General features: G+C 36.9%; 4 protein-coding genes and 1 non-coding gene across 10 annotated transcripts; 1 reads left to right on the plus strand and 4 right to left on the minus strand.

Annotated features, from left to right (window-relative positions):
- Positions 1-4278: 4278 nt before the first annotated feature.
- Positions 4279-6775, minus strand: LOC18447452 (putative disease resistance RPP8-like protein 2). The gene is given in 3 exon segments (XM_088850574.1): positions 4279-4833; positions 4836-6276; positions 6309-6775. Coding segments are annotated over 3 exon segments (2331 nt in total). The 5' UTR covers positions 6686-6775; the 3' UTR covers positions 4279-4320.
- Positions 6776-11309: 4534 nt separating this feature from the next.
- Positions 11310-15421, plus strand: MYB80 (myb domain protein 103). Its single transcript, XM_088849290.1, has 3 exons — positions 11310-11719; positions 12776-12905; positions 14532-15421. Exons 1-3 carry the CDS (start codon positions 11587-11589, stop codon positions 15226-15228), a joined length of 960 nt encoding a protein of 319 aa, XP_088705416.1. The 5' UTR covers positions 11310-11586; the 3' UTR covers positions 15229-15421.
- PA200 (proteasome activating protein 200) lies at positions 15326-33885 on the minus strand. Of its 6 annotated transcripts, none has more exons than XR_016042319.1 (37): positions 33713-33860; positions 33029-33221; positions 31571-31673; positions 31351-31463; positions 30881-31003; positions 30645-30746; positions 30384-30549; positions 29528-29644; positions 29292-29359; positions 29098-29199; positions 28615-28834; positions 28120-28362; positions 27907-28034; positions 27621-27738; positions 27283-27501; positions 27053-27202; positions 26847-26923; positions 26399-26604; positions 25923-26139; positions 25703-25786; positions 25477-25590; positions 25207-25377; positions 24827-24995; positions 24690-24733; positions 24445-24487; positions 24213-24358; positions 23903-23997; positions 21826-22718; positions 20693-20974; positions 20500-20595; positions 19850-20028; positions 18903-18984; positions 17469-17593; positions 17287-17379; positions 16136-16289; positions 15901-16001; positions 15326-15570 (listed from the first exon to the last, which is right to left on the minus strand). XR_016042319.1 is itself a non-coding variant. In XM_088849288.1 (36 exons), exons 2-36 carry the CDS (start codon positions 33187-33189, stop codon positions 15960-15962), a joined length of 5445 nt encoding a protein of 1814 aa, XP_088705414.1. In that variant the 5' UTR covers positions 33190-33221; positions 33713-33860; the 3' UTR covers positions 15780-15959. The 6 variants fall into 6 exon arrangements, 3 of the variants coding, with proteins under 3 accessions (XP_088705414.1, XP_088705413.1, XP_088705415.1); XR_016042320.1 differs by lacking the exon at positions 33713-33860 and adding an exon at positions 33530-33603; XR_016042318.1 differs by having other exon boundaries at positions 33029-33885.
- Positions 33886-38246: 4361 nt separating this feature from the next.
- NRPB11 (DNA-directed RNA polymerase, RBP11-like protein) lies at positions 38247-53175 on the minus strand. The gene is made up of 6 exons (XM_011629925.3): positions 53115-53175; positions 51426-51544; positions 51264-51353; positions 50978-51056; positions 50759-50854; positions 38247-38647 (listed from the first exon to the last, which is right to left on the minus strand). The coding sequence occupies exons 2-6, from the start codon at positions 51476-51478 to the stop codon at positions 38597-38599; spliced, it is 369 nt and encodes a 122-aa protein (XP_011628227.1). The 5' UTR covers positions 51479-51544; positions 53115-53175; the 3' UTR covers positions 38247-38596.
- On the minus strand, positions 47243-47348 carry LOC148780275 (small nucleolar RNA Z279/snoR105/snoR108). Its single transcript, XR_016043491.1, has one exon. It is a non-coding gene; the product is annotated as a small nucleolar RNA Z279/snoR105/snoR108 (small nucleolar RNA).
- Positions 53176-68393: the final 15218 nt, after the last annotated feature.

Below are 68393 nucleotides of genomic sequence, written 5' to 3' on the forward strand. Positions count from 1 at the left end.
CTTAATCCTGGTTGATGATCAAGAGTTTTATCTTCAGATGAGGAGATGAAGATGATCGAATTTCTCGATCATGGTTGATGATCAAGTTTTCCGTTACTTGATCCCGTTTGATGATGGAGTTTTTTGTTACTCCATCATATGTGTTACTCGATCATGTTTGTTCCAAATGCTCATGTTTCAATCAGATGAGGAGATGAAGATGATCGAATTTCTCGATCTTGGTTGATGATCAAGTTTTCCATTACTTGATCTCATTTGATGATGGAGCTTTCCATTACTCTATCATATGTGTTACTCGATCATGTTTGTTCCAGATGCCTATGTTTCAATGATTGAGTTTTTTGTTACTCAATCATATTGGATGATAGAGTTTTCCGTTGCTTCATCCTGTATGTTGATCCTTTTCTTTTAGAGAGAGAAATCTTCTAGAAAGAAAAAAAGCTTCTGAGAGAGAACATCTTCAGAGAAGAAGACCCTAGAGAGAGAAAGTATCTAGAAGAAAGTAAAGAGCCCAAGAAAGGTTATTTCTTGAAAGATCCTAAAGAGAGAAAGTATCTAGAAGAAAGTAGAGAGCCCAAAAAAGATTGTTTCTTGGAAGACCATGGTAACCTATGAAATTTATCATAGATTTGATCATCACTTATTTTTTTGGCAACTTAATATTGTTCAAATTTCAGCTGCTTTGTGTCAAAGCATCTTGAGTTACACAAAGCATCTTGAGTTTGAGGGGGAGTGTTAGGATATGGATATCTCGGTTCATATTGATATACATCATTATAGATGTATCGATATATATCTTTTGATAAGGTTAGATATCTAGAAGATAGATATCAAGTTACTCATCAAGTTATCATATCATAATTATCTTCTCTAATAATATGATTGTTCTCTATATATAGAGGTATTTATTGATGTAAACCTTCATCCAAAATAGTGAAGATGTAGTCTGTTGGGCTTTGGATCCGTAGACGTAAGGCTTCGGTCTGAACCACGTAATGTTGTGTTCTCTTCATTCTCCATTCAATGTTTGTGCATGTTCTTTCCATTCTCCCTTCAATGTACGTGCATGTATGCTCCCACGAATTCTAAGAGTAACCCTACTCGACCGAGTTTTCAGTCGTCACTGCTTTGAATATATATATATGCTCGAAATGTACCTCCATAAGAGGTAATGCCTTTTGGTGGATCAAAAACCATGGAATAGTTTGTGCCCCAGTACTCCACTGAATTACTTGTGTTAGTCTATTTCTACCATGATCATTTGAGTGAAGATATGAGTTATGTAGAAGACTGAATGGACGTTTTTTCCTTATACAAATAGTGAGAGCAGGTTGTATAAGCTTAACTAAAACATTAATATAGAGGCAAAGAAAAAGGAGGTTTAACAGCTGTCTCCCCAATTGGTCCCAATCTACATACTGCACATAATAAATTTCTTAGGATATACGTTTATGTCAATATTGGGTGATAATGGCCTCATTTTATTTGATTCAACATCAAGTTTATATTTTCTTTGGCCCCCTTTCAAACTTGGAAGCTGTCTTTATGCTATATAGTCCTATTGAATAAGGTTTTCTTAGATATATATATTTTGTGGGCCCTAAGTCCTATCAAAGAAGTGGAACTTATTGCATATTGTGTGTGTGCATGCATTCATAACTGTTTTATTACTCATTAGGCTAAGGTCGTTCATGAGCTTAATGCTCTGCCAAGTTGTGATTCATAATTTTGATGGAGCAGCGTTTGAAGTCTTGATTCCTAAATCTTGTGATGGGTAATGCCCAACAAATTTGTCAAAATTGTTTGAAGTAACTAAAAGGGTTATGAAAAAAACAGCAAGATATATCTAATATCCCAAGTAAGGGTTTGACTTCAAAATTGTTTGAAGTAACTAAAGGGGTTATGAATTGCCAGCCTCTAGCGGTGGCAATCGGGTCGGATCGACCAGCCCACCTTTCGGATCAATTTGAATCGGTCCTAGGACCCATTGACACCCCCTACCCGCCTGCTTCCCAGGGCCTAACTCCATCTGTTCTTGCTTCCTTATATAGAACCTCTCAATCCGCTTGCTGTACTCACAACTTTTTGGGCTTTCCAGAAATTCCATAGTTCAACCCGATTTTAAACTTGTCTAGCCTAGCCCTTATTCTATTCTAATAAGGGTGGGGTTTGTATAATGTTGCCTCTTTATAATATAGAAGGCACACCTCTATAATTACTTAGAGATGTGGTTTCGGGTGTCGAACACCTTGTGATGGCTTAAAGATCTATTTATCTTTAGATATAAAATATAAAAGGGCGGTGTTACGCTAAACCATGTGGGGTGTAAACACATATCCTGCCCAACAAAAAGTTGACCACAATATAAAAAAGGCCTAATATTTTATGGGTGCGGTTTGTAGAGAGTTGAGGCTCTAAACAATCAAAGTAGAGCGTACAGGCTCTAAACAATCAAAGTAGAGCGCACCTTCACATAGTAACGAGAAATGTGGTTTCAATATTGGAAATCTTTGTGATAGTCTTAAAATATATTTTCATCTTTTAATTATAAAATTTAAAGCTTCAAACATAGTGTAGATCTATGAAAACTTTAAAATCTTAAAAATTGACGGTCCAAAATGTGTTACAAGATGCACTATTTCAAAAACTTAAAATCCATTTTTTCTCATGTTCATACATCTTGATGTCGAGATGATCAATTTGAGGATGAAACCGGGTAGGTAGGTCCCGACCCAGTTGCCCTAAAATCCCCATTTTCATTTTTATTTTTATTTTCTCTTCTTTTTTTAAGCTTATCTAATGTTGTACTTGGTCCCCGTAAATCCCCAACCCCTAAATATCTGTTGTATTTTTTATTTTTTATTTTTTTTATATTACTAATCCAAACAATCTAAGAATGATCCAGATCTCCAATCTTGCCAATCAGAATGGAGTTCATGAGTGGACAAACAGGCACACCGATGTATTTTTTAAAACATGTTAGTACTATATACACCTTTTGCTCTAAAAATAACATTGCACCATTAAATCCCCCTCTCTCTCTCCGGTTTTCCATTGTTACCGGTTCTTTGGATCGCATGGTTTGACATTAAAACGGTGTCCCAATCACATAACAATTTGATAAGAACAACTTCGTTACTTATAAATAAAAGACAACATAAGATTTTTGTTTTCGGTGCTTCAATTGCTTTTGAATCGACCTCTCCATGTTGCGCACTCAAAAATACCATCCATATATATGCGAAAATACGTTTCAGAATTGTATACTACGAGACCATTTATTTTTACCTCTCCATGTTGTGGATCAAATTCACAAAGTGACACAAAATTGGATGGGTCGCGCCAACTGGTTTTCAAAAAAATTGTTTAGATCCACAAATCACTTATCTAGATTGGCGATTGGATTGATTTTCTGATGTGAGAATCGGTCCATTAAAATAAAAATAAAATTGAAATTTTAAAAAATAATAAAATTGTGTTGGAATCCGAATCGCTCGCTTCCTTTATTGACAGAACTAGGAGAGTCCACTTGAGTCTGTTGCTACGATTCTCAGTTCGGATTCACACTTTCCGATCCGAATTTTAAAATCACTGCCCCAAGCTAACACAAAAATTATAATGTTACAAGTGGAGAGCCAAATCACAAATAACATGTGTGCAAATATGACATTATTTAGAGCAATCCATTACATTATCTGATAAAAAACCAAACAAATTGGACTAAACCTAAAACCATGACATGATTTAGATTACATAAGAAGTACAAACGAAAAAACAAAAACTGATAACATTCAAGGAAAAAAGAAGAGTAATCTACGTACGGACCTTAAAGTTTTAGGTAAAATAGAAAATGCTCCACTTATATGCATAAATTACAAAGAAGGTAGCTCAACTCTCTATTTTTTTTTATTTTTTTGGAAAATCCAAATTTTGATTTATTTGTTTTTTAGTTTTTTTTAGTAAGGCAGTGCCCCAAGCTTTACATCACTGCCCCACTGACGAAAAAGCTAAAAAAAATTAAAATTTAGGTTGACCGAGAGGAGGTTTTGGAAAGAATAAAAAATTAAGTTGACCGACCTTTGTAATGCATATTACCAAAAATTTAAGGGTCCATAAGTGAATCTCTCAAGAAAGAAAGAAGCAAACTTCACAAAAAAAAATAAAAAAATAAAAATAAAAATAAAAAAGAAGAAGAAGAAGAGATACCTATACACAATCACGTTTGTGCATGGCCAGCTCAAAGCTAGAGAATGAGAGATGAAGCTTATGCCAAACACGGAGGAGAAGGTAATAACTCAAATATTTGAATGAAGCCCTACATCATATCGACACGAGTGGGATGTGACTTATTTTGTAATAGTCTTCTCCTTTGCATGGCTGGAGCCTTTTCTTGAAATCAGGTGGCATCCATTTACAGTGCAAGTGACGGAGGGCATGGAGGTGTTGAAACCCTTGAGGAAGCATCTTCAGTTTTGGGCAATTAGAAACTTTCAGGTAAGAAAGGCAAGGGATGGATCCCTCCTCTATCTCCCCCCACTCCTCCCAATCATAAAACCATTGGATAAGGAGTATTTTGAGTGATGGAAAAGATCCCCTACTACAAACTCCAATTCTTCTACCTCTGTATGCACCATACATGCGAAGGTAGGATAGGTTAGGAAGGGATCGGAGAGCAACAATGGGGTCATCACTTAACCTACTATTCAGCAAGGTTAACTTGGTGAGGCGACTGTGGGATAAACCATCACCAGAATACTTTGCAGCCGCATTTCTAATCGTAGGGACAATAGAGCTGGAGGAAGCTGCAAAATTGGTGGATCTGTAGAAGAAAACAGATCCATCTTAAAGGTCAAAGATGTGAGTTGGGGCATCTTGTTTGTTGACGCATAAAATAATTCATAGCAGGAGGAATGCATTTCCCATAAGACTTTTAACTTGCGCAGTCTGATCAGGTGAACGAGTTCCTTAACCAAAAGCTCATTGTTTAGTGTTATAAGACCGAGAGTGCGTAAATTTTGCAGGCTTCTGATTGCGTTGGGTTGCACAATAATGCCTCCAATGGGGCAAATTACATTCGCATGCTGCAGTTCTTGCAACTTTGGTAACTTTTCAGGAAGCTTTATTTCCACATTTATAACTTCTTCACTTTTTTGTATGCCAATATGCCTCAAATGTACTGAAACATCTCTCAATTCAATCAATTCAATCGTTCTCGGACGATTCCGGAAAACAGCCAAATGCAATACTCTCAATTTCCTCGAGTTATAAGTTAGTGGTTCCATATACGAGAGTGTTTCTTCTTCACTGAATGAAAAGCACAAGACAGCGAACTCGTAGATACTCTTTATTCTGAAGAACTTTCCAAGGATTACCGACCATAAAGAAGCGACGAGTTCCTTGACGGCACGAATTCACCCACCCCACCATAGAATTCACCCGATATCTCTTCCTTTTGACGGCACGAATTCACCCACCCCACCATAGAATTCACCCGATATCTCTTCCTTAGCAATTGGGATTGCAAACTCCCGTACAACATCATGAACTCCGCAGGAAGAGATATGTTCAGCTTGGTCACCAACCACTAGCAGCATGCTTCTGTCAATTAGCTCTTTAAAGTATTCATCAGCCACATCCAATGTGAATTTCCCAGGCCTGTTGTCAACAAACCCTTCGGCTACCCATAGTCTTAAAAGTCCATTCTTTTTAATCTCATAATCCTCTGGAAATAAACAACAATACAAGAAACATGACTTGAGATGTACAGGGAGATCACTGTAACTAAGTAAAAGGACACGAGAGACTTTACCACCACCTTCACGGACCTCCCATTCCGAATCTTCAAGAATCCTCCTCCATTCGATATGTGTGAATGGCTTCCTTGACATGATGCCTCCCATGACGACGATGGCCAAGGGGAGGCCATCGCATCTTGACACAAGGCTTTTTGCCAAATCTTCAAGCTCATTGGGACACCTTCTTCCTGCCCTATTTCGAAATGCCTTCTTACAGAAAAGATCAAAAGCGTAAGTTTCCTTCTGTGGCTCAACAAAGTGGGTGTGTTGCTCTATGTCTACCATGGCGGCAACACGGCTATCACGCGTTGAGATTATTATTCTACTTTGTTTTTCGTTCTCTGGCAAAGCAGAATTGATGAGATTCCATACTCTGCCATGCCAAACATCATCAAAAACTACCAGAAAACTTTTCTCCTTCACATGATTGTTGAGATCGTTCAATAGTCGAGACTCAACTTCTCTCTCAGTTTCACCTGATCTCCCTTCGCCACTTCTTGCCCCCCCCCCCCAAATTCATTGAGAATACGTTCAAGTATGTCCGCAATCCTAAAGGATTGCGACACAGTGACCCATGCACAATAGGAAAAACTGCTCTTCATGGAATTATAAACTCTCTTTGCAAGAGTGGTTTTCCCCACTCCACCCATCCCTACCAATGAAAGCACTTGACGTTTTGGGTTTTGATTTAATAACCAAGACTTTATTTCACTTACCGGCTTGTCGATCGCCGTGATACCATCTTCCTCCATGGAAGAAAAAGTGAGACGTGGATCTTGCCAATGTTCGATTGAATCATTTGAGGATGCTCCTTCTTCTCGTTCCGCTTCCAACTGGTACCTCGACCTCCCATCAGAAATTTCTTGAACCCTCCTCCTAATGCTCTGCATCTCAGTCGCGAACTTATGATGGACAATCAATTTCTTGGCAAATTTCAAGCAACGATTTTGTCCACCACGTTGCTGTAATTCTTCATCTGAATGTTGAACCCATCGAGGATATCATCAGCATCGTAGGAAACCTCTCTAACACATCTCACCCAATCTTTGAGTTTCTCATCTCTGGCTTTTTTTTTATCAGCACTTTGCAGGAACACTTTTATTCTCTGGAGCTCGTCTCTAATCCAAACAGGGTCTTTGCGCACTCCGCAGAGGAGCTGAGCTTCCGACGCGATAAAATCATTCAACCTTTCCAAGAGAAATGCTACAACAACCTGTGCCATCCCTTTGCTCCCCAAAAACTAGACTCTCGAGTGCTTGTGGTTAGCTTTTGTGTGTTTGCAATGAGAAGAATCTATAGTCTGTTTTCGTTTGGGAAGCAAAGAATGTGAAGGTGGCTATGCACACTACTTAGAAAGCGCAAGCTTTCTATGCCTCCCCTACAGCATAAAATTTATATACTTACCCTTATCTAACCGTCCATTCTGAATGGAAGGTTAAAATTGTCCCAATCACAATATCTTTACACTATTTTATTTTTAATTTTTTTGCTATAAACTATTTTGACACCAAATTTTAAACATACAATCCTTTATTAAACTCGCACTAATGAGAAATATTAAAATATTTCTAATCAAATAAAATAACCAAAATACCCCTAAAAATTTTAAGGGGTATTTTTAGTTATTATATTTTATTTAAAAAATATTTTTAATATTTTTTATAGGTGCACGCCAATGAGAAGATGGCACGTACCAAATTTCATATTCATACAATTTGTATAAAAAAAACTAAAAATAAAATATTTTGAGATGTCTGATCTAAAAATCAAAACTCTCTTGATCAAAATTGGACGGCTGGATGGTAGGGAAGCATAAATCTTCTATGCTGTAAGGGCAGTATAGAAACCTTTCCCCCTCCTAGAAAAAAGTCTTTGAAAGGGGGAATGGTCATCCATTTAGTTTAAACTGTCGCATTTGTGGTACATTAACTGGTTAACAATTGCATTATTGAGAAAGAGAGAGACCAGTCGTTTACACCCAGTTATTAACAATTGCATTTCTGGTAGATTGAATTATTAACAATTCCAACCATTGTGTTGTTTTCAATGGAAATAGGGAAGAAGCTTCGCATTTGAGGATTTTTCATCTAATATTACCAAAATGCCACTTATGCTAAACTAATTAAAAAAAGAAAAGAAAATACAAGACAGTTTGATTTGGGCTGCTTCGGTCATATTTGGGTCTGTTTCGAGTTTGCTTCGGGTCTACTTTGGCCAGCAAAAAAATAGCTATAAAAATAGTTTTTTTTTTATTGTTTTCATTAATTGTATATGAAAGAGACCAGGTCCTCACACACCAGCAATTACCAATTGCATTTCAGGTAGATTGAATTATTAACAATTCAATATCATTATGTTGTTATCAAATGGAGATGGGAAGAAGCTTCGTAATTGAGTATTTTTCAGTTCACCGAATCTTACCAAAATGCGACTTATGCTAAACCAATTAAAAAAAGAAAAGATAAGATAAGAAAGCCTGCCGCTTCTGTAGATTCAGGCTGCTTCAATCACCGCTTCTGCTAGCAAAGAAATGGCTATATAAAAGCATTTTTTATTTTTTATTTTTTATTTTAAATTTTGTATTATTTGTATATACTTTATATATAACTATCTAATTTATTTATACTAAATTAAAAAAAATCTGAAACCTTCTTCAAAATTGCTTCATTTTTTTCACCAAACACAAAAAGACTCTGAAGCAGACAACAATGATGTAAACAGATGAGCAGGAGACTCATCCAAACCTTACCCATATTTTACTCCCCATAAAGTTCATCTAGTATGACCTAGAGATATTTTTGTTATTTTACGATAGAAAATCACATTAATAAATAATTAATTTTTTTATTTTACCGTAGAAAGTCACATTAATAAATAATGGTTTTTTGAAACCACATTTCTCGATACTATTTTGGTCAATTTATTTTTTACAAATTATTTTTTTCATATTTTTATTAGATTCTCCTATTTTTAAAACACACACGCCTAAAATTTTAAATTATTTGAATTTGTAGAAAACAAATTAAAATTTAAATATGAAATAAGGTCGTGACCATCAAATCGGCCCAAACTCAATCTGAGTTGTTGGACTCGTATATTCATATGAGCTAATATGCTAATCTCAGTATTTTCCACATATATATATATATATATATATATATATATATATATATATATATATATATATATATATATATATATATATATATATATATATATATATGAAAAATTTTATATAAGGATGCAATATTAAAATGTAGAATTACATATGCACCTCAAAAAACCATCATAAAAGGTTGTTTTAATGTTAAAAGACCTCTAATTGATCATCTCGACATGGACATGCATGAATATGAAAAAAAATTAAAAATAAAAATTTTGGGTCCCCGAAATAGTGCATCTTGCAATAACATTATTTAGACCATCCATTTTTAAGATTTTCATATATTTATAGATCTACTTGATTTTAAACATTTTTGGAGTTTAAAATTTTATATTTAGATATGAAAATAGATTTTCAGATAATCCTAAGAATTGTTTACCAAAATTACATGTTATGATAAAATTTGGAGGTGCGCTTTAATTGGATTGTTTAACGTTACAACCTTATAGAAACCACACCCTATATATATATAGTTTGTATAGAGCCAAGGCTCGAAACAATCAAATTAGAACTCACCTTCAAACAATGTCGAGAAATGTGGTTTCAATACTAGAAATCTTTGTGATACTCTTAAAATATAATTTCATATTTAATTATAAATTTAAAGCTTTAAAAATAGTATAGATCGAACATATCTATGAAAATCTTGAAAATTGACTGTCCAAAACTGTGTTACAAGATGTACTATTTCCAAAATGTTAAATCTATTTTTTTTCTCATGTCTATGCATCTTGATGTCGAGATGATCAATTTGTGGATATTTGGGCATCAAAACAACCTCTTCTAATGAAACTTTTAAGGTGGGCTTGATTGTTTAGAGCCTCTCCTTTATATAAACTTTTTCCATATATATACAAGACTATTTACCTTCGTAACAAAGGATATCACAAATATCCCTTGCCATTCGATTTTAAATTAAACAATTTGAGGTGTGTCACAAAATTTGAGAATTTTTTTAAAAAACTTTAAACCTAGACAATGACACACTCACAACTAGGGATGGGAATGGGTTAGTCGGTCGACTTTAAAAAACTAGGACTTGGGCCACAAAATATGGCATGAGGGCCAGGTCTGGGCCAAACCAAGACAGGCCTAGCCTGGTTCAGACCGGCCCAAACCATATTTTTTCATCTTGTTAGCATTGTTTTCTTTTAGTTTTACTCAGGCCAGCACAACCCTAATAGGGCCAAGGCCGGCCCTCAAGGGAATAGGGCCAGGTCTTAGGTTAGAGCTAGCCTGATCCATTAGAAGCCTACTTACAATCATCCGATTTGAAATCCAATAGGCTAGAGTGATTGTGACATCCTTATACCAAAAGCAAATGGTCTTTTTGTAAAAAATATCTTTATATATATATATATATATGTGTGTGTGTGTGTGCTCGTATATATATGTTCGGGTTAGATCCGGATCGGTTCAACCTGAACTCGGATCTAAGATTTTAGACCCTAACCTGACCCATTGGGTCTGAAAGTTGAAACCAAAACTCAGATCCAAACCCGTATAGGATCGATCCAACCCGATTGCCACCCCTAAGCCTAGACCCAGCCCTATGACCTCGGGCTCACTTGGGCATCCCAAATTCATGAATGATATGTCTCTTGACTTGAGGAGTGAGATCTGACACTACTCCACGCCTAGTGAGAGAAAAATCAGATTTTTTTTGTATTATTTGATTTTGAGAGAAAAATGAGATTTTTTTTTTATTATTTGATTTTGAGGAGTTAGTGGGGAAAAGGCCCTACCGGAATTAAACTTAAGACGATGCATTGCAAATCATCAAATTAACCAATTAAGCTAACTACGAAATACACAAAAGCGTGTGACCAATCACAACTGTTTTTGAAAAAACCCTCACATAAGCTAACTTCCAGTGTGAGCAGCACATAAAACGCACCCCGTCATCGTTTACACATTGAAAGGGTAAAGTCAGAGGAGAGAGAGAGGGAGTTGTGTAGAGAGAGAAAACAAAGTTTTGGAGAGACAAATGTCAAGAGAGAGAGAGAGGAGGAGAGAGAAAACTAAGCAGTAGAGAGAGACATTAAAGGGAGAATTGTGCTAAAAAAAAGAAGAAAGAATAAAAATTTAGAGATAGATGAGGTTCAGAGAGGTAATACGAGTGACGAAGTTTTAGAGAGGGACATGGGTTGAGAGAGAGACTAAACTAGAGAAAAAAGAGGACAGAGAAAGTAGAGTTTTAGAGAGAGAGAGAGTTAATGAGACAAGGAATTGTCATGAAAGAAAAAAATTTAGAGAGAGATGGGCTTGAGAGAGGAGAGAAAAAACCTTCTTTAAATAGAGAGAGAAAAAGAGGAGATAGAAAGTAGAGTTTTAGAGAGAGAGAGAGAGAGAGGTGTGGGGTTGACCAGGCGTAGTGAGGGTGAGCTACCTGCCCCTCTGCTCACGCACAAGACGGCGTTGAATAATTTATTGAAATCATGCGACTTTGGTGGTCTTCACCCACGTGAACGGACCTCTTTATTAACCCCACTCCACTACCACCTATTTCCATTATCGATTTAAAAACCCAAAAGAAAATCAAAACACAAAAAGAAAGAGAGACGACACCAATCCCCTTTAATTTTTCACTTGGTTTTATTAGTTTTCTCTCTCTCTCTCTCTCTAGAAATGGGTAGAGTTCCATGTTGTGAGAAAGAGAGCGTGAAAAGGGGGCAGTGGACTCCCGAAGAAGACGCAAAGCTTCTCTCCTACATTGCCCAACATGGCACCCGTAACTGGCGTCTCATCCCAAAAAATGCTGGTGCACTTTCTCTCTCTACTTTTCCTCCCTCTCTCTCTCTCTCTCTTTTTCCTCCCTCTCTCTCTCTCTACTTTCCTTCCCTCTCTCTCATGCGGCCATCCTTTCTCTCTCTCTCTCATTGGCGTCCCATCCCATGTAATGTCCGTCACACTTTCTCTCTCTAGTTTCCCTCCCTCCCCCATGCTGGTACTCTCTCTCTCTAGATATGATTAATGAACGTCAACAGACTTTTAACTATTTTCAAAACAACCTCATAATGTTTACCTGATTTACAATATCCCCCCCCCCCCCCCCCCTCCCCACCCCCGGTACTTTTGGAAATTTTGAGACTTTTTTTGTGCAGGTGATTTTTTGTGCATCTCGGGTCACTTTAAATCTTTGTAGAAAAAAGGTAATCTGATTAGCAATTCTCAGGGATTATTGATCTTGTGTTTCAAAGTGGAAAAAATTAAACTTTAGTAGAAAGTCACAATCATTCTTGGTCTAAGCTGCTGAGACTGTAACTCTAAACGCATTCAAAATTAATAAATAAATTATCGAATTACAAAACACATCGCTAACTACCCATTAGCGTGGATGTGACCTTGTACTGTAGAGGTAAAGGTAAATGGTCTTAGTATACAATCCCTTAAATTGTTAATGAACTTTTGGATGATTTTTGTTGTCGCAAATCTTTTGAAAAAGAAAAATAGGCCATTCTTTATTTTCTAAGATAATTTTATATCTCTAGCATGACTACTTTATGAAATGTATAGGGCTCTCCACCGGGAGTACAATGTACATAGGAATGGAACTTGAAATGTATAGGGCTCTATGATTTTTTTTTTTTTTTTTTTTTTTTTTTTTTTTGACAAGATTACATAGGAATGGAACTTGAGTAATGCTATGAAAATCCAGCTGCTATCGCCTTGATCCAAGCACGATTCCTTACTTTTCCAATATTTTTTATTCTGGTTTTCTTGACTTGGAATCTTTTTTTAAAACAAGAGATGTAATATAAACATTCAACTTCTGAACATCGCACATTAAATGACAGTATTGTGTTATGGTATGAAGGTTTGCAAAGATGTGGAAAGAGTTGCAGGCTACGCTGGACTAATTATCTGCGCCCTGACCTCAAGCATGGCGAGTTCACAGAGGTCGAGGAGCAAACCATTGTTAAACTCCACTCAGTTGTTGGGAACAGGTAAAAACCTCCTCTTTCGACTCATAGTCATTCAAGCTTTTTTGTAATTATCTGGATCTACTCTGTAAATTTTGTTCTGCCATTTTATTCTATCAAAGGTCATACTCTCAATCAGATCATTCTATCATCATCATCATAAAAACCTCCTCTTTCGTGCTTCTATAAATCTACTGTTTAAAAAGTCACTGGTTCAACCAAGGACATAGGCCGGGTTCCGAGCCGAGAGATTCTAGGCCAAAAATCCCAGGAATCAACCACGTCTCCCATTATTACATAAGTTTTGAATTTTTCTTACAAAATTTTTATAGTTCGACTCGGACTTGAATGAGTTAGAGGGGCTCGGGGTCAGGACCCTGGTGTGTATGAATTCATTATATTTTCTTTACATTAATGAAGAGATACAGAAAGACGGGGGTTTGGCCAATTTGGGTTAGTGGTTAGGCTTGAGGACATGATCAATAGCGGCTTAGTCCCAAATAATTTGAGAAATTTATAAATAAAATAAAAGTGTATAAGGAGATTATTTATTTTGCATACAAGGAAGTTATAATCACTCCCATTCATCAGATTTTAAATCGGGTGATTGTGAGTGTCATTGGTTCAAAACTTCAAAAAAAAAAAATTGAACTTTGTTGCACACTCCAAGCCATCCAATTTGACACCTAATTACGGTAGCAATTGTAACCCCCTTGTAACAAAGACAAATGGTCTCATAATATACAATCTCATAAATAAAATCTTATTTAATTTATTTAAAAAGTCATTCATATTTTATAATCCTATTTCTTTAGAACATAAAACTTCTATCTTTTGTCTATACGTTAAATTAAGCTCAAATTTGATATGTATATATTTTCTCACCATTGTAAAGCTATAAAAAGTATTTTACAATGAATAAAATTCCCAAACAAGCCCCGAATAGTAGAGGGGCAGTTAGACAATTTTATTTATTTTGAATTATTTTTTAAATATTTTTTATAGGTGTATAATAGTAAAAAATATGAACAAACAAAATTTGAGCTCAAAATAAAATTAAAATGCACTTTATTTTCTGAAAAAACAAAATGGGGGGAAAGGGGGGGGGGGAAGACTTGATTGTAAACATTACACACATGGGACTATTTTTAAATATCAAAACTAAAACAGGATTTCATACGTAAATCGCACTAAAAATTATAGAACATACCAAAAAATTGGCTCATCACATTCTTGCTTTGTGCATTTGTGATATTATCCCGTAATTGAACACTTCTATTTTGCAACCTACCAAAAGCACTTTAAGATGGAGCTTTATTTCGGAGTTGGCAAACTCTATTTGAACACTTCTAGTGGAACTTATGAGTAAAGGAGTGGTACGTTCGAGACCTTAAGGTTTCAATTTTTGTGAACTCGAAAAATAAAGCTGAAAAAGTTTAGCTAAAATCTAAATTAAATAAAATAAAGAAAAATGAATTCAACCTGAAAACATGAGTTCACACACATACACAAAGGAAAGAAAACAGAAAATAAGTAAATAAAAAGAAGAAGAAGCAAAAAACAATAAGAACAAAAACCTTAGATGATAAGTTTTGAGAGGAAATCAACATTTATAAACTAAAATTGAATAAACGGCTCTCAAAATGGCAGGTGGTCGCTCATTGCCGCACAACTACCCGGACGCACAGACAACGACGTGAAGAACCATTGGAACACAAAACTGAAGAAGAAGCTTTCAGGCATGGGTATCGACCCTGTAACTCACAAGCCTTTCTCTCACTTAATGGCCGAGATCGCTACCACTCTCGCCCCACCCCAAGTTGCACACTTAGCCGAGGCAGCTCTCGGTTGCTTCAAAGACGAGATGCTCCATCTCCTCACCAAAAAACGAATCACAGACTGGCAGAGCAACCCAAGGCCACACGAGCCTCAAGTACAAGAAGCAAGAGAGAGAGAAAACACCACAGTGGAGAAGATCAAGATGGGCTTGTCTAGAGCCATGCAAGCCCACCATGGGATTGCAACCGAGAGCCCGTGCTCGAAGAATTGGACTCAAAGCGGGCTTGTCAGGGGTGAGAGTTTTGTGGGGTTGTGTGGTGATTTCGATCAAGCAGGAGTTGGAGGGTTCCAATATGGAGATGGAGGAGAGGGATCAGAGCCATGGAGTCAGAGTGTTTGCAGTGGGAGTACTTGCACTGGAGGAGAGAGAGATAGACAAATGGTTGAGAAAGGGGCCGATGATGAAGGAGAGGAAGCACAAGGCGCGGCAGGGAAAGAGGTCGGGGTCTTCAATTCAGAGTGTGTGTTGTGGGATCTAGCGGACGATCTCATGAACCCGATGGTCTGATGAAGGGCCATGATTTTGAGAGAAAGAGATTCATCCCGCCCATAAAATGAGAGGAAGCGCCCCAACACCGATGAACACACACACACAGAATAAATCATTTCTACAAAAACTTACAGCATTTAATATTTTGCACTGGATAAGGCACTGTGTATATGATAACTCATTTCTACAATAAATTGCAACATTTATATTATGTGTGGACCATGGAGTCTTCCTTTGTGTTTGGCTTATTTAGTGCCAAGTCAGGATTCATGCCCAAGAACCTGATATGAGAAAGCGTCACCTGAAGGACCAGTCATACCCCACATTCCATTCTCTTGGTATTGTAATATTCCAGATGGACTGCAAAGGTTAGAACCATGCAAATAATAGTTAGACCAAAAGATAAAGTACGTAGTAGAGAGAGAGACTTTATTCCACTCCACGATGAGAGAGAGAGACAGAGAGACTTTATTTCATCTTGGTTAAGATGAGATACAGAAAGAGAGAGAGAGAGAGAGAGACTTCATTTAACACCAAGATGAGATGAGAGAGAGGGGGGGGGAGGAGACTTTATTTTACTCCAAGATGAGTAAGCCTTCAACATTGAATAAATATACAATAATAAACTGGATACAATTCTCAGTAAATAATAAATTACTTTTACAAAAATTATTAAACAAATAAGCTCACATTCTATCATGTATTCAATGCCTTAAAAGTTATCATCGGGCCTTGGTGGAAGGCTATAACTACGCAAAGTATGAAGATGAAGAGGATGAATCAGTGAGGACCTGTAAAGCAGACCACAAAAAACATGTAAAGAAGAGACATGAAACATGCAATATACTGAAAAGAGACAACAAAGCCATATTCTAGAATGGATTGCTTGTGTGGAGAGAGAGAGAGAGAGAGAGAGAGAGAGAACCTCCAATTGGTCTTCTGTGAAGCAATCCTTTTGAATGCTCCAAGTATCGGCATGGGTTCTTCGGAACTCAGCAATGGTTTTTGTTACTGTGGATTTTACGGGTGACGGTTCACCGACAAAGCGAGCAAGCAAAGTGATCGTATCAGGAAGCCAGCTGCATCAACCAAATTCCAGGTGATAATTTAATAAATAATAAACCTCGACACAAACTGGGACGTCGTAGTAGTAGACCTTCTTGCAGCTTACAGCAAGATCATGACTTTAGATCCCGTTGTTTACAACAATCAAAAAATAATAATAATGATAGGCCCATAAGGACATAGTTAGAAGTAATGAGAAATGATATGAGGACTTATGGCCCCATTGAGGGACCAGGATTCGTGTAGCCGACCCCAAATAGTTGGAAAAATGCTCTGATGATGATGAAATAAAAATAATAGTAATCATAACAATAACAATAATAAACTGCACATCCATTAAAAAAAATAGTAACATAAGAAAACCAACATTCATGCAAATTTTCAAGAAGAGATTGTCAATATCAATCCTTCAAATAGATTTTTAACCATCATTGTTACTATAAACGAAAACATAGCTGCACTGAAAGCATTGTTATAAGAAGTTTCCAACCAAATTTCACCAATTCACCTATATTGTACCCAATTTTCTTTAAAAAGAATATTAACTTCATGATATCTCTATAAAGAAAGAAAACCAATGAAATGGAAATATTCATAACTAAAAATAAGAGCTTTTTGTTGCCAATCCCAACATTCCAAGTTTTCGACATTTAAATTTTCCTCCCATTTTCTATTTTTTTGGTAGTTATCAGCTAGTATTAAAAAGTAAGGACTTGGGTCAGGACACTTGAGGATTCCAGCCCGGTCCCAAGCCCAAGTCAAGTCTGACAGACTCGGCCAAGTGTTTGGTTCCAAACTCAGCAGCCTGCTGAATCCGGTTAACCCAGTCAAGTCCAAGTCGAACTCGCTGAGTTTTCATTCACCGGTTTCATCAATACAATAAATTATTGAACCACATCCGTAGAAAACCACTAAGTCATAAAAGATTCCTCATCTTTTAATTATGAACAGGTCACATTTCACTGCACATTTTTTTTGAACTTTGATTTGCAAGAGTAATGCCAAAATTACCTGGGTATTTCGTAAGGAACTGATAGCACTGATGCTGCCAAAGCCAAAACTTTACCATGAGTAGAAGCTAGGGACCCACTAGAGTTGGAGTTTCTGCAGAGTTCAGGATTGAGTCAATAAAACACACAAAGATAGACCAAGTAGAGAAGGATATAATACTAGATTGAAACATCAAAATTGACCTTGAATTTCGTTTCTTGAAAAGGGAGAGTGCATCGGCATATGCTTTATCACGGAAATCCTTGGCTAAATCATGGTCACCGCCTTTCATCAAGACTGCGAGAACTGTTGTTGCATGTTCTCTCACCTACAAATTTAAACACAGAAATATAAACAAAAAATATGAGAAAGCAATTCCATACATAAGCAAGAACTAGACTTTTGAGGACATGTATAAAACTTGTCCCACCAAAATGACCATTAGCTTAAAAACCACAAAACAAAAGCAAACGGATATGGTTGTCAAAGCTGCCCATTGTGATAAGGCGACATCATTTCTTTTCTTGGCTAGGGCTCTTGTTAATCGAGGGATGACGAATAACGCATGTTCTCCTTGCATAATGAATTACTATGAAGTTACAACCTAAAATGTATTACTGAATCATAATCATCATCATCATCCAAGCTTTATCCTAATTATTTGGGGTCAGCTACATGAATCTTATTCCTCCATTCTTCTCTATCAAGGTCATACACTCAGTAAGACCAAAAGTCACCATATCTTTTCTTACTACTTGCAACCATGTCCTTTTGGGCCTTCCCCTTACCTTTTTAGAACCTTCCACTTGAACCAAACAGCACCTCCTAACCAGTGTTGTATTAGATATATGCCACACATGGCCAGCCCATCTAAATCTAATTTCCCTCATCCTATCGCCTATTGAAGCCACACCCAAGTTCTCTCGTATGTATTACTATATCATAAAACAAAATAAAATAGTGCTATTGTCGTGCGGCACTTTGTGAAAATTTCCCTCCCTCTCTCCACACACACATGCACGCATGCATCCACACACACATGCACGCATGCATCCACACACACATGCACGCATGCATCCACACACACATGCACGCATGCATGCACACACACATGTGCACGCACACACAACACACACGCACACACACACATGCACATGCACACACACACGTGGGCACACATACACACCGATGCACATACACATGCTCCACGCACATACGTGCGCACACACACCAATTGGTGGGTCAAACCAACGGTTCCCTACTTTATCTGCGGTTTCTGCAACCTATAAACATCCATAGAAAGTGGGAACGGCAAGCAAGGTTTCGGGATGAGGAACCGAAGGTTACGACGTACTTCAGTAGGGCGAACCATATTAATTAGTACTTTCCTCTAGAACTTTTCATGCTGAGTGGCATGCTTCAACGCTACCCACCCATTCCTCCAGATGTTGAAAACCTTGTAATTCACAAACTCCATTGAAATAAAGAACTGAAAAATTCCTCATGAAAAAGTGAAGCAAAAGGAAATTATTACCATATTTGAAATTATCACCATACTCACGTATAACTCAAAAATACCAAAAGGTTTTCTATGGCAAAACACACATCTCTACAATAGCAAACCAAATACCACTCACCTCAACCTGGTTGTCAGTTAAAAGTTCTTCAATTTTCTTCCAAATTTGTAGTTTTTCCACATTTGGAAGAATGAAAGCATGCCTGTCACGAGAAATCATGAATTAGATCAAATCAACTGCACAAGAATTGCATCTAAAATTTTATACAAAAAATAATGCAGGACATAGCATCAGCACATGTTACAAAATTCCTCGAGACAAAGTTGGAACCAAAAATAACATACAAGGCAATCTTCACATTCTTCTTTCTTTTTGGACCAAAGAGAAAATCAATCACATACAAATAATGCCTTCTTACATGGAAAACCCAAAAGAAGAAATAAATAGACAAAACTCCCCAGGCTATATGACCTTCAAAGCAGACAAAAGTTAGATATAGCAGAAAAGGTGGTTATAGAACCACAAGCCTCGTGTGAAAGCTTTTGTCGAATACTATGAGTAATGGATCACTAAAAACAAAGTTGATGACTCTATCATTATTGGTACTCCTCAAGAGTAACACTTGCTCGACTTGAATGAAAATCATTGTGACAAGGTACAAAACATGTAAAACATTAAGAAAATGTTTTAGCCCATATTCAATATGGATTTAGAAAATTCAGGTATATATCATCGAATTTTATGGAAAGCCAAATATGGGATGAAACTTAGATTGCACATGCACAAGATCCACATTTCAAACATGGTCCTATGCAGTGAAGATTAATGAAGAGAATTTCTTGGAACCAATTTTAGATGATACATGGATTACATGTTGGGGCAAAGTACAATGTTTCCCTAGTACAAACGAGAAATGACAAAGTAATACAATCTATTTACAAGACAATGATGAGATATAAACAAATTTGAAAAAGTCTTATCTCCTCCAGCTGACATGGTAATTATACAGCATCATACACACAATACAAACACCTCAATTAACTAATAGCCCAAATTTTGTGAAATACCTGTACATGAAAGATTGCAGATAGGAGAGAGTTGCAAATCTTATACGCCAATTAAGATCATTAGCTGAACAAATAAGCAGTGCAACAGCCTTCTGCAGATGAGGTTGCGGAAATATACTCCATTTTAATAACTCAAAGCATGCCTTCGCGAGATTTGATAGATCCTTGTGTATAGTATCCTGTCAATATGAAAACAGCTATAACAACCCAGTGCAAGTTTATATAGAGATTCCCAACTTTCTGAAAAAGACAATATTGCGAGACATTTATCAGAACATCTCAGATGTATGATACATAAAAGAAGATTACAAACTTCAACACATGGAAGAAAATCCAAATAAGGAGACCACACAAATATCAGTATATATTTTCTAGAGATGTTTGGACAGATTTGAAATTTATGAAAGCATTATCTACAGGTACAAGTTTAAGCTAATATCATGCCAAGAAGATTCTCAAGAAGATCAATCAACTTTTGTCCTTTTAATTACACAAACTGCATCAAAAAAATTCAAGAACACAAAAGCAGTATCAAAAAATTTTCAGAGAAGATAAAATGAGTTTGAAGAAAATAAGGCAAAAACAACACACTTATATATCATCAGAATAAAAACTAGGACTTCATTTCATCCAGATCTGTAGATCCATACCTGCAAGGATAGTACAGGGGAAAGAAGACCAGTAATTACATCAAGTAAAACTGAAGATCTTCCGGACTTCAAAGATGAGACAGTGAAATAGAAAACCTGTCAACATTAGCACAAACAAATAGATCAATAAATAGAAAGGAGAAAAAAAGAGGGGTGTTTAGATAAACAAGAATAAGATGCCAATATAGCCTACCGTTTCCATCCATTTCACATCTTCTAGTAGCTCCTCATTTTGGGAGCCATTTTCACTCGTAGATGCCACAGTATATTCTGTAACACCAGACTGATTGGCATTTTGAATATTGATAGCCACTTTGGCAGCTTGTGTAATGAAATTCTCCTTCCACTTGACCATTCCATATGGGAAATCCATGGAATCTTCTATCATTTCAGATGGATGGTTTGGCTCAAAGGAGGTAAAGAGTTGCATATTAGAGCATACAATTGAAAGGGTAACACCAATAGCTTCCCTCACCTGCATCATGAAGATCAAATAACATAAAACCAAAGCAATATTCAAGGAGGTACAATTTCATTATTTCACATTATTTTTTCACTTTTAGAAGCAATGGTCCTTATTCCTTTAAACTGAAAAAATTGTTTATGAAAGTATATGATGAATTAAAAAAGATTTAACTGAGAGAGAGAGAGAGCACAGGGTACAAGTAAAACAGGGACCTGTATTACTTGACCCATGGATGAACACAAAGCTATACACAAGGTATTTTGCTTCCCGAAGCATGTGATTGATGAAGAAAAATAACAATAGATCCACCATGTCTCTAAAAGTATGAAAAAATCCCAAAGTAGACGAACAAAAATTCTCAACCATCTTATCACATATGGAGCATTCCCTTAACAAGGGAAGGAAGAAAGAGCCACTCATGGTTATACAGTTTTTTTTTCCAATTCGCCAAAATAAATTCTGGTATAGAAACATGGGGCAACATAGTATGCATTGCCTTGCTGCATACATGCAAAGATATAGACTCAAAATTATTCAATCACAACACTAGGACATTTGCTCCAGGAACATTACCAGCAAGCACGATCGTTTCCCACTTCATTACAAGAACATGGAAGCCAATAGTATCACTTACTCCATGCTTACCAGCACTCAGTTATTAACCCTATATGTAACAGTCTGCTTTCTAAATCTAAATTTCATAGAACAAGAGCCTGCCATTTTTAGCATGGAACTTATACCGAGTTCGACAAAAAAAGCATGCAAAAGAGAGCATATGGTATGGCCACAATAACAACAATAGGACCGCGAAAATAACAATTAGCAGATATACGCAAAACAAAACCTAAACATAGACTTACTTGAGCAGATGAATGACTCATGCAACCCAGAAACTCTTGCAGTAAGCATTCATGAAATTTGACTTCCCCAGCAGGCATCTTTGGTGCAAAGACTTCAAGCAGAGCAGCACCAAGAAGAGCATACCTCTTCAAAACTACAGTAGTTGCTACAGTCAATGGTAAAGGCTCCACCAAACACTCGAAAATTTTTTGTCTCAAAAGAGGAACTCTCTTTCCTTGGCTCCCTTTTCCTGTAACTGCATAACGTACACAAGCTGCCCACTCAGGCATAGAATCGACGCTAGGCTGAAGAATAATCTTTCTTAGTAAATTCGATATCCAAGAGTCCCAGGCTTGGGTAAGACCAAGGACATCTGAGTGTAAAACTCCAGCCAAAGCTTCAGAAGCAACACATTGCTTTGTCCTTTCCTTAGCACTTGATAAGTCCTCCAGTGCATCATGAATGGCCTCTACAACTGTTATTCCACATTCTTGGACTAAGCGTTTAAAGATCCTCGCAAAGCTTGAATAAAAGGCATTTCCACCCAAAAATGAAATCCAACTTGGTGTGCGTGGCCATGAAGCGGCAAATTCAAAATAAAATCGTGTGATTGAGGAATCTGCAGCACCTTGGTATGTTCTATGGTTTCCTCGGGAAGATGCATTTTCATTATCTGCTATAATATGGTCATGAGAGAGGCAGTTCATTGCATCATTAAAAAACCCATCCTCTGTAAAGACAGGGATCAGAGCTCCTTCGATAGGAGTTCTAAGGGTTCCCTCTGAAAGGACTGAGGATTCATGTTCCAGGTCTGAGAGCTTGTATGAGGATCCTCTCAGTAAAATGTTTAGAGCTGAAATTGCGAGCATCCTTGATGGAGGAAGTGGACTCTTTAGGTTCTTCAGAAAGTGTCCTGCCACATATTCAAGAAGAAATAAACATGAAAAAGCTTTCTTACATCGAAGAGGAATCATAAATCTGCATAAAAGACATTTGACTGAAGATGGCCAGCACAAGGCAAATGCAAGTATCAAAAAGAAAACCAAAAAACCAAGTAGTTCTCCACATATTGGTAAATAAGAAAAAGGTAAGAAACAAAACCAACACATTGGGTTGTCAAAATTGCTAATATATTTCAAAAGTTGACACCATCACGGTATCAAATAGCAATATGGCCATGGAAACAAGGTTTCACATACAGCTACATGTCCAACATCCCTGTGAGATCATTAATACTACTAAGCTCAATCATTATGCAGCCATAGAACATGCAATGTTCTAAGGTTATACAAGTGAAATTTTAATGTTCACCGAATGCCTGAAACTATCTCACTCTGTTGTTCTTAATATGTATTCATGTGTGTAATGAAAGTGTGAGCATGTGTCCATCAAATTTGTGGAGGGAGGTTTTTTATAACTAGTAAGGAAAAGAGTGTTGACCATGAGCTCAGTAATAGCACAGAGAACGAACATAGGATAGATGGAAATGAAACCTGGGAAGCACTTCTCCGTCTCTCATGAGGCTCTTGGTAATACTTGGCACTTTGGTAATGGAGCAGCAAAGTTTGTTTGTTACACCGTGACCATTTCACATAGGAGAGGCAAGGGACAGAAAGATCCAAGCAGGTTCATAATCATTTGATCATGTACAGAGAGAATGGCAGTGACAAGAAAAAGAGACACCTTTAACTCTTCCTTTGCATGTAGTAGGCCACACAAAAGAGGTGATAAATTTATTTGGCTGAGTATATTTCTTTACCTAGACTATAGCCATACATAGAAGTGCATCAAAGTAAGAAAACAGGACTAGAAAATGAGTAACAAAGGAAAGTGCAAATGTTATCAAATGGACTTGTTAAATATTTTTCACTCCCCATCTAAGGGAAAGGCCACACGAAGGACTGGACAGAAAGCAGAACTGAAATGAAGGCAATGAAAAGACTCTTGATTAACATATCAATGTTACTAGTACACTCAAAGGTTATGCTGAATGCATGATAAATGAAAAATTATAATCTCTCGAAAAGTCAATGAGTTCATGCATATTATTTTAATCATAATTACAACAAATAACAACCAGAAAATGTTTGCACCAACCTGCAGTTTCTGCCATGATTTTCGACGATATATCAGAGCCACTTCTAAGAGTCATGGTTAATAATAGCAGCACTCTGTTAGCCATCAAATTGTACCTGAACAGAAAATATGTAACATTTCTCTGAATAGTTTTCTTTAGAAGGGGACAGCATGTGCAAATATAGAGGAAGAAATAGACTCTGAAGCAATTACAGATTTACAGGCAGACAAATTATTGCCCATAAATGCTTGTAAGACACAAAAAGTAACTTAGGGATCACTTTTTCATTTTTCTGTATGAGTAAAGCAGAAGTTGTTGAAAACAAATTACCGCCAATGCATGCTGTCAGTATTCAAGCTCATAGAAGAGATTTGAGCAACCAATTGTGCAAAGCCTGATCCATCTGATGGCTCTTCAAGTGTCCTCAATATGTTCTTTGATACACCAGCAAATTGGATGTTGTATTTGATAAAAAGCTGTAAACTTGAGACATAACTAACACATTTCGGATATAATAAGGATAATAATTTTAAGAAAAGAATTCCATCATATCAGGAGTTACCTCATTAATAGCCTTCTGGGCTTTCAAAGATTCGTGATGGGAGCTAAAGAAGAAAAGTGAAAAGATCAAGGTCAAGGATAATGACTTCACAGCAAGAAGCAATATATCTGAAAGAATAGCAAAAGTGGAAGGCGTTCTAGACTTCTAAAATTCAATGTTCCCATAAAAGCCCAAACAAGGTGAGCTAGACTTTACATAGCAAAATATAGACTTTCCCTATTTGCATCAGCTTTTTCAATGGTTACCTGGCTAGAATCCCCAGGAGAAATGAAGAGAAAGCCTTTGAATCCTGGATCACATGTAAATATATTAAAAATGAAAATTTACGGTGATTTTACTCAATATTCTTCTAGAAACAATCACATTAATGTAAATAGTATACCAAGGTTGTGTGCCTGAGAATTGTTCTCGTTCCAAGAATGGAACATGAACCTAACACGACATGTTCTGCTTTGTTTGGATCGCATAAACCATCTGTGAGTGTGGGAATGCATTTTGAAATCAAAGTTGGGAAACGTCTAAGTATCTTCAGAAGAGACTTCCCCGCAAGCCTGACATGCAAATTCAAGAATAATAACCATCCACGAAAGTGATCAGTGTGACAACTGGTGAAGGATGAAGCAGTAGACTAAATGTAAGAATTAAAGTCCAATTTAACAGCCCTAGAATTTATTTATCAAAACAATATCTAAGAAAGTGTGCAAGAATCAATTTCCAATAACTTCCAGTTTTCAAGACATTAACAGAGAGTTAGAGACTCACGAACGAACTGCCTCGTAGTTATGCAAAGAGAGACTCAGAAGATCCTCCATCAGAAGAACTACATGGTCCGAAGGAGAAATGTTCCCATTAACACGGAAACAATGATATGATGATTGTGATGATCGCCACGTGTTATGCATATAAGACTTATCAACAACTGCCCACCTAGGTCTGGATCCAAATAAAATATTAAGAATGTAAATTATCATAAGGGGCTAACATTTCTCCTTTGAGGAAATAACAGAACCATTGGTATCAGAGGTTATTCACCTTCGTTTTCCTGGTGCATTAGAAAAAACAATGAAATTCGATGGGGGCTCCGTTATTGCAGATGAGTCTAGTTTCCAAGCCTGCCGGTGATTTGACCACTCATCATATTCTAAACTACCTGAATCACGCATTAATGCCAATAAGTGATAGGTATCATGAGACAAATGGTGCCATATATAGGCATATCAAGAAGAAAAATAATCCCATCATTACTCTACTGATGCACCTACCAAAATTTGCTAAGGCATCCATTATATGAATTAGTAGCATCAGAAGTATGCTGTCATCAGATCTTTCTTCCACAAGATATCTGTTCAATATTTGAGTATTGTTAACAAGCAAAATAAATAAATAAAAAACCAAGATTGAAGCATAGTAAATCAAACAGCGAAGAAGTGCATCTCTGTATGTGTTAATTTTCCAAAGGAAGAAGTGCTATAAATTACTTGCAGGCTAGATGTATGACATCTGCAGCTCTTCCTCTCAATTCAGAACTACCAACCGTGGCACCAGTCGCTCCCGCAATAAAGAACTGCCCATAACCAACATCTCCTGAGCTTCCATTCTTAGAGGAAGGATGGAAATCAGGCAAGCATGACAAGACCCCTTGCAATGAAGACTCTATGCGCAATAGAATCACTTTCAGGCGCTCCTTGCAGTAACCTGGAAATGCATAATTCTAAAATGATCAGAATCCCAAAGCTCTATAAAAGAAAACATCACCAGATCTTAGGCCATTATAATAAGATTTATATTTCAAACTAGAAATCTAGGCCAGAATACTTCTTGTTTATATCAGGAAAGGAACCATGATAAAAGGCAGGTACTCTGCTGAGCTTCCCATTCTAAATTTCTTATCATATAGAAGTCAGCAATTGATCCTAAAAACAGTTCATCATAGTGGCAGGTTAAATGAGCTCACCTAAGTCTGTGTATTCCTTTTTCTGGCAAATTGCTAAGAGATCATCTAAAGCAGATCGAAAATGCAGATCTAAGAGTTCATTTGCAGTTTTCACTTCATCAGCAGTAGGAACATGCCACTTAGGGCCAGGTAGATCTTCAATTTGACTACTTTTGGTGCTCAACCATTCCTCTAGCATGCCAACTGATGAATGACTCGAGAAGAACCTAAACGGCCAAAAGAAGTTCATTGTATGCCAGTAAGAATTGTATTCATAGAATAGAAACTAAGAAACATGAGACTTTTGTGTTTTCTCTATGAATGTTAAGTAGGGGATTGAACCCATAACCAAGGATGTGAGAGCATGAGCTCCAAACCCCTAGGCCATAGGGTTTCACAACAAATACATTGAAACCTTGAAAACTGAAAGAAAAATGTAATATCTAAAAGAGGGATGTAGATTGCATACTTGTACTGATCCAATGGGTAATAAAGAGCTAGGCTACCTAGCAAGGAACGGAGAAGGTGATCACCAGCTCTGTTAACCTGTATCCCAGAAAAAGAAATGTATTCTAGACAAGATTGCATGGATTAAGAGATGCTCCCTCAAGAGGACTAGTTTTTATGCAGACAACAAAGCCATTGCTATAATACAGAGAATAGATTAATAAAAACCTTCCAAGATGGTGCATTGAATGCAGATAAAATGGCCTCTTTGAGTTGATCAGTGTAGCGAAGTAATACAGGACCCCCATCACTGATGGCAACAGATAATATCTTCAAGTGATAATCAATAGATGTTTCCAGAGCTGGAGAAAGCGTTGTCTGGAAAAAAAATATATATATCTTAGGAAGTAGGCCAGTAACATAATGAAAACTGCGATGAAAGCTTCCAGTTTAGAAACCTTTTTGGAAAATGATGGATCCATAGCTCCACTTCCACCAAAACCAGACACTGGGGTTCCTCTCAGAGAGGAGATAACAGACAACAAAATCGGTTCAATAAGATGAACCACAGCCTCTTCTGGGTTGGAGTGAACAGTTGCACAACAAAGAAGCCCAATCTCTGCAACTGCCCCAGGAAGAATATTGGTTTTGACAAAATTAGATATTTTCTTTAATGCCTGCACAAAAATCAATCAACATATATTGAGCACAAACTGGGGAAGAAGAAAAAAAGAAAAGAAAGTAACAGACCATAATCGTATTAAAATAATTCAATAAATCCATGCACAAATAGAACCTGCTGATATAAAAGTTTCGAGAGTCTCCCAAGTAGTATCTCAAGCAAACAGAAATAGTAAGGACCATCTTCAACAAGGAAAGTTCCCGAAGATGATGACGTATGGCTACCCTCATTGCTGCAATGCCCAATAATGAAAAGCAAATAAAAAGAGTGGAGCAACTGAAAAAATTGCCAATGAAGAGGCAGTTCTAAAGAGAATGAGTAAAGAAAACAGATCAATACTGATGTGCCAAACAATCCTGAACAGGCAACAGTATAGATGCTTTCTAACAATGTAACTTACGAAGCACTGCTTGGTTCCAGGTGCCGAAGTAAAGAAAACAGGCGACACAAGAACTCGTCAAGCCATTCACTAAAGCCAATATTTGGCAGAAAAGAAGCCCCACATTCATTATCAGCAATTTTAGCTAACTGCAAAAATTACGGAAAAGTAAGATGAAAGTGAATCAGATCAACCAGATGATGAGCATCATGCACATGAATCATTCATGCTTACACTTGAAAATATGGAACCGATCAATTGCATGGTGGCCAGTGTTTTAGGCGGATCATTTGCATCCATGCCAAGCAATGCATTGGATAAAGCTGCAGCCAAGACTTCATTATAAATATCAGAAGAAGTATCATCCCTGGATACATCAGCTGGAGATGGCATAGAAGAACCAGAAGCCATGAGCAGTGCACGACCAGCAAAGGCCACAGTTGTGACAGCACTTTTCAGTTGGTGTGTTGCTGTCATCTGAATAGGATTGAAGTTTAGTGACACTTAACCCAATCCATGTCACTGTTAAGTTTCCAATCACATTTCACAATAGGAAATCCAAAGATAGGAACAAGTAATCTTGAAATAAGATTAAAAAAAAAAATCATTATGCAAGAAGCCAGAGATATATAAAGAACAAGCAAAAGACAGGTAAACAACAGATCATTATAAACAGGTTGCCCTCATGCTAAGTAAGACCAACTGAAGATGCAGAAGGTAAACACTTACGGTCTCTAAAGCAAGGTGGAACCTAGAAGCAATTAATGGTAGAACCAGAGTAGGTTCCACATATGATAAAATGGAAGACGCAGCTGCGGCAGTTTCAGCAAGAGATTCATTTTTACTGTACTGGCCCCGATCAATAAACTGCAGTACCACTTTAACAAATGCAGTTCGTTCTGACCTTCCAAGAAAATGATCAGCAAGGCTGATTCCATCTTGCTCATTTCTGTGAAAAGAAGGCCGATAAGTACATAGGAAAGCATCTAGCAAAATATGCAAATGATGGATACTCAAAATCTAAAAAATCACTTCCTATAAAATATATTTGAACCTTAACCGAACACCAGAATATAGCGAAACATGCAAATGATGGATATTCAAAATCTAAAAAATAACTTCCTATAAATATATTTGAAACTTAACCGAACACCAGAATATACCACAGATTGTATCAATTTGACATTATTGACAAAGGTATTGTTATCTTACTGTTGCTCATGTAGAAGACGTTTTTGGAATATGGCAACCAAATACCACAAGAAACGTTCCAATGTCGATGTCCAGCGACCCCCATTGGAAGGGTGGTAGTATCTAACAAAAACAAACACAAAGATTTATGCTATGCTAAAGAGAAGCAATATTCATATTACAGAACAGATAACAAGTTTAAAAAGAAAGCCAACGGTTCTAAGAGATCAGCCAATTTCTCAAAGTATTCTTGCGCTTGGCCACCAGGCTTCAAAAGATAGACCTGCACGAAAATCCTTATTATAGAGTATAATAACGGATATCTCAAATACAAATTCAAAAGGAAAAAATAGCAAAAACCAAGTAAATTTCCCTAAGACCCATGCTAAAACCAAAAAACCATAATTTTTATGCTATACAATGCCTAAACTTAGAGAAATATATAGCTTACAATTGACTTGGCAATAGCATTAGCAGGAGTAACCACTCTGCCAGAAAACAAGAACCTCATATTTCTCGGAACATCTATCGGAAAAGGAAAGTAACCACTTCCATTTGCAACAGGAACCTGTTTCACCAGAAGTAGCTTTTCAAATCAACCAAATTTCCAGAAAGTTTAAAACCACTTCCACCAAACCATGGACAGATAGATAACCGCAGTCTCTTACTTCGTAAATTAAATAGGATATACCAACTAAACACCAACACAATTCAGTAACCAACATTCTCATGATAATGCTGGAACCACATAAGAGTATTAGTGATATTCACATTCACATACACCATAGTTAAAGACAAATTTGAAAAATAAATGACCATGAGAAACAATGAACAGTCATTATGAAACAATTGAGGGCATTATTTTCATGATGACATCACCAAAGAATAGGGCCCCGGCATTGTTGAAATGTGTGCACCAGAATAGGATATATGTCTGTCAATTAGAACATACAGTTTATAGGTATGCCAAGGAAACCTCAGTACAGCAGGGCATCATACCCAGATAAATGGCAGCTTAGAAAATACTTCAAGATTTTGTAGTACTTAGGAACCATCGATATGCAATAAACGTGAAAAGTTTGGGCCTAAAGAAAAAACACGACAAGCACACAATGGGACAGGAAGGACAGCTTCATGGAGAAGCATGCTCACAATCAATCAAGAAAAAATCAGACCAGCCTATTTATTACCAATCATAGGGAAAAAAAAAAGAAGCCGCTTAGAAAGAGTGCCATTATTTCTTTCAGATGCATTTCAGTAAATGTGCAAGATCCAGATATTCGATAACTAAAGGGAACATGCCATACCTCAAACAAATTCAGGTAATGTGTAAAAAGCACTGGTAGAAAAGGCTCCCAATTAATTGTTGGACAATTCTTTATACACCGGGCAATCACATTAGCCCACTGGATATCCCAAAACTGGCAATTTGGTATTGAAGCCCATAAATCCAAGCAATCTTCTATCCATTGCCTGGCATGCTCAAGCACATATAAACATATTTGGTCATCAAATAATTTACAAGAACAAATATTTGTTCCAAACTGTAACGAGCAATGAATCCTTACAGTGAAAAGTGATCCTGGTTTTCCAAGTTTGTTGGCAGAAACAGACGGATGAAACCAGCCCCTTCAAAGGATGAGTTATGCCATGGATTTTCCATGAATGCTCTGCACAAAATAGATATAGTAACGCATGGCCCCACAGCTCTATGGACAATCATAGGGCAAAAGAGAAGTCAACCTTGAAAAAATAAATGCCTTAATGTAAATTTGAGAGTAAATATGAATAAATAGAAGCACACCTAAATTCAGACCATATCTCAGCTGCAGAACCTGATGGGAAAAATTTGCGACAAGAACGTATAAGACTAGTCAACGTCTCAAAATGACGTTGTCTTAATCTCCATCCCTCTGGACCGGTGTTTCTATGAGATGAATGAACTCAATATCAAAATTTATAGTTTCAAGAAAAAAACGTCAAAGCAAAGACCTAGGCATCTAACTAATATGTTTTAAGTACCACTAATCTGGTCAAATCCAATATTTTTCATACTTTTTCCATGTTCATTTGCCCCCTCCTTTCCTTAATGAAAAAATTATGCTTGCTTCAGTTGATTTTCTAAAACTTCAAAAAATTTCTCTCCAACTTCCCATGCTTTCTAAAACATAATCTTACTTTGTTGAAAAATAATCCTATTAAAAAATGAAAAATATGCTCTAAAAAGTGCTTGATGGGGTTCATGTAGCATGGGAATTGAATTCCACGTGATACCTTGTAAAATGAATGTGCATCAACATTTCATAGAAGGGTCGCCACTGAACTTGTAAGGAAAGATTCTTCCCATGCTTCTTCAACAACCTCACCAAGATATTTCCCCATCGAACCTAATCGACATAGGGAATTCTGTTTTAAAAGAGGCTCACCTTGACAGCTTAACAAAATAAAAGTCAAACTGTTGCATAAACAACACAAAAAGAATTAAGTTTCTTACCTGGACATATAGTTTATCTTGAGATGCAAGAAACAACTCTAACCCAAGTTCTAGAAGTTCCTTTACATCATCTAATGAAATTTCACTTTTTGCCTTTATAAACCTGGAGAAAGAAGATCATCCACATTAACTCAAAATAACATGAACTAATAGAGCAGACAAGTTTGTCAATGCATGATATAGAAGAAATTTTTGCATGATAAAGAAATGCAATTAGTGGTTTTCTGCCTTCAAATATTTTGAGCATGGATCAAATATGATTGACCTTGTCTGCCTCAAATTAATTGATGGATTTTTCTCATGGAGAAATTAGAAGGAAAGAACAAGCAAATAAACATTTGTTACAAAAAGCCTAAACAGAGTCAAATACAACCTCAGCTAAGAGAAATGTCACAACCTTGAGCTAAAATGAAAAGAGTAATGGATTTGAACTTTGAAGAAATGAAATCTAACCAAATGCATAAACAGTCACAAGTCATAAGAACATAAGAACACAAAGAATGGCATAAGATTAAGCCAGGAAACAACAAAACTAGAAATTTATAGCAGCCCCCAATATAGCATGAAAAAGGAAAATGACCGGAAAATGAAATGTCCAACCAAACATCATCAAGAACTTTAAAAATACAAATTTTTTTATAGATTAAGCATGTTTTCTATGACATGAACATTTCGAATGCATTGTTAAACCCATAAATACAAACAACACGCCTCACTTCCCTGGTCCCCCCCCTGCCCCCCAAAAAAAGACAAAGAAAAAACAACCAAAAATGAAAAAGACCAAAGTATGATCTCAATGAAGTCTCTTACAGTACTTTAACATCACTCTTGCCATCAAATGTTGGCAGCTGACCACAGGAGATGAAATAAAAGTGTTGTAGGAAACTTCTAATTCATTTATCAGAGCCCAAAACTAAAAAGGGTGATAAGTAACCAAAATCTACCATTGCCTAGGGAGACCAGACACTCAAAACCCGAATGATTAAAACTCCTCTGGTCCTATTCCTATTTATTCCAACATGCGAGATTGTACCATACAAAAGTAAACTAAGACGAGAAAGACAAAACAATTCACTGAGATTCAGTTTTGTCTCACCAAACCAAATAATCAAAAGTCCTAGAATCCAAATTCTTACACAGATAAAGCTCGTATTTACTGAAGTGTCTATTGCAATTTCAGCTTCATCAAGCAAAAGTTTTCGTAAAAATGATATTTTTGGATAAAAACTCAAAGAGTTTTGCAGCCAGAATGGCCAATTAAAAACCCTAGAAGATAAAATTTTCAGAGACCAGAACAAGTCCCAAATAAAGCTACCAGTTCTAGCTCAATGCACAAAAACTAAGCAGCTATAAACTACAATTTAACCTGGTAAAACTCAATTAAGCACCAAGATCCCTAACAATTCAAAACTCCCATGAATGAAACAGCTCAAAATTCAAAAATTCAAATGCACTCACACGTCAATAATCGAAACAAATTTGAGAGTGGCATAAGGAGATTCTGGATCATCACGCCGCCATGAATCCTTCACAGAGCTCACAACACTCGAAAACGACTCCTTCTCTCTGCTGCAAAGCTCTGCAACAGGTGGTGGAAGCCATGCATTATACAGATGCATCCTCGCTTCTCCTCCGTCTTCCTCTCCTGCTTCTGAATTCAACTCTCAATCAAAACTCCTTAAATTGGTATTTTGTATGTGCACGTGTTTGTTTGCACGCGAGCTAGAGAGAGATCAAAATGCTTTAGAGAGAGAAAGAGAGAGAGAGAGAGAGTAATCAAGACACCTTAACATGGTTGAAACTTGAAAAGATTGCTTAAATGGGAGAGCCTATAGAGAGAAACAAAAGCCTCATTTTTAGAGAGAGAAAGAGACTGTATATATTTTTTCTAGAGAGAGAAAGAGACTAGATATAAGCCTTGAAATTGCTGAAGCATTAGAGCTTAGAAGAGAGCAAAACCTTAAATTTCTGAAACATGAGAGAGGTTTTAGAGAGAGAGTGATTAAAGGCCTCAAAAAAAATTAGAGAGAGAGAGGATAGGTATATTTTTTCTAGAGAGTGTGATTAAAGGCCTTAAAAAAAATTTAGAGAGAGAGGATAGGTATGATTTTTTCTAGAGAGAGAAAGAGGCTAGGTAGAAACCTTGGAATTGCTGAAGAGTTAGAGCTTAGAGAGAGAGAGAGAGCAAAGCCTTAAAATTGCTGAAACATGAGAGAGATTTTAGAGAGAGAGATTAAAGGCCTTAAAATTGTTAAAAGAAGAGGATGAGAGGAATGGGTGTTTGTGTAGTGTGTATTTATAAGGCGTGGTTTTCTGTTTTCTCCCTCTTCTCATTTCTTATGAAACACGATTACCGGTGTTCACCGGTAGCCAACTGAGCTCCCAGTAAACACGATTACCCGGAATTTTTCGATCCGAATCGAGTTACCGGTAACAATGGAGATTCAAGAGTCGGTTGAGAGGGATGCGATAGGAGGGTGGACGGCTGAGATATGTCGAAGACATGACTTAGGGACCCCTCGATAACGTGACCGTGGGGTCATGGGCTTGGAATTAAGTGCAATTACCGAAAAAGTCCACCCAAGGACTAACTTTAGGTACATCAATCTAGTAGAAGATGCATGAAGATGCGATTTAAAGAATTAAAACTTTCAAATTTTAAAATTAAAATATTTTGTAACAAGTTATTTAGGTCATCTATTTTTTAAAATTTTAAGTGTTTATAGATATATTTGATAGGTACTATTTTTGAAATTTTAAATTTTATCATTAGTATTGAACAAACGTTTTCAAGTCATCATAAGATTTCCAATACTGGAACTGCATCCTCTGTTAAAATTTAGAGGTGCATATTACTTGTATGGTATAAGATGGCACCTTACTTGTATTAACGGTTGAGGTTTGTATAAGGTGCTCACTTTATATTATACAAGTAAGGTCTACCGATAAATCTTGTTGGAAGATGTAGTTCTAGTGTCATAAATATATTCCGCCCTATTAAAATTTTTGTAATTAAAAAATAATGCAGATCGAGTAGATATATATAAATGCTTAAAAATCTTGAAAATAGACAATCTAGAAAACTTGTTATAATATACATTCATTTTAGGACTTGGATTTCTTTTTTTTTAATATACATGCATCTCGAGGTTGAGAAAATCAAACAGAAAGTTTTCCAACTTCAAAACACTCTTTTCTAATGGATTTTTTTATACACCTTATGCCTATATAGTACAAGGTTACAATTTTATATAAACTTTTCTCATTATCAATGGGGTGTCGTATATAGAATCTTATATTAGTTGGATGATATAGATTTCATATGCTCTTTAAGACAATGTTGCAATCTAGTACATCTTTTAAGACTATTAAGTCTATATTGTCTAATTAAAATACAAAGTTCATAATAATTTTCTGTCGCCTTCTAAATTATTTGATTTATCTTTTGCGAAAGTATAGGATGAGACCATTTACCATTGAAACAAAGTGGTCACATTAATCTTGACAACTGGATGTGAAATTGGGTGGTCGCAATTATTCCATTGACAAAACTCAAACTTCAAAAAAAAAATTTCTCGAACTTTACAACACATCCAAGCTATCAAATTTCACATTGAATGTTTGTAAGTAATTGTGACCACCTTATATAAAAAATAAATGGTCTCATTATATACAAGCCCCTTATCTTATTATCTTTTTATATTAGCACTCACTATGACTTTTTTAGGTGCCATCTACACTATTTATGGTAAATGGTGCGGATATCAAGATATGCACTCCAACAACCTCAACCCTGACCCACCAAAACGGATCTTATTTTTGTTTTGACAATTCTTATTTGCAACGTAATTTTGGTGAGCCATTTGCATTATTTGTGTTACTACAAGCGATATTTATGCTAAATGATAAAGGTGCTTGCATTAAAAACTACTATAAGACTTCTTTTGCCAGATATTTTAGCTTTTTGGGTACGAAATGTCTACAAAGGTATCAACTTTGTATTATAAAAGTAAGGTGGATCACAAAAGTCTACCTCTTTTACAATAGAAACGGTGTAATTGATCATTAAGCTCGATATGTATAGAATTGGAAAACAAGGATTTTCAAATCTCAAAAATAATGTATCTTATGTCATATTACATGTACCGTCCATTTTTTAAATTTTTCAAGTATTTTTTGATCTACTTGATCTTGCACTATTTTTAGAGATTTAAGTTTCATGTTAGAAAGTGAAAATAAATCTATAGACTATGATTGACACTTTCGACACCAAAACTACATCTTTGGGCACGAATTGAAAGTGCACCTTACTCCCATTATTGTTTAAGATTTAAGCCTTATATAAACCTCATCCTTCCCGGAAATTTACCATCCAATGCCCGTTTCATTTTCGATGACAACGGTGAAGATTAATTGCACACAGGTTAATGTCAATGGGAGTTGCTTTAATCTCTACCATCCATTTACAGGAAATTGCCCATGCGGTGTACCCTGTATTGTATGCTAGGGGTGTACGGTGTACTGTCATAGTCTCTCCTAATTCTTAAATGCCCACAAGGGTGTGTTTGTTAGGCCGAAGGTTCAGTTTTGAGGATAAACCCCAAACTCTTTGGCTCCATTAGCTTGGGGAGGGTGGGTGATGGAAGGGATGATATCCAGTTTTTTTTCCCCACTTTTTCGAGATGGTGGTTTCAAAAGACCTCTTGCTCCTGTAGGAACATAATGTTCATTTACTCCTCTCGAATAAAGCTTAATATAGTGTATCTAAATAACGACCAAATTATAATAATAATAAAAAAAGGAAAAAAGAATCAAATCAAATCAAATGAACTCTGTAAACTTGAATTATAATAATAATAATAATGTCTTCTTCTTTTTTTTGGGTAATTCCGTAGATAAGACATATCTCTACCATTTTTTTTCATATAAAATTAGAGAATTAACTTTTTTTAAAGTATCAATAGGTGGTATCGGCACGATTGAAAACCACAATATGGTAACTAGGTATAGGGGTCCTACCACCACGACCCATTCACATATTAAATTTGAATTTGGATGGTTCAACGTTCCATCGGTCAAATCCAAGTATTAAAGAACTTAAAATCTTTTAAAGTTAAACATATAATAATCCTTAACCTTGTCAAAAAAGTAAAAAAATAAAAACTAAACTTTAAGTGCCTTCCAAACTTGAGATCTAAAAAATCTTTCCAAATATCTTTTTCAACCAAGAGAGTAAGTGGACATTAAGTTCCATCAGGAGCATAGTATATGCGCTGCTTTGCTGGAATCTCGCTCAACCTCACCCAACCATTAGAAAGTAAGAGATCTTTCCTCCAGTTGGCGGAGATTTTCTCCCCAACACCAATTTTCACTACAACATTTTCAGAAGGGTTTGTATTGCATGCTCTGTTTTAGGTTTATCTCTTCTTCTTTTTTTTTCTTTTTTTTAACAATGGGATAGGAGCCTAAGACGTTATGTTGGAGCACCGGCCTTGAGAGAGAGAAGAATCCCAACTGTCCCTTGTTGACATCTACGGTTTGGGAAAGGTTTAAGCAACCAAGGCAAACCAAATGAAAGCATGGACACTTTCCCTTTTCAAAAAATAGAATCATACTGACTTAAAATTTTAAAATCATAAAATCACTATAATTTGTGAATTGTGTGTTCCCGATTATTTAGAAGAAATAACACATCATTTGTCACCCTCCCAATCATCCCTTGTTACCCTAATGAAAGCATGAATACTGTCCCTTTACAAAAAAGGGGAAGCAAACTGAATTCCATGAGATTGAAGTATTGAACCACAGAATTTTTGTTTTTTGTTAAACGAAAAGCATTCAGTGAGTCAGTTGAATCATTAGTCCCCTAATTTTCAAAGAATACAGGACTATAAGTCTGTTTCTACCTCATCTGATTTTGAACTCCAAATATAATACAAATCTGATGATCTCTTAATAATTAAAAGGGAAATTTATCAAAAGACACCTAAATTTAATTTTTCCATTTTCAACTAACCCGCCTGATGGTCATGTATATCGTGATGAGCATTTTGAAATTAAATCAAAAGATGTGAAAAAAGTTTAATAGTTGGTCTCTTATGTGCATTATGATATTTCCCTTATCAAAACGATAGTACGGATACGATGATCTTTGAATAATTGAACGAAAAAAGTAAATTTGAGCATTTTTAAGGCTCAAATTGACAAAAATTCCATCTCCAATATGGATTTTAGGAGGTTGGACGGAGTATATTATTAAATATGTATTTGGTATTTTAAAGGAATAGAACATCATTTGCCTTTCATAAGATCAAAGCATATTTGGGCCAAGCAAATGGAACCAGTGAAAGCCTCTAAGAGGGCGACTAACAGCTCAGATAGTCCTCCCATAAAGATGGAAATGGTTCTTTATAAATATTCAGTTGGAAACAAATTAAAAAGCTTTGAATTTTGAATATCTTCTCTTTTAATGCTGTTACTTTTCGTTAGTTTTTCAAAAAGGGGAATATGCCCATGTACTAGTAGATCCGTCCGAACTGCGCTGCGCAACAATCCAGTGGTAGCTTTTGAAAACCTTTAAAGAACGATATGCTCCCTGGCCCTGTTACAAAGAGAGGACATCCAGAAGCGAATAGAAAGACAATGCATTATTCTGATCTTTATAAAGGCTTCCATATGTACCAAAAACCTTAATCAATTGAGTTATGGAATCCCCAAATACAAAAAGAAACTGGACCCAGAGCACCCCTAGAGTTCACTAACTTTCAAGGGGTTAATCTTTCTAGTAGTCCATGGTTTGGTAACTCACCACCAAAAAACATCCCATGAGCATGGTTACTCACCACCAAAACATCCTCATGAGCAGAGACTCTCTCTCTCTCTCTCTGAGGGTAGAATAGTTAGAATCTCCAAGTCATGTGAATGACACTTTTCAACAGGTAAATACATACACATCCAGACAGTTAATAAACTATGATAACAGCAAAACAAGATGCATCTGTGCTCCGCACCATAAGTAGGCTAACATCAATATCCCCTATGAACTTGATTCTCCCTTGTAAATCGAGCCACCTCATCCTGCAAAATCAAAGTATATGTCACACCAAATGCACAAATAGAGAATTTGATCAGCATGAACACAAAAATACATCTTAATGGCCAATATCAATGTGATCGACATTAAACATGATTTCTTTAATCCCCCATTTCCAGAAAAGCAATTTCTGGCAATCACTTTTTAGTGAGACACTTGGCAAAAGTCTCGATAAATGGAAGGGTGAGGTTTGTACAAGGTGCCCACCTTGTACTATTCAAGTAAGGCGCACTTTTAAAAGTTGCCAAAAGATGTACTTCCGGTTTCAGCAAACTTAAGATGGCTTGAAAATCATTGCTCAACCCTAATTATGAAATTTAAAATTCTAAAACTAGTGCAGATTGAGTAGATCTATAAGCACTTGAAAATCTTGAAAATAGACGGTCCAAGTAACTTTTTATAAGATGCACTATTCTTGGGCTTGAAATAGTATAGCACATGTTAGAAGGTGCGAGTTAGTTCAAATGGATGGATTGAAAATGACAAGGGTATGCCCAAAGGACATGGTTGGAAGTAGTCCGAAAAGATATAGAACTTATGGCCTCACCGAGGGTCTGGTTTTTAATAGAGCAGACACGCAGACCAGGATTCGTGTAGCCGACCCCAATTATTGGAAAAAATCTATTATGATGATGATGATTCATACATCTTGAAGTAGAAATGATCAATTGGAACGTTTTCCAACTTTGGAACACTCTTTTCTACTGGATTTATGAGGTGCACTCTACTTCTGTGGTATAAGGTTGCAACTTATATAAACTTTTTCCTAAATAGAAACTCATACTTTGGAAGATATTCAGTTTAATTTAAAAACCAACAAGAAGGGTGTAGTAAGAAGTAAAGAGTTTTGATGCTTTCGAGACACATTATGTTTTGTTTCGGATCGTTACAATGCATGCACCACTTACGCATCTTGTACATTGAAGTTTGTTCAAATGAACTCTAATCTTCGCAAACATGGTCATATGCCAACCATCAAGGAGACTCAATGGTGTCATTTTTCTACAATGAATGGCCTAATCAGTAGTCCAGTAAAAGAAAAAGCTAACTTAACCATATGCACCCATTTCAAATCAAGAAACTTGGCAATATGGGGCCACCTCACCTTAGGTATCTGGATTTTATTTCGCATATATGAATAGCAAGTAGTCTTCTGCATTTTCTTTTCATTTTGTATAGTTTATTATATACTCATATCATCATCCCAGCCTTATCCCAACTATTTGGATTGGCTACATGAATCCTATTCCACCATTCTGCTCTATCAAGGGTCATACCCTCAATAAGACCATAAGTCACCATATCTTTTCTCACTACTTCCATCCATGTCCTTTTGGGCTTTCCGCTTGCCCTTTTAGAGCCTTCAACTTAAACCAAATCGTATATCCTAAGCAATGTTGTATTAGGCTTACGTTGCACATGGCCAAACCACCTAAATCTACCATCGCTCATCTCATCGCCCATTGAAGCCACACCTAAATTCCCTCGAATGTATTCATTCGAAATATGTATTTATTCATGAACATGTAAATATACATATATTAAATCTTGTTACTGGAAAAAAAAAGGCTTCATCCTCTAACACTAGTTATTTTCACATATAATGGCCAAAAGGACAATTCACTTTTTGTGTTTGTGTCCACGTTCTAGGTGGAAAACGAACAAAATACTACTGCTGTTTGTCGTAAGAAATACTAGACATCCATGGACTACCCTTCTTGCATTGTGACAGTTAGGATAAGCAGCCCACCCCCCGATCCAGAGACACTAGCTGCCATGCTGGCCCCTCACCTTCCTTTTTAACCTGCCTTGACCCCCCTAGCCCAAACCGTGACCTCCCATACGCCTGCCAGCCTGCCCTGCATCAACCTTTTGACCCTTTTGCTGCCCCCCTGGCACCAGTGGCTCTTGCTTCTCTCCCTCCTCACCCCTCTTTCCTCCACCCCAAACACTCTTCTGCCTGGGTCACCCAGTTACCCTCCCTTGTCCCTCAGCCCAATCCTCACTTTTCACAACCCTCTCTCACCCTACCCCCTTCACCTTCCCCCATACCCTCCCTTATGCCTTTACACCTAACTACCTTCTGCCCCCCTTCCCCACGGCCAACCCTTCTCCCCCCGTCTTCCCCCCATCGACCTCTACCTCTGCTTCACCTCTTTCCCCTCCCCCCACAACCCCACCCCCTCCGCTTTCACACCTATATGTTCTGTTTCACATGTGGCTGAGACAACTTCCAACACTTCTTCCCCCGAGATCCGCCTGTGCCTTCCTGATGACCTTTACCCCTCTAATCCCTTAGATCAGTCCCTTCATACCCCCCTGGCCACTGACTTCTCACCCCCCTCTGCCCACTCAGACCCCAAATACCTTTCTCCTACCCCTAAACCTTCTCCATCTCTCTATGTCGATTCAGATTGCGTCAATGGGATTGATCGTGGTCAGGCCAACTTCAACTAACTACTCATGGTAATGGGCTTCCCACCCGAAGGACCAGAAGACCCTCTCCATAGTTTCTATATGGCAGGAACCCAGAGTAGACTCAAGGTGAGACCTAAAGGACAAGGGGAAGTGCTCAATCTCCACTCAGAGATTAACTATGATAATCCCGCATCAGTGGCTCCATCTGCTTCGACCTCCACCCCGCTATCTTTGGTAGCGGATCCCTTGAATCCTCCTCTCAAGAGGTCTGCTCGTTTGGCGACCACCCATCTCCCACTCATTTCCTGATGGAGATAATCTCTTGGAATGTGAGGGGATTGGGTCAATCCATTAAACGTAATGTCGCCAAGGACCTGTGTGCAAGACACTGTCCCACCCTTTTGGCTCTCTCAGAAACTAAACAACCCCAACCCACCTTGCAATCTATTAGACGGGTTTGGGGTCACAGACCCTGCCAAATGGGTCTCTCTCCCTTTAGTAGGTGCCTTAAGGGGTATCTGGGTTATCTGGAAGCCCTCCGAACACTCCCTTATCAACTCCCACCTCGGTGAATTCTCAGTCACTGTCCTCCTGTCTAGAACTTCTGACGGCTTCCCTTGGAAGTTCATGGCCATCTATGGCCCAAACTCTGCAGATCTTAGGCCATCCTTTTGGAACGAGTTGGACTTCGTGGAGTCCCTTCCCCACCCCTCCTGGTGCTTAGGGGGGACTTTAATATCACTAGGTGGTCCTTTGAAAGAAGTTCCAACCCTCAATCTCTCAAGGGATGACGGATTTCTCAGACTTCATTTCGCATAATGAACTCATAGATATCCCACTCCAAGGAAACCAATTTACTTAGTCTAATCATTCTATCATTCCTTCCCTATCTATGCTTGATAGATTTGTTCTCTCTCTAGATTGGGACGTCGCCTTCCCAGGCTCACACGCTCTAGCACTGCCTAAACCCACCTCTTACCACTGCCACATCATTCTCGATATGGCGTCGCTCACTAGGGGGCCCAAACCCTTCCAGTTTGAGCTATCTTGGCTAGAGGAATCCTCACTTTCCTCTCTAATTCCCTTGTGGTGGAACTCCTTCGACCCTCTCGTATTGGGAAGAGCTGGCTACAGGCTCCAAACGAAAATCCAACAAGGCCTCCCTCAAATCTTGGAGCAGAACCTTACCGGGCAATTTCTCACAACTGAACTTCATAATTCTCTCTTGAATGCAATCCAAGCCCTTGACCTCATCGAAGAAACCAAACCCCTTGCAAATTCTGAAATACTCCTTAGATCTCAACACAAAATGGACTACTTCACTGCTCTCAAAGAGGAAGAAATCTACTAGTTTCAGAGATCTAGAGTTAAATGGTTACGGGCTGGTAACCTTAACACCGAACAATTGTCCAAGAAGGGACAATTCCATCTCGCTTATGAAGGATGGTAATAGAGTTTTAGACCAGCCCCACGACATTGAGCTAGCCATTTTGTTCTTTTTCTTAAACCTCTATACAGCTCCCTCTCACCCAAAACCGAGGATGGGCAATATCCAATTCGTCTCTATCCCTAGTTACTGGGCTACATGGCTGGAACGCCCTTTTTCAGAAGAGGAAATTTTGTCCGCTATAAAGGACCTAGGCACAGACAAAGCCCCTAGCACCGATGGATTTCCAGCTGCCCCTTTCAAGGTCTTCTGGGATACCCTAAAACCTGACTTTCTAAGCTTCTTTGAAGAATCCTTCCATAGGGGCATCCTTCATAAGGCTATGAATGCGACGTTCATAGCCCTAGTTCATAAAAGAGAGGGTTGATGAACTTAAGGACTTTAGACCTATTAGTCTAATCAATTCTACCTACAAAATTTTGTCCAAAGTCCTAGCCACTATGCTCAAAATGGTCCAGCCTTTTGTCATTTCTTTATCCCAGAGTGCCTTCATTAAAGATGGGCAAATTATGGATGGAGTTCTGGTCACACACGAAAGTAGACATTCTAGGCACCTGGCTGAGAAACCTGGCCTTATCTTCAAGATAGATTGGGAAAAGGCTTACGACCACGTAGATTGGCCAATTTTGGATGAGACAATGGCTAGGATGGGCTTCGGAGACAGGTGGAGGACCTGGATGACGGGTTGTTATTCTAAACCTTTCTTTTCGAGGCCTCAGGCAAGGGGACCTTTTGTCTTCCTTCCTTTTCGCCACTGCAGCACATATTTTTAGTCAATTGTTGTCTCGAGTATATCAGGTTGGACTCCTTTCAGGTTTTAATAGTTGTGCCAGAGGACCAGCAGTCTCGCACCTTCAATATGCCGACGACAACTTTGTCTTCATCGATGCTGCTCCTACTGAAATAGAAACCCTTCGCCTCCTCCTCAGATGCTTCGAATTTTCCACTGGCTTTAAAGTCAACATGGAGAAATCCATGATAATCAGAGTGGCCCTATCCATCTCTGAAACGAGGGCTCTTATCCCAGATTGGGATTGCAAAGTGGAAGATCTTCGAACAAACTACCTTGGTCTGCCCCTTGGATTGGGAAAACCAAAAAAGAGTCAGTGGTCCCATATTATCGATAAAGTTGATCGTCGCTTGGCTGGCTGGAAAGGAATTAATCTTTCCTTTGCTAGAAGATCCACACTCATCAAAGCTACCTTGGCCAACACCCCGGTGTACAATATGTCACTCTTCCATATGCCCGCACAGTGGCCAATCGTCTTGGACAACTCATGGGGAAGTTCCTTTGGTCGGGGGACGCTGATAATAAGAAATTTCACCTTCTCTCATGAGAAAAAGTATGTCAACCAAAAAAGTTTGGTGGCCTGGGAATCTGCCAACTAAGAGTCCACAAAACAGCCCTTCTGGGGAAATTGTGGTGGCACCTGGCCACACAAAGGAACCTTCTTTGATCACAAGTTCTTTGTTGCAAATATAAAATTCCCTCTAATACCTTGCTTCCGAAAAATAGCGCTTCTTCTCAAGCCTCTGGTGCGTGGACGTCTTTTTTGTCTTTTCTCTCTTGCTTCAGGAGTTGTATCAGATTCCATCCAAGGGAAGGAAATAGAATCTTATTCTGGTCAGATCCGTGGCTGGGGCACACACCCTTCAAAGACTCCTACCCTTCCCGCTATAACCTTTCAACCAACAAATCCTCTTCGGTTGCTGAGGAAATGTCTATTTCAGATCATCGTAGGGTTTGGAACCCATCTTTCAGACGTCCCCTGTCTGACTCTGAAACCACTGAATTCATCTCCCTCTCTTCTCTGCTTCACTCCACCTTCCTGGCCTTCACAGGCCAAGACTGTCTCATGTGGACCCCTGTCGCCCTCAGGTATTATTACATAAAACTTTTGGAACCCCCAACCTTTCCTCAGTTTCCACCATCAGTAGTATCCAATGTGTGGTCCTCAATTGCTCCACCAAGAATACAAGCCTTTAATTGGATTGCTGCCTCAGAAAGCACCCTTACAGTGGACCACCTCCAACGAAGAGGGATATCCATTCCCAACCGATGCGCAATGTACCTTCACGAAGAAGAAAGCAATCCCCATCTCTTCATCCATTGTAAGGTTGCTTTCGATCTTTGAAGCAGGTTACTACGTTTATTCGGCCTTTGTTGGGTAACCCCAACCTCCTTACCAGCACTGTTCAAACTGTCTTTGAACTCGGTCATAGAAAGAATACTTTGGAAGGCCTCCGTTGCAGCGAATATTTAGGTCATTGGACAGAGCGAAACGCTAGAATCTTCAGGGGTAACAAGAATGAGAACTTAGTACTCTTCCATAAGATCACCTCTCAGGTTATCTTTTGGACCTCCAACTGTAAGAACTTCAAAGGGGTTCCCTCTTCATCATTCTTACAAGACTGGGCAGCAATCCTACAGTTTCAACCCCCTCGGGTAACTCATGCTAACAACTGGTCACCACTGCCTGAAGGCTTTTTGAAACTCAACTTCGATGGGTGCTCTCGAGGTAACCCAGGTCCTGCTGGAGTGGGGGGGTCTTCAGATACCATTTAGGCAATATCCTGGCCTCCTACTCTCAGAATATTGGTCATGCTGATTCTCAACTCGAGGAATCCCTCTCTTTACTGACAGGACTCAAGCTGTTCAACGGCTCGTGGGCTCAACCACTGATAGTTGAAGGCGATGTAAAAAAATAATCACTTGGGCTGCTGGCTTAACTCCTCCACCTTGGTATATTGCCTCTATTTTTTAGGAGATAATGCACATTTGCAGGGATACAGTCGTCTCTTGGACGCGTATGATCGCAGACAATCTAGCTAAGGAGGGAGCACTCTTGGGCTCTTGAGAGACTTCAGCTTTCATCATCCAGCATGACTGCACGACTCTAAGATGTTTTGGTTATATCCCCACGCTATCTTTTTTGTAAATGACTGTAATGGGCAGATCCCTTGAGCCCCAACCATTTTTTGTACAGGGACCCTCTTTAGGGTAGCCTATTTTTTGCGAAGGGACCCAGCTTGTGGGTCGCCCCGACATTTTTTGCCAAGGAACCTGGCTTGTGGGTTGCCTCCTATGACACTTGTACTCCTCTTCCCCTTCAATTGAGTGAACACTTTCAAAAAAAGAAAAAATACTAGAGGTGGAGAGAGACATGCACCAGATCAAAGATCCTATTGCTCACAAATCTCGCGGATACAAATATTTTAATGTAATTTAATATACACTATTAAATCTGCATGACAAGCCACAAAGAAGTTCAAGCTGAACAGAAGCTATATAAATGTACTACCCTAATGATGTGTCGATGCTTTTTTCTCAAGATCAATCACAATTACATAAATGAAAAGAAACAACACAAGAAAGGAACATAGAGAACATAAAAGCAAGATGTTTGAGAACCGCTTCGTATAAAGAATGACTTTGGGACTCAGAGAAAAAATATTATGCAGGAAAGCATCCATTGAGAATGCATAGAAGAATGGGAAGGTGGATTGTTTGGTGCACTTGGTTAAACTCCTTTCATGTTGCAGTCGCAAACAACCCCAGTCATGAGAGCCTCACTTTTGAAAAACCAGACGTTGAACTTAGAAATAGGACTCGATACATCCCTTGAATTGATGGTTTAAATATCAAACAAGAAGCCACAAGAAATCCTGAAATGGTTTATGGATATATAGACTTTTAGGAACACTGCTACACTTTCAAGGTACTTCTATTATGGCATATGACTGGCTGCTTCAAATGGTTCCCACCCCATTGGATCTTCTTTTCATTTTCCAATGGGATAATACTATTGAGGTTTGTAGCTGCATCAGAACTGTAGAATCTGTCAATGTCTTTATGCATAAGGATGTTGGTCACATATGGTGCAGCCAACTATGTGGAATTTAACAGCGCAATTTACAAGTGCCACGTGCCCCACAGCGTACCGACTGGGCTAAAGGACATTGCCATATGGAAGAACATATAGAAAATGTGGGTAGGGCAAGGAAAGTCACAAAACATCTATGTCCATGACTATGTTTCTTTCTTATTAATCATATCCATGACTGTTCCAAACCTAGTAAAGAAACATACATTTAAAACCACTTGATGAGTATAAGCTACATAAAATCTTATCATAATTTTATGTATTTTCTTATGACATATGAAGAGTGATAGGAAAGACAATGCCAATGAAGAGGGAAGCAATGGCTATAGAAAGCCTGATTTTTCACAGGCTGGGATCATCAATAATTAGAGATCATATAAATATCACGTTTCTAATTTGGACATTATGCTATGTTTGGAAGTTTAGGGTTTTGTACTTATGTAAATAATGTTGCTTCTTGTGCAGCACACTGTCAAACAGACAGTTTTAGCTTCAACATCCAATGTTGGGTTTGGTTTCATAGTAATGCCTATGAACTTAGAAAGTTTCGTTCTTGAGGAAAAGAACCTAGAAACATATAACAATAGGCAGAAGCATAAGTAGTAGAATTTTCTTTTTGAATAAGTAATAAGTATGAAATGATATAACCTCCACCTTTTTTTTACAATTTATTTACATCTCTTGTTTTTTTGTATTTTTCTTTCCATTTCATTTCATCATCATCACCATCATCATCCAAGCCTTCTCCCAATTATTTGGGTTCGCTATATGAATCTTGTTCCATTTTTTTATTTTTTTCCTTTTTTTATTTCCTATTCTTTTTAATAAAAGGAATTAGATTAAATAAGAATGAAAGAGACCATTTGTTGTAGCCAGGTATGGGGTGGACACTCATCTCAAAATTTTATTGTGAGAAAATATCACTCATCATCTTCCCTTTCTTCCTAAATCATGTTCCTCCATTCCGCTCTAGCAAGTGTTATAGCATCAATCAAACCATAAGTCACTATATCATTTCTCACTACTGTCATTCATGTCCTCTGGGACTTTTCTTTGCCCTTTTAGAGCCTTTCACTTGAACCAAATCACCCCACCTAACCGGCGATGTTCTAGGTCGATATTGCACATGACTAGACCACCTAAATGTAAATGTACCTTCTGTCATTTTATCGCCTATTGGAGCTACCCCTAAGCTCCCCCGAATGTATTCACCCCAAATTATATCTTTCGTTTTCTTGCCGCTAATCCATCTCAACATCCTCATCTCAAGCCAAATTTATTCTATATATGTGTTATTTCTTGACCGCCCAAGACTCCATCCAATAAAGAATGGCTGGTCTTACAGACGTTCTATAGAACCTCCCCATCAGTTTCACTGGTATGCGAACGATCACATAGAACTCTAGAAGCACACATCCACCCAGCTCTAATTCTATGATCAGCATCTTCCTCAATCTCTCCCTTCTCATGGATTACCTACTCAAGATATAAAAAATAATCTCCTTTAGGTACTTCTTGGCCATCAATCTTAACTAATTCCTCATTTTTTCTCCTATTATTACTAAACTTGTATTTTATATATTCTATCTTATTCAAGCTAATTTTAAAACCTTAGATTCATCACTCCAAACTTTTAACTTTGCGTTTATGCCATCTCTAGTCCTGTCAATCAAAATTGTCATCCACAAACAACATAAATCATCCGGTCGATGCTCACTTAACTCGTCCATAACCAAGGCGAGAGATATGGGCTCAACATTGACCTCTAAAGTAGGCCTACTATTAATAAAACATCACTGGTCTCTCCACTAGTTGTCCTCATATTTGTTAGCGCTCCTTGTACATATCCCTAACCGTGTCAATACATCATCTTAAGATTCCTTTTTCAAGCACTCATCAAATTACCTCTAGGTTGCTCTCATATGCTTTCTCTAAATCAATAAAGACTATGAGGTGGTCTTTTCTCTTCTCCCTAAACTTCGCAATCAATTGCCTAAATAGGAAAATAGCCTCAATCGTTGACCTCCATAGCATAAATCCAAACTGATTTTCTAGTACACTCATTTCATGTCTTAGCCATTGCTCAATCATTCTTTCCCATAGTTTCATATTTTGGCTCATAAGTTTGATTCTCCATAGTTTATACAACTTTGTATGTCTCTTTTTATTCTTGTAAATAGGTACTACAATATTTTTCCTCTATTCATCTGACACTTTCTTTGTTCCTAAAATCTTGTTAAACAACTTGATCAACCAAAATATGCCAATCTCTCCCATGCACTTCCAAACGTCAATTGATATACCATTTGATCTTAAAGCCTTTCCTATCTTCATCTTTCTCAAAGCTTCTTTCATTTTAAATGTACTAATCCAATGAAAGTATCTATGACCTCCGACCTCATTTATGTTAATAGTCAATGAGCTCCCAGAAGTGATCATCATTTAACAATTTCTAAAAATAATTCTCCAACCTTATCATCCTTCACCAACACCCTATGATCCTCACTCTTAATTCATTTAAAAAAATCTAGGTCTCTACAGTTTCTATCTCTCATTTTTGCCAGTTTGAAGACGTATTTTTTATCTTCTCTTGTCCACAATATATTGTATGGATCATCATATGCCTTAAGCTTAGACTTATTATTTCCTTAGTGTTGCTCGTGGCATTTCTATATTCTTCTAAATTCTGATCATTTCATTTAATTTTTTAATTTCCTGGGAAATATCAAACCCATTCCCAATTCAGGAACTATTATGGTCCTAATGACATCAAATTGGACTAAAAGATGAGTAGGGAATGCATGGTAAGTCAGAAATTTTTAAAGCTGCCAACTGTTTGCATGTGATAGTAGAAATATAAACGCTAGGCTCCTTGTTGGGTGATTAATAAACATCTAGATAGTCATGATTTATCCATTTTTATTGAATTTTGATTATTTTAACTTTTGGTAAGTTCTGATCCATTTTCACTTTACTTTTGCAAGAGCAATCAGCCAAATCAGCTTGGTCAGGAATACGCCCATTACCTGTTAGACAACCAGTTTAGTAGTAATAACATCAATTTGGATTGAAGGAGTTAGGGGCGAGGACAGCCCTGTCATCCATAAATGTCTTCCAATGTCATGTGGCACATAGAGTGCAAGAATACATACAAATGGGTTTGGCACGTCAATGAGAAAAGGAATTTCTAAAATTCAATCTATTATGGATGAGCCTCTAACTCTAAAAATAAGATGAGTGTTGTAATCAGTCAATTTCTTTCAGACCATTAATCAGTGGGATTTATTTTCTTGATGGGTAAGCTATGTTTGAATCCACATCATCAAGGTTGTAACAACAAGTAACTTTTGATTTTTTTTGTTTTCTTAAAAGAAGTTCGAATTTATAATTTAGTTGTGGGCTTGTAAATCTTAATTACAAAACGAATCCCTTTTCTTATAGGATGCTATCATAAGGATCATTAGTCCCCATTCGAATAAATGGTCATCCCTGAAGGAGATTCTCTTTGTTATAATATAAGTGCATTCAAAGGTATGAGAGAACATAAAGATAATTCACAAATCATTATAATGCATGAACCACCTCAACCACTAAAGCTAGCCACACTCAGATACCCTTTCCATCCACAACACCTGAGACATTGCATGCCAAAATTAAGACACAAAACATGCCAAAATGAGGGTCCTTGAAGCATGGCCCATTGTACAATCTGCTTTGGAAGATGCATCATCATTTATGTTGGGTAAGGCATAAGACCCTAAAGGGGTGATTTTAGGGTGACAATGCTTTAAATAGGCTCATGCATATCCAGTAGAGGAGATTCATTCATATGAACTCAAAAATCCATTTGGGAGGCATTCAGTCCTCTAATATGCAATGTTCATTCTTAGGAGCCAAAGGGTAGGGAACAATGTGGACACCCAAATGATATGGCAGGGGAAACTAGAGGCTGTCAGTGTGTGTGTGAGAGAGAGAGAGAGAGCGAGAGAGAGAGAGAGAGAGTTGCCATCAAGTCCCTCATGTAATCACAAAGAAGGGTTTCTCAATAACTGTGATTTGACAGGCTAGCATAGTTGACTGCCTGGTTGTAAGTCTGCTATAGAACATAAATTTCAGTGGCAGCGGAATTAAATTAAATATGCAAGAATTATTATCCCAGACACCACTCATTCCCAACTCCTAAACATTCTTTGATCCGTATCACCAACCATGAGGATATCAATATGAAATAGTATCAATGATAACTAAACACCAGGCAACATTCCATCAGCCAAACATGTGCTTCATAAAGAACAAAAGTGTTTGAACCAATAGGGTCAGACAATTGAGAGTTCTGAACATCGGACCTCAAATATATCTTTCAGGTGATTAAGCTCCTTATCAAGATCATTGATGGCTTGGTTGTAGGCCTGCATTGGAGAAGATTGACTTGTGGTTTGAATCTGCAAAATGGTACATCACAAAAAGCAAAGTAAATAACTATCAGAATAGTAAGTCTAAAAGAAAATTAAAAAGATGCCGCACATATGTATTTTCAAAATTAGAATGATAATGTATTGACTAACCCGAACGATAATCTTGTACTGGAGAGGATGGGGCAGCTTGTACCCTGCGAAAAGAACATTTGGGTCTCTGTGCAATTGCCTGTAAGTGCAGAAGCTCAAATAGTGTCAAGGGGAGTTCCTATATGTGAGAGAGATAAAGAGAATAAAAGATCAAAGAGTTAAAAGGGGTTCCACATTGGTGGTGGTTGTTGTTGTTGGGGGAGAAGAGAGAGCAAGGAGGGAGGGGGAGGGGGGAGGGAAGAGGTGAGGGGTGATCAAAATGAAAAATTAGAAAGTCTGAAAGTACATGCGAAGGACATTGCCAACAGTGTGCTCCTCCCTTTCAATGGTGAATGAAGCAGCATTGATGATCTTAGTGTCCCTCTCATATGACACCCTGCAAAGACAAAAGCCGCAAATTGAGCAAAAGACAAAGCTTGAAGAGAGAAAGGGGGAGTGGGGGACTAACTTCTTGGTGCCTTCAGGAACTACAAAGCGCTCATAGCGATCAGGTGCATTCATTCTGCTTCTCTTCTCCTACCCTCAGCCTTTTAGGCCCCCTTCCTCAAAGAGAGCAAATTAGAGTTCCTGAAAACAATTGAGCTTCTTTTATCATGACATTTATTTGTTTTCAAAAAGCTCCCAAATAAAACCTTCAACTTAATCAAATCGAGAATATTATCCAAGGTAGTCCTACAATTGCTAATTAGATGACTTCAAATCAATTGGGAAACAAAGTTATAGAAGAATTTGCAATCAAAAAGGAAAACAAATATCTCTAAACAGTTGTTGAAGCCAAGAAAATTTTTTTGAACCAATACAAAATTTGTGAATTGTACACACGTAGAGCTCTTTCACTTCAATTCTCTCTCTCCCTAAACATTTTACACATTTGGAAGTCTTTAAAGATGTTTTTACACATAAAATTACTACTAACATTCTGAGGATTAAGACGATTCATAACAGAAAAGAAACAATAAAAAAACATACTTTCGAGTCTAGAAAAAAAAAAATTAAGAAAATAATCACCAAAAATTAGACTAAAATGTACATGTTTGGTGTAGCATTTCTCATAGTAGAACTGAACTCAAGATTAAAAAAAAAATTAGACTAAAATGTACATGTTTGGTGCAGCATTTCTCATGGTAGAACTGAACTCAACATTAAAAGTACTCACAATTGCTAATTAAATGATAATTGCAAGGCAAATACATTGGACATAGAAGCGAACACAGTGGACATAATTCACAGTATTTTAACCAATTTTATCAGATTCATTTCCAAGGGCTCTTCGTTTTGGCCAGGGCAGAGAAACATTTAGGCTCTTCAGCAACTCATGAGCAGTGCAAAACTAGTATGCTGTTTCAGTTGCATTTTTCCGTTATTTAAATATGTCTTTTTTCTTATAAAATACAAAATATGCCTTTTCTTCTTATACAATGTGAATTCCTATGTAATTGGGTTCTTTGTGAAGTTGAACTAGTTGTATTTGGTGTATTGTCTTATGCGATTGAGAATCTGAACTAAAGCCCAGTGAATCCAACTTGATTCCTTGATATAATCCAATATATTAGTATTAATCTTAAATTGCTCCTGGTAAATTCAAAAAAATGGTAAAAATATCTCTACAATATCAAACTTTGATTTTTATTATTTTAAAAATTTTATGGAACTTACTTTGTGATACTCAGGATTTGGACAATATACCTTCTGTGTTAATTTAATTACATCTTCACAAAAAAATGACAATAGAACCAATAAAAGCACGTCACTCTATTATTTCTAGAGCACGATTATATTACCTTCAGTTAAAAACAGAATTTGCAAACAAATGAAAAATGCGAACTTATGCACAAACTAAGGCATGCACTTTTGCATATCCAAAAATTTTACAAGAAAAGAAAATAGATAGGGAAATACCAGAGGGGAGAAAACCTATACGGTCCATAGAAACAAATAAATAACAATGAACATGCGTAAAAATGAACATCCAAATGCAAGTAAATCAAGCAAATGCAAGAAAGCAAGGACATGCAGAGTGAGGAGAAGAAGCAACCAAGGCGAAAAAGCACAGTGAAAGAAACCCTAGGCAAAGAGCATGCGTGAAGAGAGAGAAATGGCTGAAGAGAGATATAAGGATTTTAGAGAGAGAAAGTACCAGCAGTTGGCGCTCCGCTTCTGGATGTCGTCTCGCTGAATTGGAGCGAATGGCATTCTCTGGCCTTTTATGACAAGAGGAGCACCGGAAGACGGAAAATTGGGAAGGAAATTTAGGAATAAATCCTATTTTTTAAAAAAATAAAAAATAGGAATTGTATACTGTGAGAATAGGGAATAAATCCTATTTAAAAAAATAAAAAATAGGAATTGTATAATGTGAGAATAGGGAATAAATCCTATTTAAAAAAATTAAAAATAGGGAATAAATCCTATTTTAATATAAAGAAGTTATGCTCACGATATTTTTTTTTTTTTTTTTATTTGAAAAATTTATGTAAGGACTATATATAAGTAAGAAAAATACTAAAATTCTAAAAAAGTTGGTCAACTTTTTTTTTTTTCGAATTGTGCAAGGATGTCATCATTTAGACTGCCCTTGTTTAAAAAAATAGCTTTTTTTTTGTTAGTAGTGCAGTGCCCCGAGCTCTAAGGGTTGTTTTCAGGCAGTTCGAGATTCGAATCCTCGGACCATCCTCTGGTTCATGAGTGTTCTGATGCTCCCATCCGTATACCGTGCTTTTTTTCTTATTATTTGAGAAAACAGTGGTATGAGGATGGGAACCTCTCTTTGGACTAAGCACGACTCAATTCCGGGTGATTTGATGTCTGTATCCTCATTCTACTCTTTATTTCTATGACCTCAAATTTCTAGGATATAACTTTTGTAAAAATAATAATAATAATATCTCAAGATTGAATAAAAGCTATCCAATTTTTTTGAAAGTAAGATCTAAGTGTTAAAAAAACTCAAATTTCAATTTTTTTTTTTCTTGAGAATAATTATATGGTGTTTCTATGGTGGTTACTAAAATTTTGGATTAAAAAAATCCTCCCAAATAGGTCATCGGACCGAGAAATAGAAGTAAACTATGCTCCCGAGGTAGCATGGTATACATGATCTAAAGATAATATGTTGTATTTCATACTTTGCAAATAAATCTTATTTTTGAGAAACGTGCATTTTAATGTAATCTTTTTTTAATAAATTAGGTTAAGCTCAAATTCCACATGTCTACATGTACCTATAAAAAAACTTTAAAAACAATTAGGCGAATGATATCTCAAATTTGAGCTTAATTTGATGTATAAAAAAATAGATAAGATTAAAATGCACTTTATATTCTCAAAAGAGGAGACTTAAGGGTAAAATATGAAATCTATGGGACAATAAAATTTATCTGTAAATTTCCCAAATTGGAAGAGGTTGAATTATGGACCTCAATGATTATTAGATTATGCATATAAAATGAGAAATGACTTAGCACATCTTGTACTATACTTTTGGGAAATTTGTGAAAATACAATTTACTTTCAAATTATATAATATTTTACACTTATACTATTTCCACTCAAGATACTATATTTTTATGTGTATTTTGAAAGTAAATCAAAACATATGGGTAAAATGTTAAATAGTTGATAAATTTTTCTATATTTTTAAGACGGTATATTTTGAAATATTCACATATCTAGCAAATTTGTGCTCTTTGATATTTTAAATTTGATAATTAGGAGGGAAAATAAAAGATTGCTTATGAGTAGGGCTTGTAATGTGCCAGGCCTGTGCAATATTTTATTTTTCATCTTTCATTTCAAATTTCCACATATCCATTAAATTTATATCATTTTTGAAGCATCAAATTCTGCAGTGGCAGAAATTGAAAAAATGAATTTTAGGTCATAGTGGCACGGTCTTACAAAAACCTCATTTGTTGGCTTCACGCTCATAGGAAATTAGGAATGACATATCACATTCTCAGCGACTATCTCAAATCACGGTATTTATATTTTATTTTTTTGTGTCTTCCATGAAAATAAATCTTGAAGCATGAAAAAATGACTTAAGGGAGATAGAATATTGTCATAAAATTTAGGCTTGTGTTAATGTTAATAAATAAATAAATCCTGTTATAAAATATAGTGAGAGAATAACAAATGGTCGCTTTGAATAAGATTTAAGGTCGCTATTGGAAACACTTGAAGTTTTTGGGCGTGTATATATATATATATATATATATATATATATATATATATATATATATATATATATATATATATATATATATATATATATATATATATATATATATATATATATGTGTGTGTGTTTCCATGATAATAAACCTTTAATTATAAAAAAATATGAAAAAAATTAGTTAAGGGAGATAGTATCTTGGTATAAAATATAGTGAGAGAAATAACACAATGGTCTCTTGGAATAATATTTAAGGTTGTGATTGCAAACACTCCCACAGTTGACCTTGGAGCATAAATTATATTATAGAGCACTTGACATGGGTACGAGTATTATAAATACTAGCTTCAAATTTGATTTCTTATATAAACTATTTCTATATATAACTAAAGTAACCAAGAAGTATGATTTTAGGTGACATATAAGTGTCTTCATATTGAGATCATCATCGTCAAAACTTTTTTTCAACTAATTGAGATCGGCTACATGAATCATGGTCCACAATTCTAGTATATTAAAGGTCATAGCTTCTCTCTCTCTTCTTCTTTTTTTACAGCGTTGTGGGTAATAGGAGCTTACTGACAAATCTAGTTGAGGCTAGGCAAATGGCTGATTTTTCAAAGGCAAAATGGTTTTTCTTCACAAGGTCAGAACACACTTTTTTTCTTTGTTGGTTTTTCATAAGGGTTTCAAAGGGTCAATTTCAAGATTTCAGACCAAAATGGCTGGGAGAGATCTGTGCAACTTTCTCTCATTGCTATGAAGAGAGACAAAATTTGCAAAGTATCAGGAAGAGTTTATGAACCGGGTCACTAAGTATCCCAATCAAAAGGATATATTGTTTGGAGGTAGAAGTTGGTTTTGCATGACTTCCAACTTTTTCTGTTTTTTTTTAAGCGAGAGCAACTTGAGTTTGCTCTCTCTTAACGTATCTTGAGTGTGAGGGGGATTGTGGAAAGTATAGAAACATGCACTTATTTTTTGGTACGATATTAAGTACAATATTTTCCTTCTTTTTATGTGTACTCATATTATGAAGGTAGTTTATTGCATATGTTACTTTCTTTAGCAGTACACAGCTTTGTAACCCTGTAAATTGGGGCCCTTGTTCACATTTTTTATAAGTTATGTAATACATCTTTTATGGGGCTTAAGGCCCAATTATACATAAACAATTAAATCATTAAAAATTTTAAAAATAAAACTAATTAGTTTTATAAGTTCTGTAATACATCTTTTATGAGGCTTAAGGCCAAATTAAAGAAGCCCCATTAAAGAGGTTTAAGGCACAATTATAAATAAATAAAATTTAAAAATAGTACTAATTCAAACCTTTTTAATTTTTAAGCATAGTGTGATTATCTAAATTAAAATAGAAAATTTTAATTCAAACTGTTCAATTTTTAGTTGTTGTGTAATTATCTCAATTAAAATTCTTAGATGGGAGAGGTGCATGATAGTTGAGAGATTGGGAGAGTTTTAAAGAGCGATGCATCTTTTCAAATATTGAGATCAAACAAAATTGAAATTAACAAATAAAAAGAGAAAAGACATTGGAAGAGTTTAAAAGAGAGATGCATCTTTTCAAATATTGAGATAGAACAAAATTGAAATTAACGAATAAAAAGAGAGAGAAAAGAGATGGGAGAGGTGCGTGAGATGAAAGAGGGGGTTTTAAGGAGAGATTCGAATTTTGATAAAGAAAAAACACAGTAATCCAAAAAGACAATTTCAAGAGATGAGATGAGAGAGTTTTAAAGAAAAATGAACAGTTTCAAATTTAAGAGAGGGAAGAGGTGCGTGAGTGAGATGAGAGATGAGAGAGTTTTAAGGAGAGATCACATTTTTCAAATTTCAAAAGAGAAAAAAGCCCAATAATTTTAAAAAATTAAGGAATTTTCAATGCAATGAGAAGCAATCTGTAATTTGGAATAGGTTGTAAGTTTATCTCTAATGTAATTTGGAATACTTTGTAAGTTTATCTCTAGTGCATTCTGCATATGCATAAATTTTTGGAAAAGATCCTTTCTGGATTTTACCACAAAATGGTTTGCAATAAGATTTTTGGTTGCTTAGTAAATATCATTTCTGATTTTTCCACAAAATGGTTTTCAATAACTAAAAGAAAGACCTATGTGACTTTTGTCAAGGAAATACAATTTTTTTTTTTAATAATAATCACCCCTTATAATTTTGGCAACACGATCACTCACAGATGGTCTTATTACAAGCAGAAGAAATTCCAAAAAATAAATAACACATCAATAAAATAAATCTCAACTACTTGATGTCATTTATACAACCTAATACTGTGTTTGAGAATATAAAATAAAATAGCAAATAAATACAAGAAAAGATGTCGGAGATTACTTCAACTGAGCTTTTACACCCCATATCGAGTCATCACATCCAATGGCTGGTGCAGGATCAGTGGTCTAGCTTCAGTCTCGAACCGATAATTTTCCCTTAGGGTTTTTAGGAGAGAGAGAAATCAGAAAGGAGAGAGAGAGGGGTGTGGCCCCTATGAAGGAGAGAGAGTTTATGGGAGAGAGAGATGTGTATAGAGATGGAGGAGAGCACCCCTATTTATAGTGAAATTTAGGTATAGGGTTTCTTTAGGATTTCCCATAGTTTGCATCTTTCTTGAGATTGAATATGGACCGTTGATCAAGGTAACTTGTGGAGTGAGAGATCTGAGCCATCCATTCCATAAATGGGCCATCAACATTATGGAAGGTGCATGAACCATTATCCCCTTTTCTTTAAACCATTTTCCCATCAATATACTTAAATAAATTAAATCTATTAAAGATATCATGCATTCCATAAAATTGCATAACCCATCTCATATATTCCAAAAGAATATATCAAATAATATCAAGTTTATATAGACTTTCAATAATCAAGATAAGATATGGTCAATATTTCCTAATCAATATTTGACCATTTGCTACAAGATATAATTACCATATTTAATAAACTTGAACACAAAGCAACAAGAGAAGGTATCCAAGGGTGGGGCGTGCCACCCATGTATGGTATGTGGGGCCCCACCTAATATCCACATGGTGGGCCCATGTGCATTATGGGCCCCCATGCATGTTTTTTAATAAATATTTTAAAATTAAACAAAATGAATTTTAAAACATTATAACTTTGTAAATTAATAATTTCATTTTTATAGTCCAAAAATAAGAAATAAAATATCAAATGATTTATAAAAATTCAAATACTAAATTTAAAATAATTTCAATAATAAAATGAACATAATTAAATTAATATGATGGGAAAATAATCTATATGGTTTTAGGAATTCAATCTGTAAATATGGGGTACTCCACCTTCAATTGTGGACTACAAACTACACTAGCTTCATTGAACTGACCTAGTGTTTCCCATGACCCATAGTCCAAGCAATAACTCATTAGCGGGTCACCAAAGTCAAGTCAATGAATCAAGGGGTCGCAATCCCAGTCTGTAGATTACAGGTCCTCCCTTAGAGACGAGTCAATGTCACCACGACCTGATGCACCATAGCTCTATGGTGCATAGGGGTATCTCTCGCACGTATATATGCTTCACCCAAAGGTGGATATCTGGCTTTCTCGAACGATCTATCGATATGCATGTCGTGTGATGGAACATGGATGAGGTTTTGGCCCCCGTCTCTGTAGGCCTACCATCACACATAAGGGTCACACAGTCTCTCAGCTCACTCATCCAGGCATAAGCTCTGACCTCATCAAAGGATAACTCAAAACTCTTATTGGTTTATTCTTTATGACCATGTACCTTGGGTTTTCCGACTAGCCTAGATCGTCAAGCACAATCCGGTATCAGCAAACATCATTTGCTTAGTATGGTTCTCGAGGGACCATATTCCCACTGAGTTTATGTTCCACTATAATAAATATTTTTCATTACACACTCATAAGACCTTTAAAGGCCACATAAACCCAACATCTCCCACTCGGCCTTTGAAGGCATTACATTCTATCTTCATCACTTTCTTTCATCCCCATCTCTCTCACTTGTCTTACAAAAACATTCGGGACAACTCCTTTAGTCAGAGGGTCCGCAATCGTCAAATTTGTAAATATGTAGTTGATCTCGATCTCTTTCAATCTCACCTCATTTCTCAAGCGATAGAAGTATGGCTTGATATGCTTGGAATTTTTGTAAAACCGAGGCTCCTTAGAGACACAAATAGCCGCCGTGTTATCGCAGAAAATTCGCAATACTTCACAACATATATGATGAAAATTAAGTTGATTAAGAAACTTTTTAATCCACACGGCCTCCTTGGCTGCTAGACATATTGCAACATAATCGGATTCCATGGTGGACAAAGCCACAATATCTTGTTTCTTTGACTTCCCAAAAATCGCACCCCCTCCAAGCATAAATACATACCCAGATGTAGACTTCGCATCATATGGATCAACGAGATATCTTGCATCTGAATATCTCTATATTGCTATTTCAGTTCTCCCCTTACAAGTGAGCACATAGTTTATAATCCCCTTTAAATATTTGAGATTTTTTTTTACTGTTTTCCAATGCTCCTCTCCTGGATTGCTTTGGAAACAGCTCACTAGAGTCATGACGAAGGATAAGTCAGGCCTTGTTCCTGTCATGGCGTACATAAAGGACCCAACTGCACTCCTGTATAACACTCTCTCCATGACTCTATATCCATGTCTTCGGTAGAATACGTTTCATTTTTAAGCTTCGTCACTTTATCAATTGGGGTTGTCATGGGCTTACACATACTCATATCAAACTTTTCCAATATCCTCTTACAGTAGGTTGCCTGGGAAAGTTGGATAGTCATTTTCTCTCCTGTTTCTTATTATCTTGATGCCCAACACATATGAAGCTTCTCCAAGATCCTTCATATCGAAGTGTTGTGTAAGGATATTTTTCATCTCTACTACTAGGGCAATTGAGCTACTAACAATTAGCATATCATCCACATATAACGATATAAGGTCAGATCACTCCCACTGACCTTTTGATACATGCAATAATCCTCATTATTTGTAGAGAACCCTGTAAGAGCAAAAGTCTCTTGGAATTTTATGTACCACTGTCGCGATGCTTGTTTCAGACCATAAAGGGATTTATTAAGTTTGCATACTAGGTTCTCTTTCCCTTTCTTCTCAAATCCCTCAGGTTGGGTCATGTAAATTTCTTCTTCTAAATCCCCATTTAAAAAGGTTGTTTTGACATCCATTTGATGAACCTCAAAGTCAAAATGGGCAGCTATAACTATAAGGATTTGGATGGATGGAAATTTGGCAACATGGGAAAAAATTTCCTCATAATCTATCCCTTATTTCCGAGTGAAACCCTTTGCAAACTCTATGCCATAGTGTAGGCCTGGAGATAACTACTATATATTAAAAAGGACAATTAGTTTTTTAAAATTCAAATTGCCAAAAAAAATGAAAATGTAGGTGCCTTAAAAAAAATTACAAAATTTAAACCTCCCATAACTACAAATGTGTCTCTCTATTATAAACATTTTCTCTTTCCTCATTCTCTCTACTCTCGCTTGTTCTCTCTGAGTGTCTTTCCTTATTCTGACTACTCTCGCTCATTCTCTCTCCTCTCATTCTCTCTCACCCTCTCGCTCGTTCTCTCTCCTTACTGTCTTTCCTCGTACTCTCTACTCTTGCTCGTTCTCTCTCTTTACTGTATTTCCTTATTCTCTCTACTCTCGCTCGTTATCTCTTTCTCTACGATTTTTTTTCCTCATTCTCTCTATCTCTCATTTTCTCTCTCTCTCCTGATTGTCTTTCCTCATTCTCTCTACTATCGCTCGTTCTCTCTTTCTCTGCGATTTTTTCTTTCCTCATTCTCTCTATTACTCATTTTCTCGTTATTTACCGATTACAGTTTTCATCATACGTTGACTGAAAGCCAAACAAGACCATCTAACTCAAAGCCAAACGAATAGGACTGAAAAACGAGACCATATTGTCATCTCTTATGAGTGACCATATCGTCCTCTCTTCTGGGTGACCATATCGTCCTTTCTTCTGAGTCAAAGCCTAATGAGACCTGACCATATCGTCCTCTCTTATGAGTGAAAGCCTAACGAGATTATATTGTTTATTAAACGCCAAACAAGACATATCTTCTAAGAAGAGAAGCCTAACGAGACCATATCGTTCTCTAGGATTGAAATATATTCCTCCCTTCGGAGTGACCATATCGTCCTCTCTTCTGAGTGACCATATCGTTCTCTCTTCTAAGTGAAAGCCTAATGAGACCCTATCGTTTATTGAAAGCGAAACGAAACGCATCTTGTAAGAAGAGAAAGTCTGACGAGACCATATCATCCTCTAGGATTGAAAGCCTAACGAGACCATATAGATCTCCATATTTTTGTCTCTAGGATTGAAAGCCAAACTAGACATATCTTCTAAGAAGAGAAAGCCTAACTATACCATATGGTTCTCTAGGATTGCAAGCCAAACTAGACATATCTTCTAAGAAGAGAAAGCCTAACAAGACCATATGGTTCTCTAGGATTGAAAGCCAAACGAGACTATATCGTCTAAGGAAGAGAAAGCCTAACAAGATCATATGGTTCTCTAAGATTGAAAACGAAACGATTCTCTAAGATTGAAAGCCAAACGAGACCATATCGTCTAAGAAGAGGAAGCCTAACAAGACCATATAGTTCTCTAGGATTGAAACCCAAACGAGACCATATCTTCTAAGAAGAGAAAGCTTAACCATATTATTCTCTCTAGGATTGAAAGCCAAACGAGACCAAGGATTAAAAGCCAAATGAGACTATTTTGTTTCATTCTCTCTAGGATTGAAAGCCTAACACGACCATATCGTTCTCTCTAGGACTGAAAGCCTGAAAGCCCAACGAAACGATATCGTTCTCTCTAGGACTGAAAGCTTGAAAACCTAATGAGACCATATCGTTCTCTCTAGGACTTAAATCCATCGTTATCTCTAGGACTGAAAGCCTGAAAACCGGCCTGAAAGCCTAACGAGACCATATCGTTCTCTCTAGAACTGAAAGCCGGACTGAAAACCTGAAAGCCTAACGAGACCATATCGTTCTTTACTGATAGCCTAAAAGCCTGACTGAAAGCCTCAAAGCCTAACTAGCGTTCTCTCTATGACTGAAAGCCTAACGAGAACATATCGTTTCTAACTAGCGTTCTCTCTGGGACTGAAAGCATGAAAGCCTAACGAGAACATATCATTCTAACTAGTGTTCTCTCTAGGACTAAAAGCCTGAAAGCCTAACAAGAATATATCATTCTCTCTAGGACTGAAAGACCATATCGTTTTCTTTGTACCGAAACGGCATATCGTTTTTTCTGTAGGACTGAAAGCTTGAATGCCTAACAAGAACATATCTTTCTCTCTAGGACTAAAAGACGTATATCGTTCTCTCTGTTTGGCGTTCTCTCTAGGACTGAAAGTCAGAAAGCCTAACGAGAACATATCGTTCTCTCTAGGACTGAAAGACCATATTGTTTTCTTTGTAGGACTGAAAGCTTGAAAGCCTAATAAGAACATATCTTTCTCTCTAGGATTGAAAGACCATATCATTCTCTCTGTCTGAAAGCCCGACCATATCACTCTCTCTCACGTCTAATGAGACTATATCATTGAAGAGGACTGAAAGTTAAAGAGTGCTTAACCAAACCATATCGTTTAAGGAGTACTTAACTAAACCTTTAAAAAGTACTTAAAAAAACATACCATTCTCTCTACGATTGAAAGCCTAACTAGGACCATATCGTTCTTTCTTGATGGAAAGCGACATCGTTCTCTCTAGGACTGAAAGCCTGGTTGAAGTCCTCTCTAGGACTGAAAGGCTTTAACGAGACCATATCGTTATTGAAAGCCTACCGAGACCCTATCATTCTCTCTAGGACTGAATGCCTAACTGAAGTCCTCTCTAGGACTGAAAACCTAAAAGACCATATCATTCTGTCTAGGAGTTCTTTAGTACTAAAAGCCTAACGAGACCATGTCGTTCTTTCTAGGATTAAAAGCCTAACGAGACTGTATCGTTCTCTCTAAGCTTTCGCTAGGATGACTGAAAACCTAACGAGATCATATCGTTCTCGTTAAGTGTTACCTAATGAGCCCATATCGTTCTCTCTAGGCATTCTCTAGGATTGAAAACGTCGCTCTAGCTTTTCTCTGGGACTGAAAACCTAACAATAAGGAGCTTTTTCTAGGACCGAAAACCTAAAGAGACCATATCGTTCTTTCTGTCTTAAAGCCTAACGAGATCACATCACTCTTTTTCATGTCCAACGAGACTCTATCATTGAAGAACGAGAGAATATCACTATATCTCATGCCTAACGGGACTATTTCATTGAAGAGGACTAAACCCTAACGAGACCATAATGTTAAAGTGTACTTAACCAGACCATATAGTCGTGTCATTGAAGAACAAGACCATATCAATCTCTCACACTCCTAACGAAACTATATAATGCAGAGGACTAAAAGCCTAACGAGACCATAATGTTAAAGTGTACTTAACTAGACCATATAGTCATTGAAGCGATGCAGTGAACGAGACCGTATAGTCGTTAAAGAGATAAAGTGAACGAGACCATAGAGGACTTAACGACAACATATTGTTGAATAGATAAAGTGAAGTGATAATATGTCTTATGCTCTTTTTTAATTTATTGGTTATATATGTGATCTATAAGTTTGATACTTATTGTAGTTTTTTGTCGAAATCGAGATGTATGACCTTGAAAAATAAAAATATTTTAAGTTTCATAAATAATACATTTTACAACATATTATCTACATTGCCCATTTTCAATATTTTTATATGTTTATAGATCTACTTGATTTTAACCATTCTTGAAATTTAAAATTTGATAATTAGATATAAAAATAGATTTTGAGATAATCCTAAGAACATTTTACATCAATATTATATACCATGATAAAATTTGAAGGTGCACCTCACCTCTACAGCTACGGATGCATCCGTATGCCAACTGCACCCTATAAATATATATATATATATATATATATATATATATATATATATATATATATATATATATATATATATATATATATATATATATAATACTGATGAAGTGATTTATTCCTTGCTTGTGAAAATGTTGAAAGCTTATGTCACCTGTAAGTTTTATTGAGAATGGTATGGGACCTCGACGATAGTATTGTCGAGTCCTATAGGTAGGTCTATGACTCCATTCTCACCAAAGGGTGCGTGCCCAAAGCCCAACTGACATACCACTTTTGGGAAAAGGGTTGGGGTCATGGTGGTAGTACCCCATATATATATATATATATATATATATATATATATATATATATATATATATATTATTTTTATCTTTTTTTCTCTTTAAAACAAGAAATGTGGAGGCAAGATCCCATATTTTTACAATCGCAATTGATAATAGATATTATAAAAATACAAAATAAAAAAATTTGAGTTAGAGTGATCCATTTTTATTGTAATTAATGGCATTTTAAACTATATTTTGAGTATGAAATGGATGTAGTAGTCAACAAATATTCAGGCATGAAACATCTTCTCAGTATTTATATATTTTTCAATAAAATAGTGAACCTCTACAATGCAATACCAAATTTATTTGAAAACATAAAAAACGAGATTTTTAAGAAATTTTAGTGGGCCAAAACCCATGGATCTGATCGATTCTATGATCTGGATAGTCAATCCACCAATCTAACATGGTTTTTAAAGTGACTGATCCGAGTCACCGATCCACGTTTTTAAGCCTGGCTTTGAAGAACATATTCGTGATATATCATATAACTTTTTCCTGAAAAGGAAAGCTGCGACATAGTTTAAAACATGAGGTCCACTGTCCCCATTTTCAATTCAGTAGCCAAAAAGATTTCATGGGAGTATTGTTCTTGCACTTGGGGAAGTCCTGGTCCGATCCTAGCTTGGCCCGGCCTGCCCTATCTTGGGCATAGAGCCTTGACCTTGGTACAGCCCTAACCCTTTCAGACCTTGGTACAGCCCTAACCCTTTCAAGGCCTGGTTAGGCACGGTCCGGACGAATATAATCAAAGAAAAATAAAGTAGAAAAAAAACAAGGAGAAAAGGGCCTAACCATATAGCAAATATCATGCCCCTGCCTTGCCCTCCACTCATGTTGGCCCGGCCCTAGCTCAGCTCTCGGGCAACATATAGTGGCCCAGGCCCTTCTTTTTCAGGGTCGAACCAACTGGGTCGCATGTCCCATCGCCACTTCTATCCATTGCTCAATATGCCTTCTATATTGTAAATAGTAGGGTCTCGTAGACCAAGAGCCCGAGGTTTTTCTGAAGGGCAAACTTTTACAAATGCTGAGACTTCTAACATGTGACTTTTATTCCTATCGGTCTGATCAAATTGAATGTGGATGGGATAACTTGAATGAAGATATCATGTAAAGAAAAAGAAGAAAGAAAAGTTACGTAGATGATATAAATAAAATACGGGCTTATTGCATCATTCAATTTTTGTCAATTCATTTTTATGCCCTTTTTTTAAATATTTAAGATTTGAAATCTTTTCTTTTGTATCTATATATCTCGAGGCCAAAATAATCGGTTGCCGGATTTTTGAGCATCCAACAATCCTTTACAATCTTCAAATAAGTTTTTAAGGTGAGGCTTACTTCGAAGTACATATTCTTAATATATATTGTATAAACTTTTTCCTAAAATGTAAAGCTGCAATGTAATATAAAGCATGGGATCCATTGTCATGATTTTCAATTTAATTAGCCAAAAAAATTTACACTGCCATGGGAGTATTGTTCATTAATTTCGGTAAAACCTAATCTCGAAGCAACTTTAAGACCCTAAACTTTGGGGATATATCCTCTTTGATTAGTAGACTAACTTCAATTAAAAAATTTCAAATTGTATTCTCCATGCACCTAAAAAAAAAAAAAGGTTGCATACAATGATACCATTTGCTTTTGATACAAGGTGATCACAATTCCTTACAACCATTTGATGTGAAATTTGATAGCTTAGAGGTGTCACAAACTCGAAAAAATTTCTTTTAAAGTTTGAGCTTGGTCAATGGAATAATTTGCAGCCACCCAAATGCACATTTAATAGTCAAAATTAATATGACGGCGTTGTATCTGTTGGAAATGTGGCCTAAATTATTGACTCCTAAAATTTTTGGATCTAAAATCTATCTCTAATATTGATTTTTGAGGGAGTACACACATAAATAGATGAGTGGGTGCGATCCACCTAATTATAGCTAGATGATGTTTTTCAAGGAAAACATTTGGATGGAGCACTTGAACATCTAGATCGTTCGATGCGAAAATTGGATGCAATCTTTAGATACTTATTTTAGGCACACCTTCTTGGTTTACAGTCCTAAAGATAATATCCAATAATTTTAAAAGATAATCATTATATAGAATTTGAATGATTATTCCCTTAGAATTCGAATGGTTATTACCGCGGGAGCAGAACTTTTCTTATTATTTCAAATAATGAACAAATCTTCGTACTGTTCTCTATTTATAGTTCTTCTTTCTCTTCTTTTAACAAGCTTCTATAAGCCTTTTGCCCCCTCTCTATCTTCATTATCGTGTAAACAATCTTCTAAAAACCTTTTGCCCCCTCTCTATCTTCATTATCTCAAATGATGAACAAATCGTACTGTTCTCTATTTATCTCTGTTTATTGCTACTCTTCTTCTTTAACCATCTTTTTAAAACCTCTTGTCTCCTCTCTATCTCACATCAACCACAGCAAAAGTGGCAAAAGTAGAAGGAAAATCAATAAAGAGAGAGCATTCGAATCGTGTTTGTTACGATGATGTTATGCTCTACATTTTTTTCAGGCCTCCCCGTAGAATCGATTTGCAGGTTCAAATGCGTGCGTAAATCATGGCTGCAACTTTTCTCCACTCAGGAATTTGCCAAAATCCACTCTCTCTCCCCCACTCTGCAACTTTTCTCCTCTCAAGAATTTGCCAAAATCCACTCTCTCTCCCCCACTCTATATTCTGATACGTTTACCTTTACCTACGATCACGATAGGTTATTCTTTTTTCGGAGCTCCGAGAAACTCATCAAAAAATATCCAAATGAATTCCCTCCATGGGTAAGGAAACCCTCTGGAAAAGTAGGGTATCTTGGACCGATTGCTTGCAGCAATGGCATCATGTGTTTCAACAATCATGAAGGCAGCAACGTTTATGTTTTGTAATCCTGTAACTATGGATTACGACACCATTCCAGTGGGAAATCATGCAGAGATTATTGGTAAATCAATTACTGAAATTACAGGGTTTTATTTCGATCCTGTTAACCACAGATTCAATTTACTAGTCCACTACAGGGGCAAGCATGCCATGTTCAGCTCAGCCACCAGACATTGGAAACGGGTTGAAGGCTTGCCAACGCATATCCTTCGGGATAGTGGCATTTGTTTTCAGGGAAGGGGGCCAGAATTTGCTGTGTGCCTTTGATTTGGAGACTGAGAATCAAGTACACATTCCTCTGCCATTGAAAGTCATGAAACGCCTTAATTTGTTGGAGTGGGATGGTCGGGTGGGTTTGGCTAACCATTGTGAGGATAGGAAGTTGGATATATGGGGGCTGATTGAGAAGAGTAAGGGATGGGAGACAATTATGAGTATGACTATCAGCAAGAGGTGTCAAATTGTTCTTGTGCCACATTGTCGTTCTCTCTTTGTTGCTGAAGTTGATTATGGGTATAAAGGAGAAGTTGAGCTTTATGTATATGAGAAAGGGCGTATGAGAAGTACAGCTAACTGGACACCACGTATCGGAACTGATTATGACTATTACTGCATAGATAAAATTCATCCTCATCCATTTACACCGACACTTAATTATTGGGGCCGCTAAGAATTGCTTTGATTTCGTTGTTTCATGGATATTTGAAGTACCTTCTTGTTAATTACCCATACCCACAGCGTTCTGTGAGACATTGAGGTCGCTGCTGCTGCTGCCTCCACTAACACCAACACCACCACCTTGGCTGCGAATGCCGCTTTGATTCTTTGGAGTCCCCAACTTCATGGGGGACTACTCCCCCTTTTCTACTTTTCCTCTTTTTTTATCTCTACTTTCCTTCTTTATTCTTTTCTTTCTTTTTCTCTCCATGGCTTTTTTGTTTTCTTTCTTTTTCTCTCTATGGCTTTTCCGCAAGTGTCCTGCGTAATCAGTGCACCTG

Source organism: Amborella trichopoda, chromosome 10, assembly GCF_054954075.1.
Source record: "Amborella trichopoda isolate Santa Cruz 75 chromosome 10, AtrichopodaSantaCruz75HAP2 v2.0, whole genome shotgun sequence".
In the NCBI taxonomy this organism is placed as follows: Eukaryota; Viridiplantae; Streptophyta; class Magnoliopsida; order Amborellales; family Amborellaceae; genus Amborella; species Amborella trichopoda.

What these genes read in the sequence shown, in the direction of transcription:
- PA200 (XM_088849288.1), bottom strand. Translation starts at nt 33,189, where the DNA reads ATGCATCTGTATAATGCATGGCTTCCACCACCTGTTGCAGAGCTTTGC. An exon ending in CGAAACTTTTATATCAGCAG is followed by an intron (nt 27,502 to 27,620) that starts GTTCTATTTGTG and finishes ATTTTTGTGCAG; the next exon opens with GCATTAAAGAAAATATCTAA. An exon ending in AATCATGGCAGAAACTGCAG is followed by an intron (nt 22,719 to 23,902) that starts GTTGGTGCAAAC and finishes AATATGTGGCAG; the next exon opens with GACACTTTCTGAAGAACCTA.
- NRPB11 (XM_011629925.3), bottom strand. Translation starts at nt 51,478, where the DNA reads ATGAATGCACCTGATCGCTATGAGCGCTTTGTAGTTCCTGAAGGCACC. An exon ending in GTTCCTGAAGGCACCAAGAA is followed by an intron (nt 51,354 to 51,425) that starts GTTAGTCCCCCA and finishes TTGTCTTTGCAG; the next exon opens with GGTGTCATATGAGAGGGACA. An exon ending in ACCTGAAAGATATATTTGAG is followed by an intron (nt 38,648 to 50,758) that starts GTCCGATGTTCA and finishes TTGATTTTGCAG; the next exon opens with GATGAGGTGGCTCGATTTAC.
- MYB80 (XM_088849290.1), top strand. Translation starts at nt 11,587, where the DNA reads ATGGGTAGAGTTCCATGTTGTGAGAAAGAGAGCGTGAAAAGGGGGCAG. An exon ending in TCTCATCCCAAAAAATGCTG is followed by an intron (nt 11,720 to 12,775) that starts GTGCACTTTCTC and finishes TATGGTATGAAG; the next exon opens with GTTTGCAAAGATGTGGAAAG. An exon ending in CACTCAGTTGTTGGGAACAG is followed by an intron (nt 12,906 to 14,531) that starts GTAAAAACCTCC and finishes TCAAAATGGCAG; the next exon opens with GTGGTCGCTCATTGCCGCAC.